A 64,393-nucleotide genomic window follows, 5' to 3' on the forward strand; every position below is an offset into this window, starting at 1 on the left:
GTAACCTCTGAGAATACCCTCTGTCCCTTTCTCTCTCTCTCTCTGGTTAACAACCTCCCGGTTATATTCCTACGGTCGAGTCTTGGTTCGCAAAACTCCTTTTGAACGCACCTACATCTTGACAAAAAATGCCTTGTTTCAAATACTACTATTGAGATTTTAGTTGAGAGATACATACCTCTGAGTGAAAGACAATGGAAGAGGTGGGATATCTTGGCCCCGGATCGGATGTTGAGCTTTTCTACCAAAACAGATGGTACCCAGCGACTATCGTGCGTTCAAAGAAAGATGGGGAAAAAGATATTATGAAATAGACTGTCGATTGTCCATCGACAAAAGTAAGTAACAGCATCGGGACTGGTATTATCATCCGGAGATGTTTTCAATACGAAACAGAAATGTGCCCTGGGACACTGTGGGGTGCTCTCTTATAGGGCACAGATGTGATCTCAATGAATTGTGATCCGTTACCTATTTTTTTGTTTGATGAAATCAGAAGTTTGAAGAAACTTTATGGGGTTGCTGGCTTAATTAGGCCTCGGCAGCAGCCTCCTCCCCTAAGCTCATCCTCATGGAAGAAAGGGGGTTCTGTTGAGGCGGTCTTGAGAACTTTTTGGATGAATGGAACGGTAACCGATGTTCTTTGAAGATTTCAAGTATCTTGTTGAATTAGTGGAGGGATTTGAAGATGGTGAATTTTATTTCATGGAAGATTTTGAAGAATAAGAGTTAAGGTTTCCTGAAGAATGGATTGTTGGAAAAATGTTTCTGATTTGAGTCCACGAACCATCAATCAACTCAAATCTTATCGTGTTCAAGTGACAGAGATTTGGAACAGGGGATTATAGCTGATAGGGGTAATTTTGACCCTTAATGTCAATAAAAACAATATTTTTAATAAAATTTGTAAAATAGGTTAATTTTTTTTTAAATATCTAATAAGGATAAAAAATCTGTTCATCTTCTTCCTCTTACAAATCATCCATCAAATGTTGATTACTCGATTACAACTGTAATTTCTGAAAGATCATATAAGAGAGAAACACTGGTTAATTATAGCCTTAGTGAGAGAGAGAGAGAGAGAGAGGAAAGGATCTAATGGTGAGGACAAAATGTGACCAAATAGCTCCCACCACGGCAGGTGCCAATGCTAGTTGGGTCATCATAGGCGTAGGAATAAGCCTTGGGACAAGCAGACTTGATCCTGGAATAAGCAGTTGGCTTGCAGGACTGATGAGGGTTGCCGTAAGTCCCGGTGCAACAGTATTTTGGCGACTTGAACGCAAAGCAAGCGCTCTTACAAGCCACCACCCGCCGGTTGGCGCGAGATCAGACTTGCAACCTGACCGGGCACATCTCATTCAGATCGCTAATGCAGCCTGCGTAGTTGCACTTGCCGGTGCCCCTAAACAGGGTGATGGAGATGGGCAGGTTGTAGTCTTCGTCAAGGCTGACGTCGTAGAAATCTTGTTCCCCGAATGTGATCTCGGCTAGGGTGGCTGGGGGTGTCCCACCGAGGCCATAGCAGTAGTGGTTCCCGCCACAGTCGGTGACACAGCAGCCTCTGCCAGAGGCGTCGAAGTATCAGTCCTAACGACCCCAGATGCGGCCGGACCAGCCGGCCGGGACGTTGAGGGAGTAGGCTTGGTTGGGGTTGAGCTTAAATCCACCTCGGGCGATGATGGGCTTGCCTGCACCTGGTTGAATGCCTGGCCATACTTGGTGCGAGCATTTGTTGTACAGTGCAATTGTCGTTGCTGAGACCTCAACTGAACAAAAGGTTAGCTAGCTTTCTTAGCTACTGTGTGTGTGTGAGAGAGAGTAGTGTCTTAAATCTTGAAGAGTTAATAAACAAAATATTAATATACTTGATTTACATTACTCAGAAGCCATTATCCAACTGAAGAAACAAAGGTAGAGAGAATGTAAGGCAGAGAGAGAGAGCGCGAGCTAAAGAAAAGGATGAAGAGTAGGGGTGAGAAAAAAACTGAAAATCAAATCAATCGAAATCGAACCGAAAAATTGGTTAATCGAACAATCGGTATACATATTTTTATGTATATTATATTATATATATAATATATATTTATGTATATTATATTATATATTTTATGTTTTTTATATATTATAAATTAATAAATATGCATTATATATAAATATATATTTATAATATATAATATATTATTTATTATTTAAATTATAATATTTTATATATATTTATATATTTTTTATAATATATATTGGAAAAAAAACAAAAACACGAGGAACCGCACCGGTCAACCGGTTAATTAATTATAATATTTTATATATATTTATATATTTTTTATAATATATATTGGAAAAAAAACTGACTGATTTTGGTTTGGTTCCGATTATCAGTTTTCCAAAAATCAATAGTATTAGTTCAGTTTTGAAAAATGCCCGTGAGCACCCCTAGTGAAGAGTAGAGTAAGAAGTAGGAATGACAACGGGGCGGGTTTGGGGCAGGGATTACACTCCCCATCCTCGACCCCGATCCCCAAATCACTCCCCATCCCTGTCCCCGATCCTCGACGGGGAAAGGAATCCCCCCTCCATCCCCGACCCCGACGGGGATGAATTCCCCGTCAGAGACCCGAATCCCTGAATTCCCCATCTATTGAGAGAAAGACTGAGAGTATGAAAGACAAACTAAGAGAGAGAGAGAGAGAGAGAGAGAGAGAGAGAGAGAGAGAGAGAGAGAGAGACCGTTGTGAGAGTTTAGGTCGATGATGAGAGAGAGTCCGAAGGGTGACGGCGGTCGGCGACGATGACGAAGGTTGAAGGAAGATCTTTGTTTTGAGTATCTCTTCTCTCAGTTCTTTGGTCTCTATCGAGACTCGAGTATCTCTTCCCTCCTCTGTCTGTTGTCCGATGGGCGAGTGGGCAGTGGTGACAGTCTGTAACGGATGTTGGCGGTCGGCGAATCGGCGATGAAGACGAAGCTAGGGTTTATTGGTTCAGTCACCTCTCTTGTCTCTTCTCTCAGTGACTCTGTCGAAGACTAGTTTAGTCGAAGGGTTTTCTTCGAATGTTTATGTTTTACTGTTTTATGAATAAATTAATAATTATTATATAATATATATTATCTATTATATTATATATAATATATATAATTTATAATTATAATATTAATCGGGGGCAGGTCGGGGCAGGGATTGCATTCCCTATCCCTGTCCCCCAACCCAATCTCGTTGGGTTGGGGAGCCCGGGTACCCATCGGGGACAGGGAAAATTGCCACCCCTAGTAAGAAGAGGTGTCAGCATCACCTCCATGGTTGAGCAACTGGGATACTGAAGGTCTAGTTAAGTGTGTCGCTTTAGTATTAGAGTTTGTACGCTTATTTCAGGCGGTCTATTTTATTCGTAAATAAAGGAGAAGTGGGTCTTTGGTTTGGTATTGGCCTTGATGTGGTATAGTGGTAATTGTAAAAGATTGAAGAAAATAGTGGGGAAAAAGTGAGTCGTAGACTTGGCAAAAAGTTGACCCAACCCAACTCAACCCAACTCAAAAAAATAGGGTTAGGGTCTCATATTTAGCTACTCGAATGTAAAAATGACTCAACCCGACCCGGAAAAAACTGGGTTGAGTTGGGTCATGGGTCAACCCACTTTAATTTTTTCTATTTGGTCTTTACTTTTTATTGTTTACTCTTTAAATTGTTAATTGTTCAAGTTTTTTCTTTTATATTTAGAATTTTAAGGTTAATTCTTTAATTTTGACATTTTTTATGTAATTTTTCTTTATTTTTTAAATTTCAATTATTTTTTGGGATGACCCGAATTGACCCATGGGTCAACCCTAACCCAAACATTTAGGGATAGGGTCTAGCATTTGACAACCCAACCCAAAATCAACCAGAAGTACCTTAACCCAACTTGAACCCGACCCACCCAACCCAATTGCCAGGTCTAGTCGGTTGTGTTTTTGCAAAGAATGGGGCTCCTCTCTCTCTCTCTCTCTCTCATCTTTTCTCCATGAGAATGGGGCAACATTGCTAGAGGCGGAGTTGGAGGTGGTGGCGTTGGTCAGAGGTGGAGGCGAAGGCATTGCCAGAGGTGGCGACGGGCGGCAGTATTAATGAATAGTTTGCAAGAGGAAGAAGATGAACAATGTTTTTTCCCTTATTTGATATTTTTTAAAAAGTTAACTTATTTTAAAAATTTTATTAAAAGTATTACTTTTACTGATATTAGGGTCCAAAAGTTACCCTTATCAGCTATAACCCTTTGGAATATGCATCAAGAAAAGGTATTATTCTACTTCTGAATTTTGATTGATGTGAATTTATCATTTTATTATCAATACAAGGAAAAATAAAAACTTAATAATATTTCTTTTTATTCATCCATCGTAAAAAAGAGAAATGTCATAGCTTGATACTATACATCTCCACTGTGTATTGGGAACATCTCTCGGTGATAGTATTAGAAATGATTATGTCATCATCAGAAAATGTTTCCAATACACACTGGGAATGTGCTGTGGGACATTGTGGGGCCCCATGTGAACTCCTATGTTATTGTTCTCTATCAAACCTGTTCACAGGTTGTGGCCGATTTCGAGCTAGAAATAGAAAATGATGAGGCCCTGGTCAGAGTCCCATCCTCTTGATAAAAGTGTTTTGTTAACCGAATTGCCCCTTGATACAATCCTGCCAATTAAGCAATTTTGGCCTAACCAACCCCCTCTCTCTCTCACACACAATCTTGCTTTCCATTCTTTGTTTTCCATCTTCATTTTCATCTATATATTATTAATTTATTAAAAGAAAAATAAGGCCATCATCTCTTTAGTTTCTATCTTCATTTTCATCTATTGATTGTCTTTGGTCTAGACAAGTGATGAGGGGTGATTTGGCCCAACCTAGTAACTAAAGGACACATGGACACGACCTGCCAGTAGGATAACAACTCAACAGGGAGAGCCTTGTTAGTAGTTTGGGAGCCCGAGTGTCGGGCACCTCGGTACCAAAGCCACTTTGGCACCCGAATACCAAAGTGACACGTAATCGACTCCAGAAGCTTCTTAGCGGACTCTGAATCCCCTGAGATCACGCCGCATAACAATAGGCCTTATCCTCTCCCCGCTCGGATTGGAAGGTAACGATAGACTTTATTGACATTACCCTCCTTCTAAAGTGGAATGGATCCCATTTATGCGAGCTGAGGATCCCAGAGCTATTTCGTGAGACCCACGACAACTCAACTATATAAGGGCATTGACCCTCAAGTCCAGGTATGCGCGATTAAGTGCATTCTAGCTCTCCTATTTCTCAAACTCTCAGCTCGTGCATCATTAGCAAGCTTTTCCAATTTAAACAGAACTTCAATGCTAAATTCACCTCTAAACTTCTCAGGTATTTTATATGTAAACCACTGAAATAAACAAGATTAAAGAATAAAAGAAAGAATTACTAATTTGTACTCTCGAAAGTCTCGTAGACTCAATTTGCCTGAAATTTTTTGTGTATATTAATGGAGGATATATGTGGCTGCCACCAATGAGATTCATTGTTTGTCATGGAGTTTATTCGGATTTTGAGTCAGTATTTTTAGGGCTTGCAATCTCATAACCGGATTGTTGGTCTGCTTCTTTAAACAGATCTCAAAGGACTGCTAATTAACTAGAAGGATACGATTTTGAATTTTTAGGGTTTTTCTTGGTTGGAGAACCAAACCTTTTAATTTAGGTATATTCCTGATTAGTACTCTGTACTTTGGGTCTAGTGTCACTTTGGTCCCTGAACTTTCAAATGCAACAATTCAGTACTCAAACTTTCAAAATGTAACAATCCAGTACCTACTGTTAACTAGCTGTTAATCGGTCGTTGAGTGGCATTTAAGAAAGACACAAATGTCCTTCAAATGTTATTTAATTTTCTTTATCAACCATCTAAACGTTAACAAAAATTAACAGTCCCAAATCCCTGCCTTTTCCATTCAAGAAAGTTGGAGTCACATTTGAGTGGGCATTCTAGTGACTCCAAGTTCCTTGAATACAAGAGGCAAGGATTTGATGTTGTTAACTTTTTTGTCAATGTTTGGATGGTTGATAAAGAAAATTAGAAGACACTCAAAGGGCATTTGTATCTTTTTCAAATGCCTTTTAATGGCTGGTTAACAGCTAGTTAACAGTAGGTTCTAGATTGTCATGTTTTAAAAGTTCGGATACTGAATTATCGCATTTTAAAATTCGGGGATTAAAGTGGCACTAGCCCAAAGTACAGGGTACTAATCTGAAAATTTCCCTTTAATTTAATTTAATTTTTCTATCTAACCTCCTCTTTATGAATAAAGATCTATTTATGTAAACCAATTCGGCTTTTGGTTGTTTTATGTACTTAATCATGCTTCTCTCTTGAGTTTTGAACTAACTGGCAACGATCCTACAGAATCCTTCATTAATTTTGATTAAAAAGTTCCTTGTCCACTTGAATCTAGAATTTGACAAGCCGCAAAAGATCTTGAGTCCTCTACTGATGGGCGGTTTTGAGAACTCGTCTTAATGGTCTCGAACGATTCCCTTAGTTGAGTGTTTTTGCATAGAGCAATAACACTCCTAGTTTCTTCTTACAAGGAGGAAACAGTTTGAGGATATTTTTATTGATGAGAGAAAATAAAATATAAAAAAAAAAGCTTGTCCGTAAGAGTTCCTATCAAGATATTCTTTGGAGCCTTCTCTCTGCAGTCGAAAAAGAATGGCCTTAAGAGGGTAGGACTGATTTGTCAAAAAACTTGACCTTCTGTACAGCTAAAACTTTATTAATTTTTCTGTAAAAAGTCCTAATTATTATTATTATTATTATTATTATTATATATTAAATATTTTATTAATTATTATATATATTTTGAAGGGATAGGAAATCCATCACATGGACGCCCAAAGATTGCGGAATAAGTGGACAAATTTCAAAAATTTTTCTCTCCCTTCAACTGGGAATCGAATTCCCTATTTAGAAAATCATATTTTCAAGGATCATTCTTGAACTATAAACTAGACCAGATCTGAACCAAAAGGAGTAGGAAGAGATAATACTTGATACAGAGAAATAATATCTCTTAATTGAGGTGTTCACGCCCAAGGAAGGATCCAAAATCTGCTCCCACTGAACATGGCGCAGTGCAGGGTAGAGCAGAATCAACAGTGTTTTTCCAAAAGAACTTGATCCTTCTCAAGAATCACCTGGACGGCTTGTGAATACAACTCCCACCAATCTTTTCTCCAAAAGATTGGAATCAAGATCCAATATTGATTTCTCCCAAGGAATGGAGATCAAACTGCTGTAGGCGGCGACTGCAGGAAGGAGGCGGCAAGAGAGTATTTGCAGGGAGCAGAATTCTCTCTTCTGTGATTTCAGCTCTGAAGACAAGACTATTGCTTGTGGTTTTCTGTTGTGTCTAAAGGCTACCGCCCCCTCTTCCTTTTATAGACTTAAAGGGATCAACTCCTAATCCCACTAGGAGTTGCTAACCCAAATCATATATGGATTAGAAGTCCCTTTAAGATAATGGATAACACTTATCTTATCTGCAGATTAGATCGACCATCTCCTAATCTAATTAGGTAGTTTCCAGATCTAAATCTTATTCAGATCTTGGACTCTCTAAGTGGATAGGGAGTGGGCCCAATCATATCAACTGATCTTATCTCAGAATTCGCCCCTTAAGTGACTAATCAAATTAGCCCAGTTCGAAATGGGCTTAAGGCCCATTTAAGGTTATGTATTCATTTAGCCTTCCAAACTGCTGCCCAGTTGGGCTTCCTTGTATGGCGTGGGACCCAAACATTGATCTATACATCAGCCACATGGGTTCAGCCCAGCCTTTGTTACAAGGCCTGGCCGAATGCACTGTTATGGACAGTGCACCCCCTGAAACCCATCAGATGGGCTCTATGGGCCCAACACTTACCCTAAGTGGTCATTGGGCCAAACCACCTTGTAACACCCAGGGACTGTGGGCAGATGCAAGATTAGCCCATCAGGCATTATCCTCAATGGTCTTACACTTAACCTCTCAGTCCATAATGATCATACACTACCCGACAAGAGATGACCTCTCCCTCGGCTGCAAGGAACAGTATTGCACTCTCTCTTATATGGATCCCGGGAATTAAAACCTTTTGCAAATCATTTCGAAACCATAATTTATATACTTTTATATCTCATATAAAATATAATTTGCAAAACAAATCTCAACGATTGAAATCGGCTGCCGGCAGTCTTGGTTTCCATTAGTGAGAGTGCATCCCCGATCATTACCTTTGTCCGACAAAGGGGCTGATCCTGTCACTATGATCACCCACTCAGATTAATTCTCAGACTGTTCCAACATACCTAGGTTTTGACTCCCGCTAAGGATCTCACTGATTGGTACATCAAAGACAGCCTAATTCGACACCTAGTGCCGTATCATAATCGAGTCTAGGGATCGGGTGTAACTTTCAAGTTTTGCCTATCAATCTCCAAGGTCCAGGGCAATACTGGAAATCTGGTCCAGTTCAAAGATTCAATTAATCCTACACTGTATGTGCCTAGGGTCTCACCCCAGTAGCTGAGACAAGCCATCCCAACCGACTTGGTGGCACCACAGTGTCAGCCTTGTCAGGATAGATCTCCCTAGACCCACCCACTGGATGTGAATATTCTAAACTAACACGAGTCTCATTAAGTGTCCAGTTTAAGGGTATTACACAGAAACATACCAAGGGAACATGAATCAAATATGTACTTTTATTCATTTACAATAAACTCATAAAGTACATCATTTTGATTGAAACTAAGGGCATACAAAACTGTCTAACATATTTTATACATGTGTATATGTATATATGTATGTAAATATGTATATAATATTAAGAGGCTGGGTTTGGGCATAAACTGGACTTATTTTGAAAAACCTGAGCCCAAGCCAAAAAAATAGTTGGGCCTAATGTTTATAGCACATAACGAGCTGGGTCAGAGTAGCCCATGAACTGGTCTACTTTCTGTGTGTGGAATTTTTACCTCAGTCTAAGAAATAAAAAAATAAAAACAGCAAGTTGATTAGCTTCTCTTATAGAGTAGACATGCATCTAACTCTTTCTGCAATCTGTCAATAATGGTAGTCTAAATTTGTTTTATCAAAGGGCAGTCAAAGATGTAAGTATCATCACCAATAAGGCCCACTTTCGACATTCTGGATCCCCAGTTAAAGGGTCAGATGATTTAGTTGTAAATATACCTTTGGAGTGGAACCAAATCTTGAAAGAACTCACTTTTCCAACTTCTATGTTCCCAATTAGAGATGCCTATTTGGTATTAAAGTCAATAATCTTGCATCTCTTAAAAGAGTTAATTTAACTCTTCAGGCTAAACTGGAGAAATAATTATCTTTGGTTGTAGTTGCCTTTATTTATCTATTGGGTTCTTTATCATGTTCTCAATATCTTTAATATTACAGTTAAATTGAAGAAACTCAACTAGAAATCAATCCGAAATATGCACAATAGACCGCTGTAATGTCTCATGGATCGGGATGTGGGAACAGCTGGTGGCAGCAGATCAGAGCCCATTAGAAATTGGTGAAACTGTGGTGCAGAGGGGTTCAGAGTACATAAATTTTTGGAATTGCCTCTAAAAGATTTTTTTTTTCCTTGAGAAGGTTTTGTTGTAGATGGGGTTTGGTGCTAAATGGGTTAACTGGGTGCTTCAATCTATAACCATAGTCTCGTATAGAGTTCTAGTTAATGGTTGCCCAAGTAATAAATTCTATCCTGAAAGGGGTTTAAGGCAACGAGATCCTTTGTCCCCTTACCTATTCTTACTTTGTTCAAAATCCTTGTCTACTAAACTTATAGAGCTTGTGATCCAAAAGAAGATTACTAGCATTTCAATCACCAGAAACTGTCCAACTATCTCTCACTTGTTTTTTGTAGATGACAGTTACATATTTACCAAAGCAAACTTAGGGGAGGGGCATATTCTCTTGGATACTTTCCAAATCTATGAAGAAGCCTCTGGTCAACAGGTAAATTTCTCAAAAATTGAGATTTTTTTCAGTAGAAACTTGCATCCTAAAATTCAAAGGATGAAGGCCAAATTCCTTAAAATGAAAAAAGTGGTTACCCCATCTATTTATTTGGGGCTGCCTACAAGAATTGGTAAATCAAAAAAGCCTTATTTAGTTTCCTAATTGAAAGAGTGGAAAAATTATTGTTGATGATGCGCGATCTGGTTAAGTCCTAGTTGCTGGTTATCTCGCCTTCGACAGAGCTGAAGGTGCCTGAAACAAGGAAGAAGCTGGAGATTTCCGGGGAGGAACCCGATTGGAACACTTCGAAGCTCAAGTTAGTACTCGTCAGTTCGAGCGTCATAACCTCTGCCAGTCGTCAGTTCAGGCATCATAACCTCTGCCAGTCGCCAGTTCGGGTGTCATAACTGCCATTGCCAGTTGCCAATTCAGGTGACATAACCACCACTGTCTTCCTTGTCAATGTCGTTCCTGCCACGTCTGAGATGGCGGTGGTAGGTGGCCGTTGGAGGGTGGCTGTCATGTGTCGGGCCCCTAATCAGTCAGGCACGCCGCCTCCGTGTACGGGTTTCCTGGGCGTCAGGTACGGCTGTTCAGTCAGGCAACTTGGAACCGAAGTGGTGTGTGAGGTGAAGTCTTGAGTTCGGATAGAAGTGTGGCCTGAACTGCCCAGGGGTGGGTCAGCTCGGGTTTTTGCCCTTTGCGCTCCTTGTCAGGCTCAGGACCTCCAAGGGAGAGCTTGGGTTCTTCCTTGGGGAGCTCGGGTTGTGGGCCCGCTGTTGTGTTGAGTTGGCGCTTCTGCCAGGTCACTCTCAGTTGCTTCCACATGTCGTGTGGCCAAGGGGTCGGGCCAAATCTCCCTCCATCAGTTGTCCCCCCACTCCCCGTGCTCGGGGTCCTAACCCAGCATGGGGAGTTCACGGGATGATGGGTGGATTTGCCTCGTGACGCCTTGGCCTTGGTTTGGAACTTCCCCAATCTGACCTGCTTGTTTTCTTGGCCTGAGCAGGATCGGCTTGGTTCGACCAGGGGTTAATCCCGGGTTGCATGCAGCTCATGCGCGGACGTAATCGATTTTAAATTTTTGAACATCAAAAATGCACGCCAAACTGACTTCTCCTTGGGCAGTGCACAACCGGTTTTGCAGGGAGCCGTTGGATGGTTTTGATCTTGGCCATTGATGTGCGAGTATAGTGGCTATAAATAGTGGGGGGCCACTGGTCACTTTTCTTCGCCATTCTTCAGCATTCGTTCCTTGAGCTCGCGTCCAAACCTGTCAGCTCGCATCATTTTTCATAGTTCGGTAGCTTTTCCCGGTGAGTCCTCAGCCTTCTCTTTGTTTCGTTGTCTAGCTCGGGTAGTTTAGATAGTCTCCTGGGGGTCCGATGCTGGTTCTACGAATCGAGTTGTTGCCCCCGACAGCCTTAGTGAGTTTGAGGTGGGGCCCGAGGTAGAGCTCGAGGAAGAACCCGTAAGCTGAGTCACCTCGGGTAGCTTGGCATCCACCTCCCGTTGAGGTCGGGTGCCAGATAAGTTTGGACCTTCCACTATGACGCCCGAGAGGCTTTGGTCCCTTATCGCCCAGTACAACCTGCCTGGGGAGTATACTTATATTTTACCCTCGGGCGACTTTCCTTGGGAGCACGGTCCGGACGAGATCGTGATATTCCGAGAGCAAATTGTTGCTGGGCTATGCCTTCCCTTCCACCCCCTTATCGTCGAGGTCATGAACCACTTCAGCATCATTGTAGGCCAGCTTCACCCGAACTCCATCTGCAACCTTATCGAGACCATCTCCCTTTGCTGCGAGCACTGCCTTCCTTAGGACCTGGAGATTTTTTCCGCTATTCTCATGCTTAAGAAACAAGCGGGTCCCCTGCCCGGGCGTAGGAGGGCCTACTACTTGTCACCTCGTCCGAGCTTCAAGATCTTACACGATCTCCCAAATAAGGTCCCGGCATGGAAGCGGGACTACTTCGTGGTTCGAAGTGCTACGGGGTGGCCGTTTCCTACTGAGTGGGGGTTGGCCATTCCTGACCCCGGGGTCGCATTAGACGAAGATACGGTGAAGGGCCTCTAGGACTGGGCCCGGCTTGGGCTCAAATGCAAAGTCTCCCTGACGGAGGACAAGCTTATTTAGGCCGATCTGAGTTCGGGTAGGTTTCTTGCTCAGACGAAGATACTTTTGCTTTTGTTTTTATTCTCGTCTTTTGACGCCGAGTTCTTTTTTGCAAGTGCTATGGAGGCAGAGAAGATTCAAGATGTGAGTCTGCTCGACGGTATGAAAAGGAGGAAGCATGCTTCTAAGCGGGTCTATGCAGATCCTTCCCGGGTTGCGGAGCTCGAGGCACCGAGAATGGAGCCTCCTAGGGAGTCCGAGGTGGCCCCTCCAGTTCAAGAAGTGGCAGGAGTCCCCTATGCTGATACTGCTTATACCCGGGCTGTGCCTTCAAACTCGGGAAGTCATGATGAGGTTGGGAGCGTGCTGACGCCGAGCTACGCTCTCCGAAAAAGCAAGAAGGCTACTTGTCCCGAGGAGGTCGTGGCGTGGGCTGATCTTCCTACAAATCTCATAGGCGCTCATGCTGCCTCTCACGCCATGGTGGTAAGTCGAAGTAGTGTTTGTTTTTTTTGTTTTTTTTTTTTACCGAGCTGATTTGTTCTCGTTCTGGCAAGTGAACTGCTCTATCCACGCTTTGGCAATCTAGGCGGAGAGGGGCTTGAAGCGAGCACAAGTTGCCGAAGCGGCTTCCCGTGCTGCACGAGCCGAGCTAATGATGTCTCGGAGGGACAAAGAGGCCTTAGGAATGGTGGTGAGACACATGGCGGGCCTGAAGCTGGACCTGGAGCATCAGGTCGAGTACCTTCAGGATGATATCAGGGAGAAGACTGAGATCTTCTCTCGGGCCATCGAAGAGGTGAAGGCGAGATTACATCACATCGCCGCGCTTTGACAACATGATGGTGAGCTCATACAGAAGGGGTTTCAAGTTGAGCCGATGGATGATAAGGAACACGTACCCTGAGCTCAACATTAGTGCCATAACCACCTCGTGCATCACTCCGGAAATGGCTGCTGCAGTTGACGAAGAAGCGGATTCCAAAGACGAAGCTGGTCCTTCGGGTATCGTCGAAGTCCCTTCTGAAGGCGAGGAAGATGTACCTCCGGGCTTGTGAGCTCGTTGCTGTTGTGCTTTCATTTTTTGTTTTTTTTTGGATGAAGTGTAAACAAGTTTATTTTGCAATGAATAGTTCCCCTTTTTTTGGTATAGTGTTGGGTAGTTATTTCCCTTTTTTTGCAATGAATAGTTCCTGAGGCGGGTTATCATAGTAAGGCTATACGCCTGACCTGTTCTCCGCCCAGTTTAGTTAACATAAGTTGAATTGGGCCCTGGGCTATGCACCTCGGGATCCATACTCGTGCAGCTTATTGTTGATAAGGTGTCGAGGTCATCTTTAGCTCGGCCTTCGGGGCCTTAGGGTGTCGAGGTCTTTGTTAGCTCAACATTCAGACCCTTGGGCTTTGGTAGTGGCTCATGGCTTGCTTAGTTTGATAATTTATAGGTAAAATCGTCTTAAGTTGATGATGTTCCATGCCAGGGGTATTTGTTTACCCTCCAGGGTCTTGAGCTCGTATGCTCCCCCGAGTGCTCTTTTTACTTGGTAGGGTCCTTCCCAGTTTGGCCCGAGTTTGCCAATGTCGGGCTCGGGTACCATGACCTTGCAAAAAACCAGGCCGCCAACGCGGAAGTTTCATCTCTTAACTCTGGCGTTGTAGTACCGAGCTACCCTTTGCTTGTACGCTGCGGTCCTGATGTATGTGAGGTCCCTCACCTTGTCAAGTAGGTCGAGGTTGGTATGTAGCTCGTCGTTATTAGTATTGTCGTTGTATGCTTCCAACCGAAGTGAGGGGATTTCGATTTCGGTTGGGATGACTGCCTCCGTGCCATAGGTGAGGTTGAAGGGAGTTTCTCCGGTGGCGGTCTTCTCTATAGTTCGGTATGCCCATAGGACGCTGGGCAGCTCATCTGCCCATAACCCTTTAGCTTGGTCTAGCCTGGCTTGTAGTCCGCGGAGGATACTCTGTTCGTGACTTTTGCCTGACGGTTTGCTTGTGGGTGCGCAACCAACGTGAAGTTTTTCCGGATTCCCATGTCTTGGCACCACTTTTGGAATTTGATGTCCTCGAACTGCTTGCCATTGTCGGAGATCAGTACCCGAGGTATCCCGAAGCGGCTCACTATGTTCTTCTAGAAGAAGTTCTGGACGTTTCGAGCTGTGATGGTTATGAGAGTTTCAGCTTCAATCCACTTGGTGAAGTAGTCTACCACCACTACTAGGAACTTCCTTCCTCCTGTTGCTAGCGGAATGGCCTGAGTAGGTCGATACCCCATTGTGCGAAGGGTCATGGGCTAGTGAGGTACTTGAGGTCGGCGACGGGCTGGTGGTGAATATTGGCATGCTTTTGGCACTTCTTGCACTTTCTGATTTTCCCGACGGCGTCTGCTTTCATTGTTGGCCAATAGTACCCCTATCGTAGTGCCATTTGAGCGAAGGCCCTACCCCCAGGTGTCCGCCACATAGGCCTTCATGAATGCCGCGGAGTATGAGCTCGACTTCGGGAGGTCGCAAGCAGCACAGGTAAGGGAGCGTGTATGATCTTTGGTATAGTCGTCCGTCTATCATGACGTACTTGGTTGTCTGGCGCTCTACCCTCTTGGTGGCGTTGCGTTTTGTGGGGAGGGTTCCATGTAGCAGGAAGCTCGTGAGTGGATCAATCCAACTCGGTTCTGCTTGGGTGACAGGAGCGACCTCCTCTGCCCCCCGGAGAATGCTAGGCCGAGGTAAGTCCTCTATGTACACAGTTCTCATGGTGTTGTCACTGGTGCTGGCTAGCTGGGACAGGGCGTCGACCTCAGTATTCTCTGACCTTGGGATTTGCTTGATGAAGTGTGACTGGAAGCTAAGCAGAGCCTCTTTTACCTTTGCCAAGTAGGCGATCATAGTTGGCTCGTGGGCTTCGTATTTCCCTATAACTTGGTTGACCACAAGCTGGGAATCGCTATAGATAACTATGTGTTTTGCCTTTACCTCTTGCGCTAGAGCTAGCTTGGCAATCAACGCCTCGTATTCTGCCTCGTTGTTGGATGCTGCGAAATCGAAGCGTAGCGCGTACTCTAGTTTCATGCCACTCGGACCGTGGAGAACTACACCGGCTCCGCTGCCCTACTGATTTGAGGAGCCATCCACATGAAGGATTCAGGGCTCTTCATCCCAGTTCGCGCTCGGCCTAACCAGGAGAGATACCAAACAGGGTGCGACCTCACGGGGCTCGGACTCAACCGGCCTGGGAGAGCTCACCCGAACCGGGGGTCTCGTGCTCAACAGGGTTGAGAACCTCGGAGCTGAACGTGCATTCAGCAACAAAATCCGCCAAGGCTTGAGCTTTGATAGCGGTTCGTGGCTTGTACTGGAGGTCGTACTCACTGAGTTCGATGGCCCACTTCGTTAATTGACTGGAGACCTCGGGCCTGAGTAATACTTGGCTCAAGGGTTTGTCGGTGAGGACGATGATGGTATGGGCTTGGAAATACGGACGGAGTTTGCGGGCCGCAATGACCAGCGATAGGCTAACTTTTCTATCTCCGGGTATCTTGTTTCTGCTCCCTGCAATATTTTACTAACATAGTAGATGGGTCATTGGACCCGATCTGCTTCCTTTACCAGTACCGAACTGACCACTTCATCGCTTGCTGAGAGGTACAATTCTAAAACATCGCCCTCTTCGGGCCGGGTCAATACTGGGATACTGGCAAGGTATCTTTTGAGCTCATCAAATGCGAGCTGGCATTCCGGGTTCCACTTGAACCCTTTGCCTTTTATTGCCTTGAAGAAGGGCAGGCATCGGTCTGCTGACTTAAACATAAAACGGCTCAGAGCGGCTATTATGCCATTTAACCTCTGAATCTCTTTTACTTTTCGGGGTGGTCTCATATCTAGGATGGCTTTTATTTTATCAGGGTTGGCCTCAATACCGCGTTGGTTGACGATGTACCCTAGGAACTTACCCGATGTGACACCGAAGACACACTTATTTGGGTTTAGTTTCATGTTAAATTGACGCAGAATTTGAAAGACAATGCAGATCTTGTATTAATTCATGCGAAAACTATGTCTTGACGACCATGTCATCTACATAACACTCTATTTTTGCGTCAATTAAGGGTTGAAACAACTTATTCACAAGCCTTTGAAAGGTTGCCTCATCATTTTTCAGTCTGAAGGGCATAACTTTGTATCAGTATAGGTCGAACTTGGCTACAAAAGAGGTTTTTTCCTCGTTGGCTGGGTCCATCCTGATTTGTTTGTAGCCCGAGTAGGCATCCAGGAAGCTTAGCAACTCGTGTCCCAAGGTCGTGTCCACTAGGGGGTCAATCCTGGGGAGGGGGAAGCAATCCTTCGGGCAAGCTCGGTTCAGGTCAATGTAGTCGACGCACATGCGCCACTTGCCGTTCGCCTTTTTTACCAGAACGGGGTTGGCTACCCAGCTCGGGTAATGAACTTCCCTTATAAAGTCTACTGCGAGGAGTTTCTTCTGTCTAATGGGCCTAACTACAGGGTCAGTATTGAGCTTGTGAGTTATGAGCTTAGGGTCTATGCCGGGCATTTCTGCCACGAACCAAGCAAAAACATCTAAGTTTATGAGTAAGAAGCATACCAGTTCGGATCGCAAGGGTTCTTCTAGGGACGCTCAGACATGAAGTGATCTGGCGGGGTCTTTTGTCGAGACAGGGACGGGAACAGTTTTCTCCATTGGCGCAACTCGCTCCTCGTTCTGTTCCACTAGTCGCTCCAGTTCGAGGCCGCCGATTACCTTGGCCTTTCTCTTGAGGGCGGTGATGTAGCACTTACGGGACTCGAGATGGTCGCCCTGCACTACCCCGATGCCGAAGTCCGTTGGGAACTTCATGGCCAAATAGTAAGTGGACATCGCGGCTTTAAAAGTGTGGGTGATCGGCCGACCTACTATGGCATTGTAGGGAGAGGGGGTCGCGACCACCTAGAAATCGTGACGGAGTCTTACTGTGTTGGGCCATGTGTCGACTTCCATAGGTACTGTGACCTTTCCTAGGGGTCTGACCTCTTCTCCGCTGAAGCTGACCAACGGGGTATTCGCGGGCTTCAAGTCACTTTCTCGGAACTGGAGTTTGTCGAAGGCCGCTTTAAAAAGGATGTCCGCCGAACTGCTAGAGTCAACGAGTATGTGCTGGACTTCAAAGTTGTTGACCTTTATCTTTATGACAAGTGGTTGTCGTGGGGGTAGTGGACCCTACGCACATCATCTTCGGTGAAGAATATGGGGTCTTCCGTCCTAGGCCACTTCAAGGGATTTTGTTCTTCTCTGGCGGCCTCCCGGGTTGATGCCCGAGCTGCTGCTAAGGTGCACCCTGCAACGATTGATCCTCCAACGATCACGTGGATTGTTCCCCGAATTGGTATTCCCTCCGGGGGCTGCTTTTGTGGTTCTGCTGGCCAGTTGCTGGACTCGGGAGTGTCTCTGTTGTGCTCTCCCTGCTGACCTGTCTTATTACTATTATTATTTTATTGTGCTGTACAAAATTTTGTAGATACCCGCGATGGATAAGTTCCTCTATCTCGTCGATTATTACAATGTTTAGTGCTATGACCGTGGTCCCTATGGAAACTGCAGTACAAGTTTTTATTCCTCTCGTTCGGGTTTTCCTTCAGACGAGGTGGCCACTTCACATACGGGGCGTCTTTGATCGTCATTAAAATCTCGGCCCACTTCACGTTTAAGGGTGTGTAGTCTGTCCGACCTGCTAAGGGAGCTCGGAACGGCTGGCTTGGCTTCGTCTCCCGAGCTGGGTCTTTCCTTCTTCTGTCATCTGGGTTGAAGGGCTCGCCTTTCCTCTTCCTTTTTTCGATCCCGCTTTCAGTCCTTTGGTTGATCTCCTCCTTTGTTCTCATGAATTTGTTCGCAAGCTTGAGGAATTCAGCCACGGTCACAGGCTGGTTAACTACCATGTGCCACTTGAACTCCTTGTGTGTCACTCCCCTCTTGGCTGCCGCGAGCTGCACCGCGGGGTCTAGGCGCGGTATCTGCAAGCACGCGTCATTGAACTGCTTGATGTAGCCCCGGATGGACTCTCCTTCCCTCTGGACTGTTTTGAAGATGCTCTCCTCGGTTTGGGGGCACCGCTTGCTGGTAACAAAGTGCGCGGTGAAGACCTACATGAACTGGGTCCAGCTTCTTATTGACCTGGGGGCCAGGTTCCTGTACCAGGTGCGGGCCACTCCCCTAAAGGTGGTAGTGAAGGCCACACACATGCAGGGTTCACTGGTCCTTGCCAGGTGCATTTGGGACTAGAAAGCATCGACATGGTCATTGGGGTCAAAGGACCCATCATACTTGTCTAGAGAGGGGAGTTTGATGAGAGGGGGGAAGGGACTGAGAGAATAGGGGGGCGATTTTTACCTCGTCCGAGCTTGTTTCTTCTTTACCTCGTCCAAGATGTTGACTTGGAGTGCCGAGCTCAAACTTGAAGTTGGTTCTGGCTAGTCGCCATAGGGACAATGGCCGGTTCGACAAAGGTTGTCTCGATAGGGAGGGGAAGGGAAACATTCACAGGTGCCACCATGTTTGGTGCATTGAGGCTAGGGATTTCGTTCGTCGATAGAGGGACGGTGAACTGCCCAATGCATATAGTGGCGGGCTGAGGGTATTCCCCTATAGCATTCAAGTTGGCGTTATGCCTGTTGCTGCTAGAAGAAGCCATGGAAGCTAAGGTTTCATTGAGAGAGAGAGAGAGAGAGAGAGAGAGAGAGAGAGAGAGAGAGAGAGAGAGAGAGTTAAAGGTTAGGGGAGGCTTTTTGAAGTCTTCCCACAGACGGCTCCAAATGATGATGCGCGATCTGGTCAAGTCCTAGTTGCTGGTTATCTCACCTCCGACAGAGCTGAAAGTGCCTGAAACAAGGAAGAAGCTGGAGACTTTTGGGGAGGAACCCGATTGGAACACTCTAAAGCTCAAGTTAGTGCTCTTGAGAAGGCAAGGGGAAACAATGGATTTCAAGACTAGAAAGCACAAAATATCATGTACCCCCTTCTTTGGGAGATGGGGGCCTTTTATAATCACCCTGTACACTTACTTCCATACCTCTGCTAGTCCGGGCATCACTGCCTCTGCCAGATCAGGTGTCATTTCCTCTACCAGATGCTGGTTCGGGCATCATAACCTCTGCCAGTCGTCAATTCGAGCGTCATAACCTCTGCCAGTCGTCGGTTCGGGTGTCATAACCGCCATTACCAGTCGCCAGTTCGGGTGTCATAACCTCTGCTAGTCGCTAGTTCGGGTGTCATAACTTCCATTGTTTTCCTTGTCAAGGCCGTTCCTGCCACGTCTAAGATGGCGGTGGCAGGTGGCCGTTGGAGGGCGGTTGTCATGTGTCAGGCCCCTAATCAGTTAGGCACGCCGCCTCCGTGTACGGGCTTCTTGGGCGTCAGGTACGGTTGTTCAGTCAGGCAACTTGGAGCCGAAGTGGTGTGCGAGGTGAAGTCTTGAGTTCGGATAGAAGTGTGGCCCGAACTGCCTCGGGATGGGTCAACTTAGGTTTTTGCCCTTTGCGCTCCTTGTCGGGCTCAGGACCTCCAAGGGAGAGCTCGGGCTCTTCCTTAGGGAGCTCGAGTTGTGGGTTCCCTTTTCTCGGAGCTTGGGTTGTGGGCCTGTTGTCGTGCCGAGCTGGCACTTCTGCTAGGTTGCTTCCATGTGTCGTGTGGCCAAGGGGTCAGGCCAAATCTCCCTCCATCAATTGTTAAAGTGGCATGAATCTTTACTCTCTCAAGCAAGAAAGCAAATTTTGTTAAAGGTAGTAGCTAGTTTTATCCGAAATTATACCATCTCTTGCGTTTTGGTTCCCAAGGATGTTTGTAATGAATTGAGAAGAATTCAAACTAAATTCTAGTGGTGAGGTCCAAACAAGTCAAGGAAAACTCATTGGGTAAGTTGGGAGGCTCTCAGTAAAAATAAGTTGGCAGAGGGTTTGGGCTTTAGTAAAATTTAATCTAGCTTTATTAGCAAAGCAAGCGTAGAGGATCTGTAGATAGGAGGACAACCTATGGATTAAGGCTAGATACCTTAAAGGTAAAAATTTCCTAACTTCTAGGCTTCCAAAACAGTGATCTTGGGGTTGACAAAGCCTTATAGCTACAAGAGAAGTCATCTAAAAAAGTTGGGCTGTAAATTCAGGAACAGAAGTCAAGATTTAGTGGGTTCATGGGAGAAAATGGGAGAAGATGGAATGTTAGACTGATTGAGGAAAATTTCGGGGGGCCTATAGCAAGAAATATCCTAAGCATAAACTTGATAGTGGGTTCATGGGAAGACAAGATTAGATGGACGCTTCATTCAAGTGGTCTAAAATATGCAAAGCAAAAATTGACCCAAAGATAAAAAATTTCATTTGGAAATGTTGTAGTAAAAGAAAATATTTTTAAAAGAAATATTGCCTCAAATGATATCTACCCTATTTGTCATCAACAGATTAAGTCACTAATGCCTTGCTTATTGTCAACACCCAATTTTGCTTAGTCCGCCACCTATACCTCCCAATTCACCCTAAACGCCCGATCAAACTCATCCAGCCTCGCTAAAACACTCAAAAACCCAGAAAACCCAATTTTCAGCCCCAAAGCCTTCAAATTCACCATTAAACTAGCCTGATACCTATCCGATGGCCCCGATTAACCCTCACTTACACCTCAACAATTAGATCATACAAAATATCAGATCCCGGACCTCTGAAAACACCTACCCATGAAATTTGAATTCAAGATTCCTTCGTTCACCCATCCATCAAACAAAGATTCCATTTTGACCCTTCTCACACCCCCAACCCATATCCACTTGTTCCGAACACTTCTAAACCAATCAAACCTTGCCAATCACCCCATAATGCCAGTAAACTCATACATATGAAATTCCAGCTCAAAACACCTCCATTTACCCTCAATCATACCAAGATTCCATTTCAATGCCCTATATTGATTGGATTATAAATCTGCCCGATCTGGGCTCAGTTGGCTCAACCTAACCATACCAATCACCTCAGACTGCCTAAAAACCCTACCCTATGAAATTCACCCAAAACTGCCTTTATTTGCCCCTTCAGCACAAAAAGAATCCACTTTGAACCCCCAAATTAATCAAATCCACCCCTTTCCAAATCTGCCCAATATGGGCCCAATTGGGACAATCTAACCCCATCAATCAATTCAGGATGTCCAAAAACCCCACCTTATAAAATTTTGGCCAAAATTACCCTCATTAACCCTTTCATTAAAAAGATTCCATTTTGGTCAATCTTATTGGTTCGTACACACAAACCCACTCCCTGTGGTTGGTCCCTTCTCAACCCTTCATTTCTGACTAAAAAATCTCTGCCCTTGAACCAGTCCCCTCAGGTTCAGTTTCCCAGACCGATTCTGACCCAGGTTCTTAAAATTTTGAAACTACCCGTAAATTTGGTAAAATTGCAAAACCCCTGCATTCAATATAAAAAATGCTTGAACCTTCATTTACCCTAATCGGAGAAGTTTCCAAAACAAGAACTAGTCAATCTATCTCCCCCCTTTGAACGAAAACCAGAGGAGCGGCGGTGAACCAGCGGCGCTCCCTTCTCTTGGTCACTCCCTCCTCTCTTTTCTCTCATCCTCCTTCTTCTTCCTTAGACCACCCGAAAATCCACTATTCATCACCCCCTTCCTCGAATCCGAACTGAAGCAAAAGTAGAGAAAAGGAGGGAACCTCTTACTGTTCATCGTCATTTTCGCCCAAACTATCGGAGGCGGCGACGATTTCGTTTCATTGTGAAATTTTGCAGTTGATGTAATCTTTGGGTTCAAGAATCTTACAATGGGAAGCAACCAATTGTTGGGAGGATGATTCATGGATACATGACTCTAGAGAAGATTCATGGATACATGATTCATTGGTCACGTGCTCTAGAACAGTTTCAAATTCTAACTAGGGTAAATTTCTTAAACTACTCTTATGGTTTAGCTAATTGACTAAGTGTACCCCTACTGTTTGAAAATTGACTGATGCTAGCCTTACTATTTTCGATAATTGACTAATCCTTCTTAGTCATTAACGTGTATCAATAGAAATGTGAAAAAAACTATTTTACCCTCCACTATAATTACTCGGATCTCTCCCTCTCCTCATTTTCTTCACCAGAACTACCAGAACCACTAGAACTATCGGAACGACAAATGATGACTGGATCTTAGATCTGAGTATCTCTCAAATCTTATATTTGGGTTCCTTGAGAACTACCGGAACTGCTACTCCTAAACTCCACTTCAAGGACAACACCGACGACATCAACAAAAGTCACATGTCTCTAGGGCCTCCTGAAATAACCTACTAAACTTCATGGACCACCAAGGCCGCTTGGACCTTCTTGTGCTTGTCGAAAGAGGAAAGCGAATGTGAGGAACAGGAAAAAAACTTCATCGGATCACCGAGGCCACCGTGACCTCCATGTGCTTGTCGGAAGAGAAAGACGAAGGTGAGGAATGGGAAAAGAACTTTATTGGACCACTGAGTGCTTCTGCTGGAAAGGCGAAGGCCGCTTGGACCTTCCTGTGCTTCTGCCGGTAATCAAACAATTGACAATGATGCTTTTTCTATCAAGAATCTGCCCTCTATATCTACCGATTCTATTCATTTGGCTGATTTGGTGCTAGAGAATATGGTGGAATTTTGCAGCAACAGGAAAAGGCTGATTTCGATTCCTTCAAATTCAAATCATTTGGCTGATTTGGTGCTAGTGAACATGGTGGAAGGTTGCAGCAATGGGACAAGTCTGATTTCGATTCCTTCATATTCAAATCATTTGGCTGATTTGGTGCCAGAGAACATGGTGAAGGTTGCAGCAACAGGAAAAGGGGAAGGCTGCCTGGGCCTCCCTATTCTTCTATCGGTAGTCTAGAAGTTGGCAGTCTGGATCTGCAGAATCCTCATGCACTGCTCATCACAGAAAATGACGAACCCAAACCCTCTAAATCTATCAATCTCACGACCCTATTTTAGTTGAGAAAGTAGGTCTCTAAATCGAGTTCAACAACCCTGTTTTGGCTGCAATCATTTTCTGTTATTGGGAACCCAAGCAGCAGCAGAGACAAAACAAAATAGGGAGAGAGAGTGTGTGTGTGAGAGAGGAGCCGGAGGTGGAAGAGGCTAATGCAGCGGCAGGTTATGGACCGAACCAGTTAGGTTTGTCATTGAAAGGAAGAAGACAGTAAGGGTAAAATTGGATTTTAAAAAATATATACGTCAACTGTATATGAATTTAATGGAATATTAGCATATACAAACAATAGAGGTAGAGCTAGTCAATTATCAAAAACAATAGGAATAGCACTTAGTCAATTAGCCAAATTATAATGGTAGATTAATAAATTTACCCTTCTAATATTAATTAATTGGTGGGAGGATGATTCATGGATTCATGTAGATATGGAGGAATTGGGTTAGGCACTTGTGGAGGCTGCTCCCCTTGCTTTTCATTCCAAGAAACAAGAGAATTGTTAGATTCACGAGTCTTTTGAAAATGCTCACCGGTTGGGCCAAGTGCAAGGTTGATAAATGCCCTAAATTCCAACACACCACTTATGGTTTGTATTTCTATAGAAGAATTTCTTAATGTTATTTATCATCAATATGCTCAGGCTCTCGTTCTCCAATAGGTATGTTGCTTATGTGAAGGTTTGAATACTTTATTAAATGACATGTTTCAGTAAAGGAAAAAAAAAAAGGCTTCCAATTCACAATAATAGATAAGGGAAATTTGTTGATTACTTTGAGCCTAGTGGTTTTCGAACTTCAAAACATAATAATTCAGTGCCTAAACTTTTAAAATGTGCCAATTTAGTATCTACCATTAACCAGTTGTTAAGTGGTATTTGAAAAGACATAAATGCTCTTCAATTGTGATCTAATTTTCTTTATCAACATCCAAATATTGACAAAAAATGAATAGTCCCATATCTTTGTCTCCTCTGTTTAAAAAAATTGGGAGTACCAAATTGCCCATTGAGATGTGACCCCAAATTTCTTGAATAGAAGAGGCAAGGATTTGTGACTCTTCATTTTTTTGTCAATGCTTGGATGGTGGATAAAGAAAATTAGATGGCACTCGAAAGACATTTATGTCTTTTCAAATACCACTTAATAATTGGTTAACAAGAGGTACTAGACTGGCACCTTTTGAAAGTTCGAATACTGAAATGTCATGTTTTAAAGTTCAGAGACCAAAGTGACATTAGGCCCAAAGTATAAAAATATAGTCTCTGCAACAAATATTCAAAAAAAAAAAAAAAAAAAAACAATCGAGGTAGACTTGATCTCTAGAAGAATTTTAAGTTTTTCCTAGGTATGTTTAAGTTAAACATTTTTCTTTAATAAACTAGTAATCAAGTGAACATCTTTCTCATCTATTTGGTACAAATCGTGCACATACAGAGATTTCAAGAATGGGAAATGAATGATTTTTGACATACTAAAATATAGGATGAGTTAAAATAAAGAATACTCTAATTTCTAACTTGTTGACCCAATGATTTTTAAAACTTGAAACAAATTGAAACAGTGCAATAATTAGCAACTTGCAAAGGTGAGACACAGAAAAAATACGATATGAAATTACCCTCACATAGAAAAGAATCAAAGGAAAAACAAAAAAAAAAAAACAAAAATTCCTAGGCTCAACTTTTGTATGGGGCCAGGACCGGATTGTCGGACCGAAAAAACCAAGAACCGGTCAGGTGACCGGTTTCGTTTTCTCTAAAACCGTTGATTTTGATCAACGAACCGCTGAACCAAGTGGTTAACCATTTGAACCGTTTAAATGATTTTAATCGTTTTTATTTTTTTGTTAGAATGGGCTGTATTCAGTTCTAATGGTCGGACCATTTGACCCGATAACCGGACCCCTGACTGGTTCGGTTTTAAAAACCATGGTTCCACCAACTGGAATCCATGATTTCAATGAGAATGTCTACTTGGCCCTTGCAACTGCACTTAGGCCCATAGTAGTATTTAGCACGAAGGGGGATAAGTTGGTCCGCCGGTAAGTTAATCATAATGCCCGCATTATTTCCTACCATACTGGGTCACATGGTAATCAAGGATAACAAAAGTATCAATTACCCAAATAACTATACCCTCAAGGTGAGTAAACAGCTAACCCGCATACCTAAGCATTCTCTCCCTCCCACTGCTCTCTTTACTTGAATAACTTGTAATATACAAGAATGCTAGAACCTCATTTATCCGGGCGAGTTTTACTTAGAAAACACTTGCCCAATTAAACATACTTACTCTAGTAAGTAAAAATAAACATGGCCACATTGAATTTGACCAATTAAACATACTTAAATAACTAGATACACCTTCAACTAATACATCCAAATAAGGGTGTCAATGTATTGGTTTTGGATTGGACCCCATCCAAACCAAAATCAATTTGGACAGATTGGATTTGGACGGACCAACAAGACATTGAATTTGACCAATCCAAACTTAATGGTTAAAGTATTTATTGGATTGGATTGGACCTAGTCCATCCGTAATTAATTGATATTGGATTGGGTTGGATTGAGCCAATATCTAGTCCATTGATAAGATAAGAATATAGGTATCAATGGATCGGGTTTGAGTTGAGACCAATTTAAATTAAAACAAAATTGAATAAATTGGACAGTCTAGATCTAGACATTGAATTGGACCGGTCTAAAATGGTCCAAAATATTCATTGGATTGGATTAGACCTGGTCCATTTGTAACAAATTCACACTGCACTAGATCGGATTGGACCAAATCCAGTTCAATTGACACCCCTACGTCTAAAGTTCATTTCAAGGGTGCCATGTCTTCTTCATAATTAGGGGAATGGTTTCTTTTCTTCCTATGCTGAGTTGAACATTCATATCGGTTAATAATTTTACTAAATTAAGCATCAGCTTAATCTACTAGGCATTTTCCTTCTCATACAACATTCATATTTAAGGTTCAAATTACTATCCTTTTCTTGCGTACACTGCATGAGGTGGCAACCTTGCTCACTCAGGGGTCAATTTGTTGGACAATTAAATCCTTTTCCCAACAACTAGAAGTATGTAAAAGTTCCATGAAAGTTTTTCAAATGACCATAATTTTCCTTGCCCCTTGCTAGGTATCCTTTTTACTAATGAGAGGTCATTCTCATCAAGTGGTTTATATTCTCTTTTACTAAACTAGTAAGTGTACAAATGCTTTGCATGTGACAATTTTTTATGATGATGATGATGATGGTAAATAATGTTTTCAAAATTTTTTATAATTTTATTCTTATTTATCACACTTATTGTTTGTTTAATATGGTAAATATATGATATTAAAGATGTGTCCAAATGTCTTCTATGCTTGTTTGTTTTTATCCTTTTTATTTATTTTTATTAATTAGTTATGATATCAAGGGTTTACATATTTATCCTAAAAGTTTGAATTGTTAATATTTTACCAAAGAGGAAAATAACTTTGTTTATTTTAAATTTGCATTTTATTTATATCATGAATAAAAATAATTATTCTTTTGCAGACTTATTTTTTTTTAATATGGTCAATTAATATAAGATTCAATGAAAAATGGGAGTTAATACACTTAAGTATGAGACTTAGGCCTCGTTCGTTTTGAAAGAGGCCATTTACCTGAGTAAGTGTTTCCGAGGAAACATTTAGCCGGGTAAGTGTATTTACCCATGTTTTTTTTGTTAAATTTACCCAAGTAAATGAGACCTTTCAACTTCCCCATGTTCTTTTGCCTCACCCACTTTCCTAGGTAGGAGGTTAACTTTTCTATGTTTTGTCATTTTTACCCTTGGGTCCAAGTCCATACTTTTTGAATTATATTTTTTTGATGGGCATTTTTGACATATTATATTTTGAGCATTTACTCTCCACTTGGGAACTTTCCCAAGTGGGAGAAGGGTAACACTTTCTCGGGTAAGTGATACCCAAGGGAAAGGCATTTATTGTGGGTTCCACCTAAATTTTGAAAAAGGACGTGGGAGAGTTGGTCAATGGGAATCAAAATCCCATTGACCAACTTCCCCCTTCCAAAATCCACGAAAAGAACTAGGCCTTAATTAGAGGGAATTGAATGAAGGGAAATGTAGCAATTCAAATTATATTTTTTGCCTTTACAATTGAAGAGACTAAATTCAAAAATAGGGGTATTTTAGTCAAGAAAAAATAAGACTCAATGAATGTTATTGAGATTTAATACCTTAAATATAAGACTTAATAAGAAGAATTTAAACGAGAAGAAAAGTCATTGATCAATTGCATTTCTATCTTTACAATGAGAGATTGACCAAATTAAAAAATTGGGGTGTTGTAGTCAAATAAAAAATTACACTCATTCACACTTTTAATAATAGTATAGATATAGATAGGGTCTTAATTTTCTATTCATAAATGTCGTTCATTTAGTTTACCGTTTCAATTAAAGCTTTTTTTTGTTAAAATACAAATTTGTCTCCCATGATAACTCAATATCAAGAGATAAATTCTGTCCAAGGAAAATTCCAAAAAATGACACATTCATACTTTTATAAGTGGTATTGATCAATGGTGTATACTATATAGGGTACTAACTCGTGGGGGTACATGAAAGCATGTTAAATTCTTTGTCAGCCCATTTAGAATCTCTATGATACTGGAAGGGCAAGGCACCCAATAAGCTTTGACCAATCAAAGCCCCCATGAATGGTCACCTATTTTATGATACCAGTTGATTGATTGTAAGCTTTGGATCTAAAATTTTAAATATACGTATCTTATAATCCTATATCCAACTTATAACTAATTAACCAACAAAGTAGATTAATTGAATAAAATAAATTAATTAACCCTAAAATAAATTAATAGCACCTTAAATAAAATAGATTAATTGAATTTAGTTAACCTCCAAGCTCAATCCAACTTTATTCAAAAGATTAGATTACATCCAAGCATTAACATCTCAATTTTTGTTGATGTTCATTTTTTAGGCTTTGTCGCCCATGCTTAGCACAGCCCCGCCTCTACTATGGTAATTTAATCATTTTAGAGAATTAGAATGTTATTTCTTTGAACTATCTAAGAGAATGTTAGAGCAACTTATCCTCTATCTCACCATCTATCTGCTTTTACACTTCTAGAGGGTGTATATGTAAATCAGAGTTATTATATTCTCTCTTTCCTTAAATTTGATATATTTTGATCAATGAAAAAAAATATATATAGATTGTTTTAATAAATGCACATTTTATATTTGCTTATAAAAATGTTTGATAATTTGGTTAGTTAAACATATGCTTAGCAAACTCCCGTTTGCTAATATTTTACTATTTGATGTTGAAAAGGTTTGACTATGATACCAGAAAGACATCAAATCCGAAAAACTTGTGACCAAACAAAAGTATCATAAAGTTGTTAACTAATCAGATGGTATTTATCAAAATTTACGGGTGGGCTTTAATTGATCAAAGCTCATCGGATACCCTATCTTTCCAGCATCATAGATTTTATGTTCTTGAGTTTAATGAGTTCCAGTGCAACTGAAGATTCAGCTGTCACCCAATCTGTATTTCAGAAGCACTTGATTCCTTTGCCAAACACTTTTCCACCAGATGGATATGAATGAAAGCAAAAGAGAATTGTTTTACAAGTAAAATAATCAATTGAAAGGGAAATCCCTTCCTATCTTATTATAAGAATATCTGATTGAACTACAAAATAGAATTGCATTACAATGCAAAGAAAATGAAGCAACACTAATGGCACATTACATTTGGAAGGTCCTTACACTTTCCTTGGCTTCTCAACCCGGTTGATGGCAATGCATCTTCCCCTGTAAACTCACTTTCACTAGGTAATAGGTAACAAGGCTTCTATGCCTCTACAAGCTAAACCAATCACTTAATCAATCATGAAGATTTAATTTCTGTGTGGGAGTTTGTCTCTCAAGTTTAGCTCTAAGGTCTTTTCTCAAAATCTTCCCGGAGGGGGACTTGGGAACGGCATGGACGAAGTAGACCTTGTGCAGCTTTTTGTAAAACACCACCTGTTGATCAGAGAGGAAGAAAGATGCAATCAGACATCACAAGGATTTGGGGTCAGTCGTCAACCCAAAGCTCTATTGTAAAGTAGTTTGTTTTGCGGCCATGAAAATCTCTGTTTGATCTTTGATGATTCTAAGGCAAGTTTGTTGTCTCGTGCACATGGTGCTGTCAAGTGTCAATGGGTGGGTCATGATAGGCCCAATTTCCAAAAGATTCACAAGTCATACCCTACCTATTTATTAATGGGGAGTTGGTGACTATCGGGTCTGACCTTAGTTTGATAATGAACCTTCCTATTCGTTAAATTGACACATTTAGACATCAAAATATGATAATATTACTAGTATGTCATGAGGAAAAAAAGTATTAAATAGGGGTTATCTTTATAATATACTAATATAAAACTTATAGGATTATTATCTAAAACTACCCTAGCATAGTAGTATCCTTCGCTTTTTCCCTTTCTCTTATACCCTGGCTTCCGGAGCCCCCTTGGTTGGAGATGAACTGTTTTTATAAATTTACTATACTACCCCTCCATTTAAGTTTGCGATGAACAAAAATTCTGTGACAATGACATTTATTAATACTATCCATGAGTCTGAAATTCGGGGTTTTATCTCTTCATCCATATGGGGCTTAGGGCCTTTGGGTTGGAAGAGGATAAAAGAATATTTTCATCTTTTGTTTTTTACCCGTTTTCTTTTTCAAACAATTATTTAAAAGAGATGAGTGTTAGTTTTGTTCTTAAAAACAATTAGTGTCATAGTAATGGTCACTAATGCTGACTTGAAGAAATGTATGTTCTAGATAACATAAATTCTTTGACGGTTATCAAGATATTTTGAAAAATCAGGATAAGTATAAGAGAAATGGAGGAAAAATTATGAGAACTTCAGACGATAACCCTAAATATATATATGTCCAGGTCTTAACTCTTGATCTTTTCACAACAACAACAACCAAAAATCTATACTCGGGATGCATAATGCAAATCCAAACCCTATATAATAAGGTCTTCTGTTGGTTCTGTCCATTGACAGTCTCACAGTCCCACACGCACAGATTACTCTAACAATTGAAATCATGTCGTAAATTTGGACCAGACACAAAATTGTTTTGGTAACTGGTTCATGGGTTGAACGGTCTAACCAGTAACCACCCATTTGAGCAAGTCGGCATCGTTGGCTAGATCAAATATGAAGAACCATCGTCTTTTATATGTTTTTTCTTTGTCATGGATATGATTACTGACATGAACTTTAATAAAAGGTGAAAATTCAAATAAATTAACGCATTTTCTACTTACTTGTTTGGCTATAAATTCTTTTACAGACTCCTCAGTAAGATCAAACCCATTTGACCGGACCACAAATGCAACTGGAACTTCACCGGCGACAGCATCTTTTTGACTGATAAAAGACATGCACAGAGTTCAGAGAGATATAAAATAATGATATCGTGCAGGTTGTGTTTAGTTTATGAAATTAATTGCACTACTTACGGGACAACAGCGGCATCCGCAATGGATGGATGGCTCACGAGGAGGGCTTCAAGCTCTGCCGGTGGCACCTACATACATGACAGGTGAAGCTATGAGTTCAACATGGTCGTCGGTGTTGTTGTAATCAATATCAACGGGAGGATATAAGCAACACCAAGAAGGAACATGCCTGGAAGCCTTTATATTTGATGAGCTCCTTCACTCTATCAACAATAAAAACCTCTTCATCATCGTCCACATAGCCAATGTCACCAGTGTGGAGCCACCCATCTGCATCTATGGTAGATGCCGTGGCATCGGGGTCGTTAAGATATCCTGAAAGAATTGTGGACATATCGGAATGTCAGTTCTGTGAGACCATTCATCAAGTGAGTCGTGTGCAATTGCAAGGCAGGAATTCATTGGTTAATGGGTTAAGGGATTGAGCTCAACCTTTCATGATCTGAGGTCCACGAATGCATATCTCGCCAGGTTGGTTGTGTGGGAGTGACGCACCGGTTTCTGGGTCGACGATCTTGAGCTCTGCATTCCTGACTACTGTGCCACATGAGCCAGACTTGGTTGGGAAAGGCTGCTTTGCGAACCCCGGGCACATGGACAGCACTGGCCCGGCCTCTGTCATTCCATAACCCTGGAAAAGTAACCAAATTTGAACCATTAAAGGGTATTCTACAACATTTTTTTGAAAAGCATTTTTGTTTCCACTTAGAAAATCAAAAACCTTGTTTTTTGAAAGAAAAAACAAAACATGCTTTGGTTCTTATCTACATGAGATGAGAAGGAGAACGGAGCACTCCCTTAACCATGATTTTTGAACCATTATTGATCCTGATGGTCAGATTGTTCAGTCCAAAAACTGTCTAACTAACTGATTCCATTTTACCCTGAACCGTTTCTTTACCAAAGCATTGCCCTTAACTCTCCCACCCACCATTTCATACCAAGGGATTCCTGTTAGGGGTGCTCACGGTTTGGTTAATCAAACCATGGAGTATTTTTTGGAACTGAACTGATATTATCCGTTTTAGAAAACTGATAATCGGAATAGAATTGAGACCAGTCGGTCAACCGGTTGGCTGGTTTGGTTTATTGGTTTTTCAGTTTTTTATTTTTATAATATATATTATAAAATATATATAAAAAATTAGACCAGTCGGTCAACCGGTTGGCTGGTTTGGTTTATTGGTTTTTCAGTTTTTTATTTTTATAATATATATTATAAAATATATAATATTATAAATATTAAAATATTATATTTTAAATAATAAATAATAAATAATATATTATAAATATATATTTATATATAATGCATATTTATTAATCAATAATATATAAAAATTAAAATATATAATATATAAATATATTTAAAAAATATAAAAATATATGTATACCGATCGATTTGAACTGCCGATTTTCTATATTAATTAACCAAAACTGAACCGATACCTTTAAGAACAGGTTCGATTTGATCAATTTTTCGGTCAATTGGTTTTTCCATTTTCTTTTATCTCACCCCTAGTTCCTATCCTATCTATGTAATTGAGCTGGGCTTTGGTGTTAGGTGGGTATGGGGTCAAACTAAAAATTTAAGTGTTATTAGGGTTGATAATAATCAATAATTGATATGATTCTAAAGACTGAAGCAGTTACATTGTTATCTTTTTTTCCCAATAACACCTCCCCATTGACAGCTTTTTCCCAAGTGCTCTTTCTAACAAAACTCATTGGTAAATCTAGCCAGCCACCAAAAGCCTTGTTCAGGAATCAACCCGGATCATTGAATTGACCGTAGCTAAATCAATGGTTGCCACAGAATTAGTTTAAGGGTTCGACTATTCCCTTTCAGATGATTTGCCATCTCATTTTGGGTATTATTTGTATCTCTTATTTTTATATTCGTATTTCGAATCCAAATGAGAATCAAAAGGTTCATGTGATTTTTAGGGTCCATTTGATTCGTACTTGCAATCAGAATCAAAATTTGTCAAAATAGGAATCGCAATGGCTGGGCTTAGCGCTTGTTGGATAAGGGCTATAGCTCAAGTCTGCGCAGGCACCTGGATTGAAGGGGAGTTATGGATTGGGGGATGGGCTACCCCCGTTGTGTAGCCCTTAACAATATATCAAAAAGAAAATTTCAACCTATGAGACCGTTGGATTGGGACATTTGACATTCAATGTTGATGGGATATCTTGAGGATTTTAAAGAACAGCTTTTTTATACCCTAGAATAAAAACATAAAATGAAGAGTTCGAATATGGTGCACATAAGACATCATAATATACTAATAATTTAAGGGAAAATTTCCAATTACTAATTTGTAATTTGGGCCTAGAGTCATTTTGGTTGCTGAATTTTAAAATGTGATAATTCAATACCTGAACTTCTAAAATGTGTCAATCCAATACCTGTCATTAACCAGCCGTTAAGTGGCATGTAAAAAGACACAAATGCCCTTTGGGTGTCATCTAATTTTCTTTATCAACCATCCAAATGCCCTTTTCAAAACCATTGTTCATTATCTTCATCCTCAATAATTCTATCTCTAGTGTTGCTTTCCCCAACAAGCAACCCATGAGGGTGTACGACAACCTATGGAATGTAGACAATTGGGCAATGAGAGGTGGGCTTGTGAAAACTGATTGGTCGCAAGCACCCTTCATCTCTCTCTCTCTCTCTCTCTCTCTCTCTCAAGCTGTCTTTCTTCAAGATTTGATTTGGGTCATGAAGCAGTGGTTCAGTCTCAAATGTAGAAGACAGTGAAGAGTGTTTTTAAGGGTAGTTTTGATATTTTAAAAAATTTAAGTTGCACATGCCATCATGGGATATAAGGGGCTGTTTGGCATTGTTGTTGTTTCTTGGAGCAATGGTGTCACATCAACACCACATCGGAAAAAACGGTGCTCCAGTAAATGGGTATTTGTTTGGAATTGTTTTTCCATAAAAAACGGTGCTCCAAGTTATGCCTCGAAAATCGAGAAGCCATGGCTTGGAGCAATGCTAAATTTGGCGTTTCGTGGAGCTGCAGCACATAGCTGCCAACAAGACAGTGATGTGGCACTGGATAATGGGTATAAGTGCTGAAAACGTTTGCTGGAGCAATGGTATCAAACAAAAAAAAGTTGTTGCTCCAGAAAACATCCTACCTGACAACAATGATTCTAAACAAAAATAAAGGCACTGTTATCGTTTTCCAAACCACACATCAGTACAACCACAATATCAATGCCAAACATTTACTAAATAACTAATAGACTATTAAGGCAGATATTAAATTGACACGTTTTAAAAATTAGATTATTGAATTATTGCTTTTTTAAAGGACCAAAGTAACACTAGGTCCAAAATAAAGGGAATTTTACCACGAGTTTTTAATTGTTCAAGGCACTTACCGTTTCATGCAAGCATAGTTTTTGGGAGAATGGCTGTTCAGTCCAATTCAGAATTCTTAGTATCACTGGGCTGTAATTTCATAATCCTGCCGTGTGCTGTGAGTTGGGTATTATTAATATGGAGTCAGGAGTCAGGACATGCAGGCATAGTTGCAGCTTGCAGGCCGAGGGGAGGGCGGAAGGCCGATAACTTGCCACGTTTGCATTCTCGCGTCAGTTATCAGCAATGGTTAACTGAAGTGGCTGAATTAAATGGTGTATTGTATTGTCTCTGGTGATAAGTTATTACTTTTGAGCTCCTCAAGAGTCAAAAGTCGTAACTTATATTGAATTTGGGTTTATTAGAATTTTTATATTATTTTATATATTAAAAACAAAATAATAAGTCATTCAGTTCAGCCAATTCAGCCGTTATCAAACGTTTTATTTCTTCAGTTCCATCTTATTAGTTGATGTATGCCGAGGGACCCAGTTGATCGTGGGTCCCATTTCTGTATGGACACGACATACGAGGCTAATAAGGGATTTAGACTGTTTGATGGGTCCTAGACCCGAGACCCGATCCAAAGCTTCTGCATGGTAAACTAAAATGGTAAATAAACAAAATCGTTCTTTTTTATTGAAGAGAGTAAATTTTCTTACCTGGCCGAAGACAGCTTGGGGGACTTTGCTATGAAGAGCTTCCTCCAGTTCCTTGCCCAGTGGAGCGGCACCCGACAATATGATCCGAATCGAGCTGAGGTCGAAGTTCTCGACCATCTGATTCTTCTCTAATGCCAGAACCAACGGCGGAACGACCGCGGCAACTGAAACCCGGTACCTCTGGATCAAATCCAGCAGTGCTCCGATCTCAAATTTTTGCATCAGCAGAACTCCAGTCCCGGCTCTCAGAGAACAGAGCAGAACAGAGTTCAGTGAGAAAATATGAAACAGAGGAAGAACACAGAGAAAAACATCTTCTGTCTTCAAATGCAAGTTAGGATTCTCTCCATCGACTTGCTGAGCCACGCTTGAGATCAAACTCTTATGGGTCAAGATAACGCCTTTCGGCAAGCCGGTCGTCCCTGAAGAAAACGGAAGAGCAACTGGGTCATCCGGGTCAATTGATACTGATGGCAGCTCTCTTTCGTCGGACTCGGAGATAACAGAAAAATGGATGCAATTCTCCGGTGGGTTATCCACGGTGACCACTGTGAGGCCTTCTCCAATTTTCGGGAAATTCTCGGAATCTCTCAGCTTGTCGACGTATTGGGATTGAGTAATGATGAGCTTGGCACCGGAGGTGGAGAACTGCTTGAAAATCTCTGCTGGTGTGTAGAAAGGATTTGCAGTTGTGGTTATGGCGCCAAGCATCGAAGCACCCATGAAGGAGAAGACAAATTCAGGCGAGTTCTGAAGGAGAACCATGATCACGTCGCCTTTCTTGATGCCAAGATTCGATAGGCCAACAGCCGTTTTCTGACAGATGAGATGGGTTTCTGCAAACGTATATATTCTGCCATTCGAACCGGTGATCAAACATGGTCGGTCTGGGAATTCCGAGAGCTTCTCGAAACAGTATCTGTGGAGCGGTAGGTGGTTAGAGATGGGAATGTCTGGGAGTTTAGACCGAAATATGAACGTTTCTGGTGCTGGGTTCTCCGTAGGGGGGATCTGGGGAGTGATTTGTGGTGACTCGGGAGTGACTTGTGGTGCTTCGGGAGTGATTTGTGGTGGTTGGGTTTCAGGAGTAGCAACAGAAATCATCTTCGCTGTTCTGTCTGTTCTTATTCTTTCAGAGAAAAGTGAAAACAGAGGTGTGAGAAGTTCAAATTGAAACTGGAATAAGTCGAGAACCCAGAATTCCAGAGATAAAACTTCAAATGCGACGAAAAGACCGGAAAATCAATTGAATCTGGAACTGTAGAAATGGAAGCCCAATAACACAAAAAGAATACTTGAAACTACTGAGGATGAAAGGAGAACTTTATCTGTAGGAAGCTGAGAATAAGTTTTATCCTGCTTATTGGGTTTCAGGGTTCCAGGGATTAGTGTGGAGGATGGATTGAAAAATTGAAGCCTTCAAATGGAGGAAACAGAGGCGAAGAATTAGAGAGAAAAAGAAGGGCTGGAAAAAGAGGAGAGAGGGGCGGTTGTCATAAATACAAGGAAGAAGAGAGAGTTAGGTGGAGAGTTTGGGGTCGGTCAGGAGGGTAGCTTTAGAACATGAGGCGTTGGAAGCAGCACGCTCATCTCACCTTCAAGAGAACCTGGCGGAACACTCTCTTAAGTCCTACCTACCTAACCTCCACCCTCCCTCCCTCCCTCTCTCTCTCTCTCTCTCTCTCTCGTTTTGTGTTTCTTAAATGGTTAAATTTGCCGCTTTGTAACGTGCATGGGCATCTATTGTTTTCACACGTATGCCACTTTTCTTTCCATAAAATGACAATGGTATCCTTTCTTATTTCAATTTAAGGCCTGGTTCATAGGAATAGGGGTCTGGAATGAAATTGAAATGATTCATTCTGATTCTAATTGTTTGACTGGGCAGAATCAGAATTCATTCCCTCATCCTTCCTTGAGAATGAGATCTCATTTTAGCTGATTTCTAATTCCCGTTTAAACTAAATAGGCATGAGTATGAATAACTACATTGAGAGTAGATTCCTTCCGGTCTGATAACTACCAAGAAAAGTGAACCGTTTTTTTAATCCTCAGCGGACTGAATGGTGGATGAATATGAACATAAAATAATGAACCTACCTTACGAAAAAGAAAAAAATATCCAAATTAAAGCCATGAATTGTATTGTCTATATATATCTTCCAAGTGCTCTAATAATTCGCCGTCTAAATGTGTTAAGAATGGACCGGTTGGTGAACCAAAGCACAAGAGACCATAGCCGTAAATCAAAAACATCACCCCCGGTAAGGTGCCAATCGGTTGGTTGGTAAGGTTTCTGCTTGTTGTAATAGAGATTTGAGAATTGAATTCTGCATGCACCTGGATTGGGGGGTTATGAGTTTGGAGGATGACCCCTCTTTGTGTAGCCAAAAATAAAAAGGAAAACACTCCCCATCAATGACAACATACAGATCTTGTGGGTATAAGATCTGAATGTGGAAAAAAACACCGTGGGTTGTTTGGGGTTTTGAGACAAGTGGCATTCTATTTTTTCAAGAAAGAGCATTTTAGAAATGCATGTTCTCACTCTTAAATAAAAGTATTCTATTTCATACCAAAGTTTTAAAAACCGATCTGGAGACTGAACGGCTTTTGCCTCTAGGTCATGGATTACCAATTCAAATAAGTCAGATCCTACCACATCAGCAAATTGTGTATGTGTGTATATATGCATTAATTTATATTTAAATTATATTTTTTATTTTAGTATTAAATCTCTTATTTGTAAAAAGATGTTATATAGTCAAGCAAGCACCTTAGGATGCATAGATCTCAAAGAGTTACTTAAAATAAGAAAAAAGATCATCACAATCAAGCATCCCAGTACAAAGTTATAGCCTCCAGAATTTGTATATACATTTAGTGTGCAACTTGTGAGCCAATGACCGAGTCGTCCGGGTCAATGTGGTTTAACCACCAGGGTCGAATGGGTTTCGATCAAATTTTGGGTTTTATGGAAATTGTACCCATAACCATGGCTAAGTGACAATTCGAACAATTCGTTGGCTTGGATCAACAGTGGGTTGAAAACACTATTTTTAGATATGTGTCTACCCATACTTTAAAAAAAGCATGAACTTTCAAAATTGAAATGGTAGTTACCTTCACTTTCAAAAAGGTAATTGGTAATTATCTCCACTAAAAAGAAAAAAAAAACATTTCAAATGACAGAAGATCCATAAAGTGATGAGTTATTGTTTAGAAATAAAACACGATTTTAATCTCTTAAATTAAATAAGAAATCTATATATCAATTAAAAAATAAAAAATAACCTAACTTTACATCATAAATAGTAGGTGTAAATCATAATTTATTAAAATATTGGTTTGTACTTAATACAATACGGTTTACTGGTGAAGCTTTAAAACAAGCTAGGATCCATTTGGTTTGCAATTAAAATCAGAATCAAATCCCTTAGGCTGCATTTTGGAAATGATGCAAATGGAGTATAAATCCTGATTCAGGGTAAATTTGCACTCTGCTTCACTTTTTCCTTTGTTTGGCAACATTACATTTATGCATTGACAAATGACAAAACACATTTTCCAATGCATATTTACATTGATAATAAGATGTAAAAGTACATTAATAAAAAAGAAGTAAATTTGCATTAAGTGGGTTTTGATAAAAAAAAAAAACGATATGCTTTATTGGAATTGGTGTTTGCATCCATTGGTAAGAAGGTAAATTTGTTAGTGCAAAACTAACCCAACTTTGCAATTTATATGGACCATTTTTCACTCTACATATTTGCATTGTTTCCAAACATAGCCTTAGAATTGGAATCGGAGTGGTTTATTCACATACTCTGTTTGGTTCAAATAGGAATCAAAATTGAAATTAGAATAAGTAGGAATGAGATTTCACTCCCAAAGGAGGGAAAGGGAATGACCATTCCCTCAAATTGGGGAATACCATTCCAACAGGAATGGGAATGAGATTCTGATTCCACCAACCAAACAGTTGCATTCGAATGATCCATTTCAATTCTGATTCTAAACCCCTATTCCCATGAACCAAATGGGCCCTAATTTTTTTCCCAAACAACTAACCAGAGGCAGCACCAAAAGACGATGTGCCATAAAGACATAGGAAGCCCATTTTGGGCTGATTTCAAGAAGCTCCAAATAAAACTTCCCGTCTTCTACTTTTTAATCTTGTGCAGAAAGACCCGAAACAACACATGAAAAGATGGGTTCCGCCTATTTGGCATCTCGTTATGGTAATGATGCTGGTTGCTGAGTGGTCCATCTCTCAACAACGAGTCAACCATCACTTCTTCTCATGTGCTACCAATTAAATACGGGCACACCAACTCCTTACTAAAATTCAAAATATCAGCATATGTGCTCTTTATAGGCTCATCTACCAGAACACCCCCTTTAGTTTCATAAATTTCTTTGAACACCCCCTTTTATTTACTTAATTGATTTACCATAAAGTACTTTTATAAAAATGTTATCGTAAAAATGCTTTTCATAAAAATACTTTTATAAAAATGCTTTTATAAAAGTGTTTTTATAAAAATAATTTATTAGAAATGCTTTCAAAAGGTATATTTTGAAAATTTGAAAGAAAATAAAGGACAAAATAGTCACAAATGCTTATTTAAGTGCTTATTAGAGAAAAAGACTACCAAATGAAATAAGTGCTTATTTCAAAAAATAAACACTCAAAAAAGTTAGGTCTCAAATGCAAATAAGTGCTTATTCAAATAAGTACTTGTTTTTAAACACTTATTGAATAAGCACTTATTTCTAACTTAAGCGCTCTCAAACATGGCCTAACTTCAACTAGAATAATGCATGTGTGAGATTCATCATTAATTTGTAATTGAAACGTTGAATTTGATGTTTTAAAAAGGAGAAAATCTATGTTGTGGGAAAAACATGATAATGAAAAGGGCTTTGACCAATTAAAAACCCCTATGAATTTTGATAATACCACCTGATTGGTTACCTCTTTTTTGATACCGATTGATTGGATACAAGTTTTTCTAATATCATAGTAGAATCAGTTAAATAGAAACTACAATGTGTATTAATCTGCCCAAAAGTAGAAAAAAATTTCTATCACAAATTTGTATTGATGAAACAACAAAAAATTTTAGTTAGAAGCAACAATGGTACCAATCACAACCTTTAGTCACACGAGTCAAAACTGATATACCAAAAAAACAATGCTAAATTTAATTTTCATGTGGCAAAATAAAGCGCCTTTTTCTCTACCCATTTACTTCAACCTGTTGTTGATTCATGTGGCAAAATAAAGCGCCTTTTAGTAAAACTCGATGGACAGTAACTTCAACATATACTCTTAAAAATGAAAATATTCAATGGGGACATGGTTAAGGTCGTGTTTGGCAAGTCTTTTCAATGCAGGCTTTGGGCTGTTTAGAAGCCTTAAAGCATGAATTCTAGACTTTTCCTATTTGGCAATGGAAAGATCTATTGGAAAAAAGCTCGAACCCATAGTAGTAGCCCGAATTTGGACTTTTTTAAGAAGCTTCAAATGAAGCTTTTACATTGCAAAAAAAAAAAAAATGAAGCTTTTACAATCTTTTAGCACCCCATCTTCTTCAAATAGGTGGTTCAATGCACACGCTTGGGAGAAAATGGGTTACATTTTCACAAAAAAAATAAAAAAACTATTTGAATGTGTAAGTGGGACTTACCAATGGTATGTGGAGCCCACCTTGGAAAATGTATGTGAGGCCTACATTAGGTATTATGTGGGGTCCACCTTGAAAAATATATGTGGGCTCCACATACATGTCCACACATGCATGTCCACCAATGGTATGTGGGGCCCACCTTGTAAAATGCATGTATGCCCACATACATGTTTACACATGGACTCCACATACATGTCCACCAATAGTATGTGGGGTCCACTTTAAAAAATGTATGTGGACCCCACACGCATGTCCACCAATGGTATGTTGGGCCCACCTTATAAAATGTACATGGGCCCCACATACATGTCCAATAATGGTATGTGGGTCTCACCTTGAAAAATGTATGTGGGTCCTACATACATGTCCACACATGGACCCCACATTCATGTCCACCAATGATATGTTAGGCCCACCTTGTAAAATGTATGTGGGCCCCACATACATATTCACACATGAACCTCATATTCATGCCCACCAGTAGTATGTCGGGCCCACCTTGTAAAAAATATGTAGACCCCACATACATGTCCACCAATGATATGTGGGGTCCACTTTGTAAAAAATATGTAGACCCCACATACATGTCCACCAATGATATGTGGGGCCCACCTTGTAAAATGTATGTGGGTCACGTGTTAAATGAAAGGTTTGTTGGCCCACAGACAAGAAAGAGTGCTAGTATGTGGGTCAATCCAACAATATTTGGTCCTCCAAAATCTATTTGCAAAATCTCACCCTATTTTTTAACTATCAATCTTATAACAGACTTTTGGAAAAGATTTGCCAAACAGACACTTAAAAGAAAGAGTGCCAGTAGGAAAACGTTTTTGGGTGATTGACTAATAGAGAAATGCTTGATTCTATGATTTATGGTGCGTTTGTCAATTTCCTTCATTTTATTTAAGAGTGTCATCGTATCTCATTGCTTGTTTGGGTTGTTGGTTCATCAACCTTTCACGTGGCTGAAAGGCAGCAACGAATGTATAGATGGAGACAGTCCAAGTAAAACAAATTGGGGAAAGTACCAAACAATCAGAGCATATAAATTAATAAATAATAAAAGCAAGGGGAAAAGTTTGCAGTGCGAAATCACACAGTTTGAAAAAAAAAGAATCAAATCAAGTAAATGATGTATCAAATTAAAACGAAGATGTGGGCCATCAAAGTGGGTTTTTTGGTAAAGAGATCAATGCATCAATCTAAACTATCAACAATCCGAAATCATGTCCCAAGAGTCAATTAATATAGGCCATCCAGTAATTTACCAAATTAGTACATGAATCATATGGTCAATTAATCAATCTTGACCTTGAATCATGTGGTCAATTAATCTAATTAATCAAACATATGGTCAATTAATCATATGGTTGGAAGGAATAGAGGTCTGGAATCAGATAGATCATTCTGATTCCAACTGTTGAGGTGGGTGGAATCTAAATTTCGTTATTCTTGTTCTTGGTGAAATGATATTTTTCAGTTAAGGGAATCGTCATTTACTCCCCCTTTTCTTAAGAATAAAATTTTATTTCAGATGATTCTAATTTCTATTCTGATTTTTGTCTTAACCAAACATTCTATGAAAATAGACTATTCCATTCCAATTCCGAGGGGTTTCGATTTCAATTCCAACTATAAAGAAAATGACCCTTAGATGTTGAAGGCACCAAGTTTCTAAAGAATACAATTCAAAGGACTTTATAAGCTTAGCCAATCTAGCCATCCAAACTCCAAATGATTTCTTAAAACTTCAATTAATCTAATCTGTCCAAACGAGGTACCCAGGCATGTAACCATTAAAGTGGTCTCCTGAGATCAGTGATGAAATTTCTACAATTCAATTTATTTATCAAAAACTTTTAACTAATTTAGAGGGTGTTTGGTTTCGTTTAAGTTTATTGAGTAAATGTTTTGTATTTGTGTAGCTGTAAAACCAAGAAAAGCAATTAACGAGGACGTTTATGACACATATTCGTAATTGGACACCACATCAGCAAAGTGCCAATAAACACCTACCCATTTCAGAAAGCTTCCTAATGTTTGCATTGGGATGCAATTAATGAAGCTTTTGCTAACAGGGCGCCTACACATAACACCATTTATTCAATAAACTAAAACAAAACCAAACACATATAATCTGTCCAAACGATGTATTAAATCAACCTCAAAAAATCCAGGCCATTAAAGCAAATCCATTCCATTCAACCAATTTACTGGATTTCAATTAATCTTCATCCATTCAAGTACAACACCAAAATTAAGGAACCCAAGTCAAGGTCAAGTAAGGTGATATCCAAAAGAAACCTGGGATCTCTAGACCATCAAAACACCCTATCAAGGTAATCAATCACAACCATCCAAAAATGATGTACCAATACTCCAACAAATCCAGCCCATCTAAATAAGGTACCAAATCAACGCCATTCTTAATATCAGTGAATCGATTTCAACATCAAGAGGAATGTACCGAGATTTCTAATTGATCCAAGACCATGCAATTACGGTCCCATTTCCTACTAACCACATTCTGCTGCCCTTCCCATTAACTCAATGACACAGTGGCAGTTGTCTTATCTTCGTGTGACCTCTTATTACGTGCAGCAATTTTCAGGTGAGAAGAAAACACAGCGGTCGTGATCAAAGCTCATTTCCCTCCAAAGTCCCTCCCTTTTCTCATTCCCTCTATCATTCTCTCTCTCTCTCTCCCTCTTCCCTTCAGTTCTTCCTTTTTCTTTCTTTTTAACTATTGTTCATCGTCTTCTCAACGAGAACAGAGAACTCACAGCAATGGTATTCTCTCGGCATACTTACTTATTTTCGACACACACCTCACTATTTTTTTACCCTTGTGCCTTCTCTCATATACAGCTGTTACTTTTTTCTTCATTACTTTCAAGTTCCCACAGTTATCCTCCAATGCTCTGTCGCCCTACTTCTTCTACTGGTTGAGCAGCATTGGCAATAGCTTTCCCCAACTGAAACCACACTCCGCTCAACTTTGAACAACGAATATTTTCATCCCAACAATCTCTTGATTGCAAGGCAGTATCTATTTGGCATTGGAATGAACAGTTTGGAGAATAGTGAAGCCTCCTCTATTGCAGCATCTAACATCAAAAATAGCATAACTCAAGTAAATCCTGGCCAACTTGCAACATTTTTTTTTCTTTTTTTTTTATTCTTTTTCGCTTATCGTCTCTCGTTTCTTTATGCCTCGTTTCTCTGGCATGGCATGCGGGTTGTGAAGAAAAAAGACTAAAAAGGGTCGACTACATCATCTACACGACAAGTTTAGATACTCTCGTGTGCCTGGTTTTGTTCATATCCTTCCCAAACCTCTAAACTTTCAATTTTAAAGTTCTCAGACGTGTCACCAATCTCAGTTTGAATCTCTTATATCGAGAGAATACCATTGTTGTGAGTTCTTTGCTCTCGTCGAGAAGACGATGAAGAATAACTAAAGAGAAAGAAAAGGAAGAACAGGAGAGAGAGAGAGAGAGAGAGAGAGAGGGGATAAGAGAAGGGAGGGACTTTGGAGGGAAATGAGCTCTGGTCACTACTGTTGTGTTCTAGTCTCAAGGTGAAAGATGATGAAAATGGATTCTTATGTGAAAATTATTGCACGTAATAAGAGGTCACACGAAGATGAGACAACTGTCACCATATCATTGAGTTAATAGCTAAAAAGGGCAACCAAATGTGGTTAATAGAAAATATGGGCTGGTGCAACTAATGCACCGAATCAACTATGATCCTAGGGCAATAGATTAATCTTGGCCACCCAAGTGATGTATTAAATTAATTCCACGGCATAATTTTCCAAAGTGGTATCCACAAATGAATTCCAATGGATCCAAACCATCTCTGCCATGATCAAAGTCATACATCACCATCATCCTTGGTTTTCTCTCTAGACCATCATTACCACAACTGGTTTTCTCATTTGTTTTTATCAGTTCAGTTACCTTCCTCTAATTTCAGCTACTCAGATGTAACAACATTTCAGCCAACACCACCTTCTTTGCCACCATTACCCCAAAACTACTACTGACACCATCATCTTGACTATTAATTTCCACCATTTTCTACATACCACCACCTGTTTTATGTCCCCCGGCCTGGCCTGCACCCCCACCTTCTCCACCCTCATTCTTATTTGTACCTTCACTATAAGCAGTCCATTCATCTCCACTTCCATCACTAAAGAATTAAAGAGGCATTTTCCCTTTAATAATCCTTGAATTTTATCGGAAAAAACATAAATATGCACTTGTTTTTCATATCTGAACTTTGCTTGTATCTACATGCACTGAAAAAAAAAAATTATCATAGATACTTAAAGAGGATAAACTGACGGTGCTGAAAGTGACGGTAACCACTGACAGGAACAGTGACTGGCGGAGGGAGTAGAAGGTGGAAGTGGGAGAGAAAGGGAGACAAAAAGGGCTAGCACACGAAGAGGAAAGTGAATAAAATAAATGCACATTTTCAATACTTTCTTAAGTGTCGGTCTTTACAGAAGCACATGTAATTGGTCCTTCTCATGTAAAACTAACGTGGTGTTTTGTAATTGTCTCCACAGTCTGTTCAACAGCGTTTGGTGTTCAGCCAATCAGAACTCCCTAAAAGCACTCTAATATTGTCTCAAAGATTAAGAAAAATTAAGAAAAGGTGCCAACCAGTAGCTTTTGGTTTCTCCAAAGAAACTGGAATCTTTATTAGAACAAAAAAGGGCAAACCCTTTGCACTATCATGTAATGGTAAATCCCTAGGCGATATTAATGGTAATTAAGAAATTACCAAATTATCCACATGAAAATTTTGTTCTTCTAAAACAAAAATTAAGAGAGGGCGTTGGTTGTATTGAGAACGATGGTAGTGAAGAAAGATTTACCTTGAATCCTTCAACCTTGCCAAAAAAATCACTTTAGACCCTAAAAAGGGTCATTTTGCCTTCAAACTATGATGGAAATGCCTCTTTAAGACAAAAATAGACGACATTAGAGATGTTGTTGATAATGTATAAAATGATACTAAAAGCATATGCTTGTGTGCATTGCTCAAGTTCGAAAATGTCACTTTAGACTCAGTTTGAAAATACCAAAGCTAATTAAGTAAATTACGTACTTTAGGCTCTATGATGGTATAAAGTTAATGGAATTATATTAATTAAGATAATTAAGGCCTTAAGGGTCCATTTGTTTCGTGATCAGAATCGGAATGGGAATCTCTTGAAATCAGAATCCAAATGATCTATTCTCTCTATCAGTTTGGTTCAGACAGGAATCAGAATTGGATTCAATTGATGCTGTTTGGTTCACGAAGAGGCTGGAATTGGAATCAATCATGATTTTCCATTTTGCCCCTAATAAAAAACTTATAAAGAAATAAAAAATCTATAAAATCCTTTGCTCGTTTGCTTGTTTTGGTTGGTTATCTTTCCAACTGATATGTAGCATCTCCCACATTAATCTAATCAGAAAAGAGGGATTTATTAGATTTATTTTTATATGAGGCTAGATGTGGTTACTTCTTGTCCTATCTACTCGAATAATAGGAGTACTTGTCTCAAAAACCCTTTCACGAGAGAGACGCCATTAATAAAAAACATATCAAATAAATGCGAGACGAATTGAACCAGAAACGGGAGGTGGAGGAGGAAAACCCTTGCGGAACATAGGCGACGAAGCTGGATCGACAAGCTTCGACAGGAAGTTGTGATTCTCCGAAAGCTGGATCGAAAAGAATAACCTTGTTGGCCTATCTTAAGGCGTTCGATGTGATTCTCCGAAACGACTTCTTTCAAAAATTTCCACCTGCTCCTCCTTCATACCCTCCTGCCATCGTCGCCATGAAAGCTCAATTCCAAGCTTGACTCAGAGACACGGAAACGGAAGCAATGCCCACCTTTTTCACCTCCTAGAAGAAGAGTAAGAGAGAGAGGGGGAGAGAGAGGGAGGGAGGGAGATCGATGATCATTTACCTAGTCAGACTAGTTCAGGTTGGATTTAGAATTCAGTCGCCGAACTGTTGAAGAGTTTGAAGGAGGGAGTGACGAGAGATGAAAAAGAGGGTTGGAAACTTGAAATCGGGGGTTTGAGAGTTTTCTTTTTTTTGTCATTTTCATTTTTCTTTATTTAATCGGATGGAAAGGGAATCCGATTCCGAGGGGTTGGGCCGGGAATGGCCATTCCCTCAAATGGGGGAATGCCATTCCGCCCAGAGTGGGAATCTGATTTCGATCGATTCCGATTCTGGGTCTTTATTCCTGCAAACCAAACATACCCCAAGTAAATTAAGCCAACTATGTAAATTAAGCAATTGGATTAAGTTAACATGTAAACTAAATTAATTAAGGAAACTAAGTTAATTAATTAAATTAAATAAACAAAGTTAATCAATCTAAATAAGTAAATTAAGACAATTAAGCAAGGTTTTAAAAACCAATTCAAAAATAGAATTGCTTTGGCCAACGGTTTTGGGTTAGTAGTTTGATCATCTAATCCAAACAAATTAGCCTGTGCATTTTGAAAAATGAATAATAATAATAATAATAATAATAATTTAAAAATCCCCAAAAACCATTCACTAGGAGTTAGTGGTTCAACCATCTAGGTTAAAAACTTACTAACCAAGTCAACATTTTTTTGAAAAATTCTAGGACAAGTATAAAATGGAATCAGATAGTTGGCCAGTTCTAGGTTCCTAGGTCAAATGGTTCGGCTACGCAGATCAACAACGAAATCATGTAATTAAGTGAATTAACTAATTGCTTAAGTAAATTAAACTAAATAAATAGAGGAATTAAAGAAATTAATCCAATTAAAATAAATAAGTAAATTAAGTCAGCTAAGTGAATTATCTATTTGATTAAGTCAATTAAGTAAGTTAAGATAAGTAAATAAAGTAATTAAAATTTTAAGAAAATTGAGTTTTTAAGTTAGCTATTAGTTAAATTAATTAAGTAAAATAAGTGATTGTTGGTTTACTATTAAGTAAGCTAATTTAGTGTTTAAGTAATAATTTACTCTTAATTATTGTTAACTATTTACTGTCAAATTAATTATTTTTAATTTAATGACTTTAATTTGATAGAATCCTTAAAGTAATCTACTCCAAGGTTAATAAAATATATCTTTAACATCTAAAATTGGCATTTCCAAACTTGAATAATGCCACATAAGTAGATTTGTTCATGGGTCGGGTTTACGCTCAGATTTTTTGCCAAAATTTGAATGGACCCGTCTTCAAGCCCAAGCCCGATATAGTATACATTCATGCCCAAAGCCTAGTTCATGAACATGTCTATGCTTTTATTATTTTATTTATTGTCTAACGGATCTGTTAACGATATATCTAACGTCATCTAATTTTGCCTCAAAATGGCATTTCCATCATAGCTTGAAGGCAAAAATGACCATTTAAATTCTTTAAAGTCTAAAATGATTTTTTCGCAAAGTTGAAAGATTGTCAAAGCTAAAAATCCGTTATTTTTACTTGTATCCTTCTAATATACTCTTCCACTACCATCATCCTTCTAGCATGACCAACCCCCTCTTAATTTTTGTTTTAGAATTGTAAGATTTTCATCTGGGCAATTTGGTACATTCTTAATTATCATTAATATCGTTAAGAGATTCAAAATAATATGATGATGCAAAAGGTTTGCCCTTTTTTATTCTAATAAACTTTTACTACAGCCACTGCCAGTCAAAGGCTTTACCCAACTAAGCCGATTGGCACCTTTTCTTAATCTTTGAGTCAACATTATAGTGTTTTTAGGGGGTTCGGATTAGCTCAACGCCCCCACACCATTGAGGGGGCTGTGGGACTATGTACAAAACACCATGTTAGCTTTACATGAACATAACTATTGGCATGTGCTTCTATAAAGACTAGCACATAAGAGTTAAGAATGTACTGAAATTTTGCATTTATTTTATTCACTTTCTTCTTAGTGCCCAGTCCCTTTCATCTCCTTTCTCTCCACTTTCATCCTTTACTCCATTTATTGGTTTATCTATATTACTATTAAAGTGTGAATGAGTTCTACATTTTAAACTTGATCCCATTTTATTATGAGGGTAAAAAATATATTTTGAATTATTACTTTTATTAAATTCATTATATTATATTCTTCATCATTAAGTAAAGTATTAATTCCCATTTTTTTAATAAAGTCTTATATTTTTAAGACACATTACATAAATAAGTGTCGTGGACTTTTCTTGACTAAAACACCTCTATTTATGAATTTAGTCCCTCTATATGGATAAAAAATATAATTTATTCCCTCTCCTTAAGGTATTAACTCTCATTCTCTCCCCTTAGATACTTTATTCAAAGTATTTTTGTTTCTCACCAATAAATTTTATAAATTAAATTTATAACCAATATTTTAATAATGTAAAACCTATGTTCAAAATCAACATGAAAAATAATTAAATAAGCCACCCTTTTGTTTGAGTGGCAAGTAAATAGTTCAGCCATATGCGTCAAATGAGTTTATCAATGTTCTCATAGTTAAATAATACAAATATAAATATAAATATTACAAAAATTATAAAAAATTTGTGAAAAACAAATTAGGCACATCTCTAATATTATCTATTTATCATATCAAACAATAATAAGCATGCTAAATAAGAGTATTTTTATTCTATGGAAATGAAATACAAGATTTAAAATTGACCAAAAATGAAACCATTATCCTATTCAAGTGGTGGGTCAATGGTTCAACCTTTTAGGTCAAATGGATCAATCCATGATATAATAAATAAATAATAAAAATTAAAAAAAAAATAGAAATACATAAATTCTTAAAATCGTAATTTTGTAAAAAAAAAGGGTGCATCTTTAATATTATGTATTCATCATATTAAACAAAAATAAGTGTGATAGATAATAGTTATTTTTATTAATGGTAGAAATAAAATTAAAAAGTAAACTAACATAAAAAAAAGAAAACTATTTTTGCATCTAATTGATGGTTAATGGTCTATAGGGAGGCAAATTAGGCGGGCTTAACTCGAACTCGAATTAACCCAACTTGTAATTTTAGATAGGCTAGCTTCAATTTTTTATCAGCAACTTGGGCCTAGGCCTAGGCTCAAAAGTTTAGACTTTTTTATTTTTTAGGTTGGGCCCAAGCCTAACCCTTTGGTAGATAAAATTAAATCTTATTATATGCATACAATCATAAATACATATACAACACATATTTTAATACATGCATATAAATGCAATTATACACATACACTTTATGTCAAATTTTGTCATGCTAATTGACAGAACCAAGTCCAAGTCTAACCCAAGTGCATCAAATTTCAATGCAAGTTTGGCCCAAGTTGGACAAGTCAAGCTTGACTTTGATCTAAAGCCTTAGATCCAACGCATAGGATTGGGTCTGGGTTATGATTAAATTCAGCCCAATCTACTTGACTTGCACCATAATGGTCCAAGCGCTTAAGTAAATGGGGAAACACAAAAAATAAATAATACATAAAATTTATAAAAAAAATTGACACATATTAGATATTATAAACTTATCATATCAAACGAAAATAAGTGTGATAAATAAAAATTATTTTTAGAATTAATTATGTAAATGAAATACAAAATTTAAAGATACCAAAAAATGAAACTACTTTTTTTCAAGTCAAATAGGTCAGAATATGATTTCATAATTATATAATAAAAATTCAAAAAATAAATAGAAATAAAAATATAAAAAACACAAAAAAAAATTGTCTATAAAGTTTGTGTACATCTCTAATATTGTATATTTATCATATTAAATAAAAATAAATGTGGCAAATAAAAAGTATTTTTATTAATAATGAAATGAAATATAAAATCTAAATTCATCAGTATACAATATTTTGATTATTTATCCTTCTTAAATGGTTCTAATAAGAATATTAAAATTATTAATGCTATTTGAAATTATCACATTTTCACGTAAATATTTACTAATCCTCTTTTAAGTATCTATGATAGGTTTTGTATTGGTAACTGCATGAAAATATAATCTGAATTCAAACATGAAAAACAAAAGCATAGATGAAAGCAAGTTGATAACACCACCAGTGAGGGTTCTGCCGTAGAAATGTTAATTTATTGATCTTTACTTCTTTAGATATATGTGTTCCGAAATTTGTTCTTTGTTGTCTTTGTATTTGTGAAATGAGATAACTGGTTTCTCGTAGGGGTGCAAGTCAAGCGGGTTGGATCAGGTTTATGGTCAACCCGGCCCAGCCTTAAAATTTGGGTTTAAGGTCTAAGACCGGAACGAGCCCAAGGTCAAGCCTGATATTTTCAACCCGAGCCTAACCCACACTGTAATTTGATGCACTCAGGTTGGGTTTGGGCTCGGATCGATCAATGAACCCACTCTAAATATATATGTATTTATGCAAATATGTATACATATATATTTGTGTATATACGTAAATATATGTGCAAAATAAATATGCATATATAGGTAAACATGTATACAAATGTATATATACAAATATGTAAACATACATGCAAAATTTACACACACGGTTGGGTTAGGCTCGGGCTGGGTTTGGGCTATCTGAGGGCTAGGCCCGGGCTTGACATAAAAAATAAAAAAGTCTGACTTCTTGGGCCCGAGCCCAACTCGAGAATCGAAAATCCAAGCCCAACCCATGTAAAATATTGGGTTGGGCCCACTCAAGTTGCACCCCTAGTCTGTTGTTTAAAAATTTAAATCTTAAGCATTGCCATGTGAAAATAGATTATTGATATTCTCCCCTTTTCTAATCCCTCCCGCTTTTATATTTGTAGTTCATTCTTACAATCAAGGTTCAAAAAATCGATATGATACGCCCGATACATCTGTTTGGGTCCCAATACATCTGTTTACATGTGTTTCGGGACCCCACTATTTTCTAATGAAAAATATGGGTATTAAACTCCCCAAAAACCAAAATTTGAAAAGAAAAAATAAACATATTTCCATGTGGTTCAAAGTAAAGGCGTATCGGTACTTTGAACCATGCTTACAATATAAAAGATCAAGAATGTGAAAATAATGTGAAATGGTGTTTGTGGCGAAAGCAAAGAATAGAATCATAAAGAGAGAAAACTTATATGCAGTATTGTAATTTGTCCCACAGCTCACTCAATAGCTATAGGTTTGAATTGGGATTTGCTCCTCATAGAGCTCGCATCACACCGACCTCACAACCACATCCCATTCTGTATTGGGAAAGTCTCCCCATGAATAATAAATACAAGTATGGGAGATTGGAGATGTTCCTGATGTGCGGCCAAGACATGCTGTGAAATTGGTGTGAGGTGCGCTCTATAAGGAACAAATCCAAACTTGTAGCGTTCAGCTAACCCCAACTCGTTTTTAGGAAGAATCAAAGAAATTAAGGAAATTGTTTTTCTTTTAAACTGTGTTTGGTTTGGAAGAAAAAGTCAGGAAAGGTAGGTGCCTACCTTTACGTTCAAAACAAAGCACAGCCTTACTGGTAAATAGAGGTTAGTCATATGGAGTGCAAACCAACCTGCTGATCACAAAACATATATAGTGTGTATACAACATCATGGTTTTCAAAATCGGATTGGACTGGACGGTTGAACCGAAAAAACCAGGAACCAGTCATCGGTTCTGTTTTTCCCCAAAACCGTTGATTTTGGTCAGCAAACTGCTGAACCATTCAAACCATTTGAACGATTTTGATCATTTTTCAATTTTTTATATTTTTTATATTTTTTATATTTTTTGTCAGAACAGACTAACCATTTGGGCTGTTCAACCTGATAACTGAACCCCTGACCAGTTCAGTCGCCAGGTCGGTTTTAAAAACCATGCACAACATCTACAGCCATACATTGGGAACATGTGGTGTTATGGACACATGAATGTAGCCAGTGTTCTGTGGCATAATAAAAAAAAATATATATATATATATATAACAATTAAAATCCATCCTTTTTTAAGGCTACAGGCATCCATTAAATATATATAGTCTACAACCATTCAATATTTCACTTGGCATATCTGCTCACAACAAAATATTTTTCCAACAAGTTCTATATCCATGCATCTTACCATAGTGGGTCCTAGTCTCATGATAAGAAATAAATACATTATGTTCAATTCAGATTTCCTAGATACTACAGCTATTAGCTATACATTCAAAACATCTTAGAATATCTCCCCATAAATAATATATAAACACTGAAGATGTTCTCAGGTAGGGTTTTTGTGGGAAGAGATCCAGACATGAGCTATCATGGGATGAGACCTTGTTATTGGTTATAGTCTTATAGAACCCCCTAACACTACTATGATGTTCAGCTGAGCTAATCCAGGTTCAACCCCTGGATCCGCTGATCGTATAAATACAATTTTATGGTTGTATGGTCGTTATTGATCGAGTTCGTTCGGATCCGGTAGTACATGTGATGCAGAATAGGTGTTGCACATTGATTATGTGCTTATTGAATGTGTTCATTCAATGCAAGGTTTTTAAAATCCAATCGAACAACGAACTGATCAGAGTCTGATTTTCAAAACTATTATACGGTTTAAACAGTTTAACTGCCTAAATCAATAATTTGCTGACCAAATCAATGATTCTAGGGTAAAACGGACCTAACCAATTCCCAATTTTTCCAATTTGATCATACGGTCCGATCTAATTTTGAAAACCATGATTCAATGTGTACCAGATCCGACCTCGTTTATACTTGCACATGCTAATACGGACCTGGCAATTAATGGATCTGGCCAATAGTAACCAGCAGATCGGAATGTTCTATGCAAATCATATCAATCGAAGGGCAACGTGCTGGCCTCCTGCTATAAACCATTGATTTGAGTTTGGTTGCAATGAAAATTATGGTAGCGTAAATTCCGATTTTTTTTATCTTAAATTTTACTTTGTTTTATTTGATGCAGTAAAATGAAGAAAGATAAGACCCGAAGCAATCCAAAACAAAATTAAATCAGAATTTACATTATATTCATTATTAGCACTCCAGTGCATATATTAATACAAATAAAATTGCACTTCAACCAAACGCAACTGAAAGTAGGAACTCTGGCTGGACCAAATAGGAGGTTGAAATTAAATTTAGAGGATAAGATAAATAAATCAATGAGTAGGAGCAAGGGGGTTTATTCAAGTTCATATGTATCTTAGGCTGTGTTTGGTTGCAATGCAAATAAATTTTCACTGACGCAAAATTATGACAGCACAAATGATTTGAGTGTAAATCCTGACCTAGTTTTGTTTCAAACTCTAATTTATTTTATTTGATTGCAATACAAATGAAGTAAATTAAGACATTAAGGAGAATAAAGTAAAATCCAAAACAAAATAAAATCAGAATTTGCATTTTATTTATTATTTGCACTTCATACTAACGCAAATAAAATTACACAGCTGAAAGTAGGAACTCTAGCTTGACAAAATAGGAGGTTGAAATTAGATTAAGAGGATAAGATAAATAAATCAGTGAGTAGGAGCGAGGAGGGTTTGTTCAAGTTCATATGTCATCTTAAGGACGCTCCTCAGTGTATATGATTTTGTTTTTCAAAACAAATAAACAACATACATCAAACATTCGGTTTTGATTGGAAAAACAAAATCAATCATATTGCCAAACACCCCTTTGTAGTCTTGTTAGTTACTTTGAATAAGTTCAAACAGTTTGGGATTTTGTCTGATCCAATATACATATTAGTGTTGATTACCAGTCTAAGGTGGCGTTTGATAAATCTGAAATCGGAAGTCTGAAAAGTTAAAAAAAAAAAATTTAAGTGTTTAAAATCTGAAAAGAGACATAGATGCTTTTTCTACTTCTTAGAGGTTCTGAATAGATAAGGTGGCATTGGATCAAACCTTTAACATCTAAAATTCCTTGATTTTACCATTTTATCCCTAGAATAGACAATTTGGTAATTTTGTGTTCAATTTGTATTAAAATAATTTATATATTTGTGTTATCAAATTCAAATAATTTATCAAATTGTACTATTAATAAAAAATTAATAATTAATATGAATAAAAATTTAATAATTAAAAAAGAATCACTAATTCAATAAATAATTAAGAATGTCAATCATTAATAATTAATCACTAATATTAAAATAGTTAAAAATATTAAAATAATCAATAGTAAAAAATAAAATAATTAATAATTAAAACAAAAAAAAATCATAAAAAATAAAAAATGATTTATTCAATTCAAAATAATAAATAAAAAATTACTGTTAAGGTAGTGAAGACCAATTTCTGTCAGTTTCTTTGGGGATGTTGCAGGAAGTGAAGAAAGCGTTAAGGGCTTTGTTGCCTTCAGGGTTAGATTCCATTTTCTTGAGGTAGAGTTCAGTCCATGAGTCCATGGTGATGGAATGGACGAAGCTGATGTGAACCCAAGGCTTCGGTGCTTGCTGGAGCAGTCGAGGCACATGAAAACTCCGAAGGGAAAAGAGACCCATTGTGGGTTCTTTTGCGAACAGTCTATGAACGTACAATTTGTCTGGAGGGATTGCAAGTGCCGGAGACAAGAGAAGCCATTAGTGTCGAATACGATAACATTGCGACATCCTTAGCGAGGGAAACCGAAGTCTAGTGTAGGCGGTTAGATGTTGGTTATGCTTTGTGAGTCCATTTTCCACTTTGTGCTAGCTCTGAAATGTGTTTGAGCGCATAGTTTATAATTTAATATCTGAAAACAAATTTTAGATCAATTTTCAGATGTAACAGTAAATGAGCCTAGTGTCTAAAAAATCAAACCTTTGAAAAGCATTATCAAGTGCCACCTAAGGCCATGTTTAAGAATGTTTATGTTAAAAATAAGTGCTTATTCAAATAGGCACTTTTTGTATTTGGCACCCAACTTTTTCAAGTGTTTTTTATATTGGGCATTTGGTAGTCTTTTTCTCCAACAAACACTTAAATAAGAATTTTTTACTATTTTATCTTTCATTTTCTTTCAAAATTTTACGAAAGCACTTTGGGGGGGGGGTAGGTTAAACAAGAAAATGAAATAGGGAGTAGAAGAAATAGGGTATAGAGGAAAATGGTTTAAGAAGGTTTGAATCTATTACCTATCTTTTAAAGAAAAATAAACAATTTTGGGGGTTGGAGGAGAGTTAGAATATGATCCTTTACATTTTAATTAAAGTTTTAGGGGGCCAATGACCCAATTTATTACATTTTAACAAAAGGTTTGGGGGCCAAGGACCTCTTGCTTCCGCCCCTAGTGGCAACTAGAGATAGTTTTACCAAACACCTATAAATACTTCTTCCCCATTTTTTTACCAAACACCTATAAGTACTTAAAAACCACTTAATGTGTGGTTCCATGTCTTAAAAGAAATATTTGTTGAAAGAAATACCTTTTAAAAATGAAATCAAACAAGGCCTTAAAAAACTAGAAACTTTTAGACTTAGAAAAACAAACCCTTATTTCGGACTTATTTCCCAAACACCAATAAATACTTAATGATATATAATCCTGACCCAAATAAACAATTATTTTTAAGCACTCCCAAGCATGGCCTAAATCCAGAATTAAACCACACGGCTATAAACAGAGCCAAACGCAAAGTATGGGCCTACTCTTCTTCTGTTGGAGAGATGAAGGTTACAACTCAAATTAACTCGTGACAGCATCCAAGAGGGGCAGGCAGGCAGAAGAACATGTTTGATTAAAACCAAGTTATCCAACTACCGCACCCAACCACTAGTAGTGATTTGAATGAATCCCTCTGTAAGGAACATCAGAACAAACCACACAATGGACCCTGCACACCAGTTTGTGTTAAGGTTGATGCGGGGACCCTGGAAGACTCATGGAATCCAAATATTGTAATCAAGTTTAATTGTTTTCTCTCTTAACACCTATAAGTACTTCTCCATTTTTTTACCAAATACCTACAAGTACTTAAAAACCACTTAATGTGTGGTTCAATGTTTTAAAGAAATACTTGTTGAAAGAAGTACTTTTTAAAAATGAAATCAAATAAGGTCTTAAAAAACTAGAAATTTTTAGACTTACAAAATCAAACCCTTATTTTTAAAAGTAACACTTATTTCGGACTTATTTTCCAAACACCAATAAAAACTTAATGATATATAATCCTGACCCAAATAAACAATTAGTTTTAAGCACTCCCAAACATGGCCTAAATCCAGAATTAAACTACTCGGCTATAAACAGAGCCAAACGCAAAGTATGGGCCTACTCTTCTTTTGTTGGATTGATAAAGGTTACAGCTCAAATTAACTCGTGACAACAGTCAAGAGGGGTAGATGTACAAAAACATGTTTGATTAAATCCAAGTTATCCAACTACCGCAGCCAACCACCAGTAGCGATTTGAATGAATCCCTCTATAAGGAACATCAGAATAGACCACACAATGGACCCCGCACACCAGTTTGTGTTAAGGTTGATGTGGGGACCCTGGAGGACTCATGGAGTCCAAGAATTGTAATCAAGTTTATGTGTTTTCTCTCTTAACACCTCTCCCCCCCCCCCCAAAAAAAAAATGATGTTGATCAATTGGGTGGGTTTGATTGGTTAAAATAGTCTTTTATGTTTGGGAATGAATAAAAAAGAGTAGTCTTTTTCTGTTTAGGAATGAAAGATGGGAAACCGTAAAGATCAGCATCTCTTAAAGCTCGTCAGCCAAAAAATTAGGAAATGAAGCTTCCAGTTTTTTTACAAGACAAGACCCCAAGATCTCAATGCATCTTTTTGACCATTTGGGCAGTTTAAAATCTAAATATCTTCCTAAAAATATTTCCAAATGGCACTTGAGTCCTTTAGGATCTTTTACAAAAATGCCCTTATATTTTTATGTGTTTACTAAAAATTACCGTATAGCTTGTGCTTTACTAAGGTTGCGATTGGTATCGCTGAACTGTTGGATTTTAATCTCATAAGAGATTAAATCCAATGGGTTTGATTGGTCAATTACATGAGAAATTGCACCTGCACACTTGGTTGAAAAATTAGTTTTTCTCTTACAAAAAACCCAGTTTTGAACTTGTCCCACATTGAAAAATTATAAGTTTTGTTTTCAGTTTTTCAATAGGAGCTGATTTACACTCCTTAGAATTAGTAGAGGAGAGTATGGGGATTCGATACCGCACAAAGCGCGTGCATGTGTGTGCGGTGCAATGAGGCGCTTTAAAGGCACACTTTGCTCACACTTCGTGTGCACCCGCGTGGCTCGTGATGGATGGCTCTGGTTTTGGTGCATTGATGACCGTTGATCACTGTCGATGAGATCAACGGTCACGATTTGATCGGGTGTAATCAAGAGGCACAATTCAAAGTTAACAGTCACCAACTATTAACTACTTTTTAAACAATCACAATGTTTAAAATTGCGACTGTTCAAGGTGCCTTTTCTAAACCAGCACCTACCTTTTCTTAATACCTCTTCACAAATTATTTAAGGAGCATGAATCAGACTCCAAAACACACAATTTTGAAATTCACTCTCTCTCTCTCTCAGTCCGGTTTGTTGTAGTCTCACAGAAAGTTTCTTTGGAGACTCTTCAACTTTGCTGGTTGCAGATTCTCGCCCAAGGCTCTGTTGTATCCTAGGAGAGAATTTGCTTGTAACCCAACAGTAAACTTAGTAAAACTGAGTGGGGGCAAATAATGTTCTAAAGACAATGTCTTCATACACGCCTCAGAGCTTCTCCTCAAAAGTTATAGTGACCCCATATTCTCCAACAATTTTAGAACGTTATTTTGCAATGGAGGCAGAAGCAAGCATGGCTTCGATCAAGATGATGAACCAAAATCTTATTCGACTAGACCAGTTTGATTGAGCAAATTTCAGCCGATGGCAAGACACGATGATCTTCTTTTTTACCACACTGAAGCTATACTATCTTCTAGACCCAAATCTGCAGTCACTTCCTGAACCCACTGACAAAGACTTAGAGAAACTAAAGAATGAAAGAGCAAAACGAGAAGAGAACTCACTTCTGTGCCGAAGACACATACTGAATGCTTTATCAGACCGGCTCTACAACTTCTACAAGGAACTTACATCTCCAAAAGAAATCTAAAAGGCCCTGGAATTCAAATACAATGTGCAAAAAGTAGGAAAAAAGCCTAATTTAGCATATCTAAAAGTGTGGGGGTGCTTAGCATATTATAGAGTTCAAGATCCTAAAAGAACCAAATTAGGACTCAGAGCTAAGAAAAGTATGTTTGTTGTATATGCAGAACATAGCAAGGCCTATAGGCTTCTAGACTTAGAGTCCAACATAATAATTGAAACTAGAGATGTTGAATTCTTTGAAAATAAACTGTGTTCTGAACCTATAGAAAATGAAGCCACAGAAAATGACAGAGAAACTCATATCTCAATACCTGTTGATAATAATGAGACTGAAAGAAGAATTGACACAACTGTAACACCTACAATAGGACTTAGAAGAAGTCAAAGACAAAGAACAGAGAAACACTTAGGTTCAGATTTTATCTTTACTCAGTCAATTGTATTTTTTTGTTGAGGCTGATAGAGAGAAGATTTTAAATAAAATACCCATTGTCCTAAACATTGAAAATGATTCAAAAACCTATAATGAAGCCATGACCTCTAGAGATGCTACATTTTGGAAGGAAGATATAAATGATGAAATGGATTCAATAATGTCAAATAACACATGGGTACTAGTAGATCTGCCTCCAGGATCAAAACGTATAAAATGTAAATGGGTGTTTAGAAGAAAATACAACACTGATGGAACTATACAAACTTTTAAGGCTAGGTTGGTAGTTAAAGGATTTAGTCAAAAATAAGGGATTGATTACTTTGACACCTATGCACCAGTGGCTAGAACAACTTCCATTAGAACACTCATAGCATTAGCATCCATTTATCACTTATCTGTTCACCAAATGGATGTTAAAACCGCTTTCTTAAATGGTGATTTAAATGAAGAAGTTTACATGGAACAACCAGAAGGATTTGTTCTTCCTAGAAATGAGAAGAAAGTCTATAAACTGGTTAAATCACTATTTGGATTAAAACAAGCACCTAAACAGTGGCATGAGAAATTTGATTCTTGCGTTCTAGCTTTTGGTTTTAAACATAATAGTGCTGATAGATGCATCTACTCAAAATTCACTGAAAATTATGGAGTAATTGTGTATCTTTATGTGGATGATATGCTTATTGTGGGTACAAATATGGTTGGCATAAATGAAACTAAAAACTACTTATCCTCTGTTTTCAAGATGAAAGATTTATGAGAAGTAGATATCATCTTGAGAATAAAAGTTAAAAAGCATAGTAGGGGCTATGCATTAAGCTAATCACATTATATTGAGAAAGTACTTGAAAAATTTAAGCATTTAGGGTTTAAAGAATATAGCACGCCATATGATTCTAGTATAAAGCTAGTAGAAAATATTGGCAGAGCAATTACACAACTTGAGTATGCTAGTGCAGTAAGAAGCTTGATGTATGCTATGCTATGTACCAAACCTGATATTGCTTTTGCAGTAAGTAAACTCAATCGGTTTACAAGTAATCCCGGTGTAGAGCACTAGAAGGCAATTGGAGAGTTCTTGGGTATCTCAAGAGAACATTGGAACTTGACTTGTTTTATTGTAATTATCCAGCTGTACTAGAATGGTACACTGATGCAAGTTGGATTACTGGTAATGGAGATAACAAGTCCACACCTTGATGGATTTTTGTCTTTGGTGGGGGTGCGATCTCTTGGGCATCCAAGAGACAAACTTGTATATCTCACTTGACCATGGAATCTGAATTCATAGCCTTAGCAGCTGTTGGAAAAGAGGCTGAATGGATTAGGAATTTATTATTGGATATAAAACTTTGGCCTAGTCCTATGCCTCAAATTTCTATTTACTGTGATAGTGAGACAACTCTGTCAAGGGCTTACAGTGGTACCTACAATTGTAAGTTCAAACATATAAGTCTGAGACATGAATTTGTTAGGCAACTGATTCAAGATGGAGTCATCACTATAACCTATGTGATGTCAAGTAAAAACTTGGCTGATCCTCTTACCAAGGGTTTAGCCAGAGAATTGGTAAGAATGACAACCAAAGAGATGTGATTAAAACCCTTTACTTAGTCACCTGTAATGGTAACCCAACCTGAACTGAAAACCATCAGTATTGGGTTTAATGGGTAACAACAAGTTACAGCAATGTGACTGTTAGCACTGACATTGAAAATTTTCTCATCACAACATAAACAGTGTTGTCCGTTATGATGAGAGGCTGAGATAAACTCTTAATGAAGTTCTGAAATGTGTCAAATAATGGAGCACATAGTGAAACTCACCTATGCGAACATAGAAGTGGTGCCGCTTCTCATGAGGGTTTGGATTTGCTCTCGAGATTGTTCATGAAACCGGGAAAGAAGCACATGGCCATAACAGTGCTGAGCAAAACTTGAAACTCTTGCAGAGATAGGACATTTTTGTGTGTATAGGTGTCTCCGGTCTGTCTTGAGAGTAATTGGTTTAAGGTCTTACCACCAATAACTTTGACAAGGCTCTGAAATAACTATACTAACAAGAGGTTTAAGTTGATAAACACATTTTGTATGCATAACTGTGTCATAGTAATTTGGATTGAGAGAGAACTATATAATTGATTGGTCAATTACATGAAAATTGCACCTGCACACTTGGTTGAAAAATCAAAATTTCTCTTACAAAAAACCCAGTTTTGAACTTGTCCCACATTGGAAAATTATAAGTTTTGTTTTCAGTTTTTCAATAGGAGCTGATTTACACTCCTTAGAATTAGTAGAGGAGAGTATGGGGATTCGATACCGCACAACGCGCACGCGTGTGTGCGACGCAATGAGGCGCTTTAAAGGCACACTTTGCTTGCACTTCGCGCGCACTCGCGTGGCTCGCGATGGACGGCTTTGGTTTTGGTGCGTTGATGACCGTTGATCACCATTGATGAGATCAACAGTCACGATTCGATCGGGTGTGATCAAGAGGCACAATTCAAAGTTAACAGTCAACAACTATTAACTACTTTTTAAACAGTCACAATGTTTGAAATTGTGACTGTTCAAGGTGCCTTCTCTAAACCAGCACCTACCTTTTCTTAATACCTCTTCACAAATTATTTAAGGAGCATGAATCAGACTCCAAAACACAATTTCGAAATTCACTCTGTCTCTCTCTCAGTCCGGTTTGTTGTAGTCTCACAGAAAGTTTCTTTGGAAACTCTTCAACTTTGCTGGTTGCAGATTCTCGCCCAAGGCTCTGTTGTATCCTGGGAGCGAATTTGCTTGTAACCCAACAGCAAACTTAGTAAAACTGAGTGGCGGCAAATAATGTTCTAAAGACAATGTCTTTAGACGCACCTCAGAGCTTCTCCTCCAAAGTTACAGTGACCCCATATTCTCCAACATGAACAAACCTCCAAACGCTGAAAATATTGTTTTTCAGTGATTTGTTTAGTTGCACCTCTGAACGTACCCTTTGAATGTCAAAAATACCTCCGGAAATTTTAGAGGTCGAGCGGGCGAAATTTGTTTCCCACTGATGTGTGATGAAGTTGTTAAGCTGCTTACCGACAACAGAGGAAAAGAGGGCACCGGGCACGGTCATGTTCAACGACAAATATGTTTACCACTAATGCCCCCTTGTTTCCCACTAATGCTTAATGAAGAACGAATTGGAATATTGGTTGTTAACCTACTCTCCGAAAACAAAGGAGGAGAGAGAGGGTGCGGTAGTGAAAAAATGGAAGAAGAAGAAGGAGAGAGAGAGAGAGAGAGAGAGAGAAAGGGCATCGACAATAGAGTTCGGAGGTTTGTTCACCGACAATGGAGGAGGAGAGAGAGGGCACGGTCGTGAAAAATGGAAGAAGGAAGAAGAAGCAAGGGGGAGAAAGAGAGATAGAGAGAGAGGGTACCAGCATTCAGGGGCAGAGTTAGAATTTTTTCTTGAGGGGCCAAAACCTAGAAAATATGGATAAGAGGGGCCAAAAGCTAAGAAACATGGATAAGGGGGGTCAAAATATAAGTAGAATTTAATGGGTTTTGTGGGAATTTTGAAGGCACTTGAGTCCAGTATCTCCTTCCCACACAAACTCTGCTCACGTCTACCCACATAACATCACAGGCGCACATGAAAACATCTCATCCTCCTACATAGTATCATGCAAGAGGAGATGTTCCCAATTCACGGGGGTAGTGTGTTGTAGGTAGATGTGGGCATAGTTCTTGTAGGCAAAAGATCTTGAGTCTAGAAGGGGGGGGGGGGCATGGCTCCCTTCCACCACCCCTAGCTCTACCCCTACCGGCAAGAGGGAGAGAGGAATCTTTTGTGAAGAAAAAGAGGGGGGGGGGGAGAACCATGGAATACTTATTGTCGTAGATCGCAATTCAGTCATGGTGTGAGAGGTTGAAGACAACATTTAATTTGTTCAATTTTATTTTTTATAATATTAATATTGTTAACATTTTATAAATATTATTTTATATTAATATTAATATTAAAATTATTTTACAATGTTAATATTTGATGGAAAATATTAATATTTTGAAGACAAATTAAAAATAATAAATATTATTTTAAAATTCTTTTAATTAATATTATTTGATATGTTTAATCTTTCTATTAATATTGTAAGTCTTATTTATTATTTTTAATTTTCTAATTTTATTATTTCTTAATATTTAATATTTTTATAATTTTATAACATTTTCATAATTTTTATCATTGTTATTTAATAATTTAAGTGACAATTTGTGGGGTAAATTTGTTAAATACACATTTTTCAATTGTTAGATCATTCAAATTTCCAAATAACTCCGTCACGTTTAGATATATACGAAAGTAGAAAAGCAAATTTTCTTTGAAATGCTTTCAAATCTTTTTTGGAGATATTTTTGCTTTTTTGACTAATTTTACTAACGCCACCTAAAAGAGTGTATATAGTTTGCAACCTATTTTCTTTTTATCAACCATCCATTATGAATGTTTCCATTACCATTTGGAAATGGTTATACGATCATATAAGCCATAAGGTTTGAGCAGAAAATGTTTAGTTGAGTCAGGTTTTTAGTGGAAATCAACCCTAACCTAACCTGAGTTGTTGGACCTCTGAACCCTAACTCTAACCTAATCCAATCCCATCAAATTGGGTTTGTAGCGGCCCTATTCCTTTAATTCTTTTTGTTAAAATATTCCCATCTCTTGGACTTAAGATTTGCAATTCAAGGTAAAATAAATTTAGAGGGATGGATTTAATATTGAAAGAAACATATAAAAATCAATGCATAGAACCATGTGCTAGCATGTAATTACAGAACCTCTTGGGTCAAAGTATATTTTTATTGATAAAAGGGTTTTATTATAAAAGTGAGAATAGTTCCCATGGTTTCAAAAAAATTCTTGACCAAAATGTACCTCTTTCTTTCAAATTGGACCCTCGCCAATTTAAGGGTAGAAACTGTAATTTTTTTGGTAAGAAAATAGAAACTTTAATTTGAATACAACTTGATGAGGGGTGATTTGGCCCGACCTATTCATGCACGGACATGTGGAAGCAACCTGTTGATAGAACATCGATTTGGTATTCTCTGCCACCTTACAGAGCCAGGTTACCTCAGCTAGGACCGAGGTCCAAGCAGTTCATGGTGGCCCGACCTGCCGAGGTGACACGTAGCCAACTTCTAGAAGCTAGCCAGCTATCTCCGACCTCTCTAGGATTTTGATGCATGTCTACAAGCCTTATCCTTATCCCGCTTGGACCGGATGGACTCGATAAGCCTTATCGGTTAGTATGAAGTCCACTTCTTGGTGCGGAATGGACTCCTAACAGTGTGGGCCAAAGATCTCGGGGGTATTTCGTGAGACCTATGACAACTCATCTATATAAGGGCACCAACCCCAATGTCACAAGGTACGTGCGATTTATTGCCCACTAGCCT

General features: G+C 38.7%; 1 protein-coding gene and 1 pseudogene across 1 annotated transcript; both read right to left on the reverse strand.

Annotated features, from left to right (window-relative positions):
- Positions 1-698: 698 nt before the first annotated feature.
- On the reverse strand, positions 699-11,993 carry LOC148864733 (thaumatin-like protein; annotated as a pseudogene).
- A 16,802-nt stretch (positions 11,994-28,795) lies between these two features.
- LOC148864734 (4-coumarate--CoA ligase 2-like) lies at positions 28,796-36,430 on the reverse strand. The gene is made up of 6 exons (XM_088978772.1): positions 34,737-36,430; positions 31,134-31,332; positions 30,871-31,016; positions 30,702-30,769; positions 30,507-30,609; positions 28,796-29,199 (listed from the first exon to the last, which is right to left on the reverse strand). The coding sequence occupies exons 1-6, from the start codon at positions 35,838-35,840 to the stop codon at positions 29,059-29,061; spliced, it is 1,761 nt and encodes a 586-aa protein (XP_088834898.1). The 5' UTR covers positions 35,841-36,430; the 3' UTR covers positions 28,796-29,058.
- Between the last annotated feature and the right edge of the window lie 27,963 nt (positions 36,431-64,393).

The sequence above is a fragment of the Nelumbo lutea genome, chromosome 3 (genome assembly GCF_056320005.1).
Source record: "Nelumbo lutea isolate HS-2025 chromosome 3, American lotus-T2T, whole genome shotgun sequence".
Classification (NCBI taxonomy): Eukaryota; Viridiplantae; Streptophyta; class Magnoliopsida; order Proteales; family Nelumbonaceae; genus Nelumbo; species Nelumbo lutea.

Excerpts from the sequence above, each read along its gene's own strand:
- LOC148864734 (XM_088978772.1), bottom strand. The coding sequence starts at position 35,840 with ATGATTTCTGTTGCTACTCCTGAAACCCAACCACCACAAATCACTCCC. Across the intron at positions 31,333-34,736 it reads CCCAAGCTGTCTTCGGCCAG|GGTTATGGAATGACAGAGGC; the intron begins GTAAGAAAATTT and ends TTACTTTTCCAG. Across the intron at positions 30,610-30,701 it reads GCGGATGCCGCTGTTGTCCC|TCAAAAAGATGCTGTCGCCG; the intron begins GTAAGTAGTGCA and ends GTCTTTTATCAG.